Here is a 60,948-nt window from a genome sequence, read left to right on the forward strand (position 1 = left end):
ATGCAGAGGCTTGGTGTGGCCGCTGTGTCTGCCTCTAAAGGAACTAGCCAAAAAGAAGAAGATGACAGATAAATAAGACAAAGTGTGCGTGACCTGACCGACTGGCAAATATGTCGTTTCCTGCTTTTGAATTCATTACACTTACTCGAAACAAGTCACTAATGTTGGTGTGTGGTGTGTAGGCCATAGGGTAGTTAACCTGAATCGTCAATGTCACAGCTCACTGATTTGGGTGGGTTAGTGCTACATAAAAATATACTTTTTTCCTGACTGGTTGCAAAACACACAAAACTTTTTGAAAGAGTGGCTTGCAGCCCTTTTCAAAAAGTCTTTGGTGAAAAAAATCACGTTTTCCCTTTTTTCATTCATATGCAATTTATATATTTTCTATCTATTCGTTGTATATATTTTTCTATTTTCATATGTTTTTTCCAAATAACATTCCAGCTATAAAGAACTCTGTCTGAGGTAGTGAGGAAACATTTCAGTCTGGTTCATTTATGGGAACAATAAGATCCAGTTTCAGGACACTGAAGTTTAAAACACAGCGGGTGTTGCCTGGACAAAAAAATAGACATAAAAAAATTCAGACCACACGAGCAGTAACTACTCAGTGTTTGTAAATCATGAAACTGATGAGACTGTTTTTTAATCTGCCACCTGCAACTAGTTCAACACAGTCTGTGGTGAAAAGGTTATGTAAGTACTTCCTTTATGTAAACGGATGTGAATGACACATTAGCATAGGTGATGCATGGGTGTGCTGACCCTGCCATTCCTAACCTTCTATCTCTACCTGTCTCCTCTTCCTCCTCCCCAGGTCCAGCGCGACTGAGGGGGGCCTTCTCAGTTTCCCTCCTGCCCAGAAAAAATCAATATTGGGAGGCGGTCTGAAAGACCTTTCACAGGAGTATTACAGCACAGCCCAGCACTCTGATAAGCCTCGTGTTACGTCCTCTCGGGACGGGGCTTGCCAGGCCTGTGCTTCCCACCTGGGGGGAAGGCATTCTGCTCTGGCCACAGGGAAGAGCGCCATAAAGGGCAAGATGTGAATCACAAGTCTATTGGTGTGGGTTATTAGTAACATTAGAGCGTCTGACTTGTGACTAGAGGCCTGTGCTGATTCCCACACACACACTCACAGGGAGAGGACATGCACAGAAAACATGCTTTATTTTGAAAAAATATGCTTTATTTTCACAAATATATGGAGAGCTATGGGCAAAGCATTCACAAAATTACCTTAATGACTACAGGGATTCAGTTGTGTCCTCCCACCCATGCTCTTTCCTGTGCCTCCACATACCTGGACTCACACACAAACACACATACCACCCTCACCAGAATGCTTCATGGGGACAAAAATGTACATGTTGGAAAATAGAAAGAAAATGCCAGGAAGCCAACATGCAATCAGAATAAAAGAAAACCTTCCTAGCTCTTCACATATTTACTTTGCATTTTTTCTCGACTGAAGAACACATATGACAAATCACACTGTCTTACATCAAATAACTTTGAATAATCCTGTCAGGGAGATTTTGGTGAGGCTCGGCGGTCGGTATGCCTGATATTTACTCATATCAGATTTGTCTGTTTGGTGACCTTACACAGAAAGATTGATGATAATCATGTTTGTTCCTAATCAAAAAGAAAGCTATATCTTTTGTGTGACTTTTGAAAAAGCGTTCCCAAAAGTGAACATGTTAAACCTGTAACCGCATCACAAGTTCCTTTTAGTGGCATGTCGTAGCCTGTCAAGCTTGTTTAAATATTTTTAACCTTACCTTGTCAAATGAATTTACTTTAGGTGGCAGATATCCAGAAAGATTTATACCAAGCAAGAACTATTTAGTGCAAAGAAAAAAAATCTAACTTACTAAGTGTAAGTTAGATTTGTTTTCTTTGGTAGAATTTAATGAACTTTTATACTGTTCAAAAGAAGCATAATAATTTGTAGGATTGTACTGTTACTGCATTGTGGCACAAATCTTAAAGTCCTGGGAAAAAAATACTTGAAATATATAACTTTGTCCTCACATCATGGCTATTTCATGGCTAAATGGGAATAATTGCTCTTAAACAAAAAATTTATTTACACTGAATGAATTCTTTGCTAAACCCATGTGGGTTTGTTTTGTTCAGTTTTGAATGATTACCCATCCAATTGTGCTAGACTCTGGATTTAAGTGACAAGTTTTCAAGTCTGAAAAAGACTCATGTGACTTTCATAGCCACTCAATATAAAAATCACACAGACAAATACTGACAGACTGTAACATATTATCCCAGATTTTGTCATTTTGTCATATAAATCCTTTTACTCAGTAATCACTTTGATATCATGTGAGTATTCCAGGAACACATCTACTGTGTATTTGAGCCGAAGCTGAACAGCATGATGTTTTTATTGTGTTTACTCTGCACTGGCTCAGAGTGTTGGCTGTGAAGGGTTTCAAGCTGTTGCTACCACAGTACAGTTGCAAGCACTGTTATTTTTGGATAAGTCCCACAGCTATAGCCCTCTCCAAAGTGCATCCACTTAAACGCTGTTCGTCATAGTCATTTGCGCTCAGTTGTTTTTCAGAACTGTTATTAAACCAGAACTTGTGGAGAAACACTGACTCACATCTATCTTTTCCTGAGACCAAACACAACCGAAGACAAAAAAAAAAAAAAAAAAAAAAAAATTGAACATGTATCCAAGTCCCATTGAAGGGTGCATAAGGGACTGATCCATCAAGTGTGCTCACACAAAGAGCCAGCACACTGTGGTCCAAGTTCAGCTGGCTTACAGTCACAAAAGAAAAGAAAAAAAGAAAAGTTCTCATTGCTAAATGCACTTCCTTCTTCCATTCGTGCATCTGGGAGTCATCTAAGTGGAAGGATGGGAAAGCGGAAGCTCCTGGCAGTGAGGCAGAAATCAGTGAGGTTATGAAAGCTAGTGTTGAGAAATGGGAAAACTATTTTCACAGGAGTCGTCTGTGGAATAAGTTTATTTTCTTCATGGAAGCATTGGCCTCAGTCTTTACAAGTCGACCCAGAAATTCCAACAGTGACACAATTTTCATATACTGGGCTCTGTGAGCCACCACAATGGACTTCGGAAGGGAAAAAGTGAAAATGAAAGACCCAGCCAAGTCCATTGATGGCAAAATAGTGTATGTTCGCAGAACCCTTCCCATGTTAGAGAAAATCCTTTCACAATATCTAACCAAGTGCCGAACACTCTGCAGGAGGTAGACACTTCTTCTTTCAGCTGCTCCCTTTAAGTGGCTGCCACAGATCATCTGCCTGCGTCTCAGCCTATTCCTAGGAATCTCACACCAACCATCTGCATGTCCACTGTCACTATATCCAGGAATATTCTCTGCTGTCTTCCTATTTTCCTCCTGCCTGGCAGCTCTGTATTCAATATGCCCTCTGTACAGCTCAGTCTGCCTTTTTGTCAGACTCACCATTCCATACCATACATCACAGTAGCCGGTCTCACAACTATCTAGCAAACTTTCCCTTTTACTCTTCCATCTTGCTTATTAGTCATTACCTCTTCACCACTATCTGTTCCACGGTGTGTCTTTTGTCCTGTCTTCCTCCCCTAACCCTAACCAGTCCTGGCAGATGGACACCCTCCCACCTGGCTGAGGGAGGGGTGACTCCTACTGTACACCTACCACTGTCTCGGTGCTCTTGTACATGTCCTGCACAAGCCTCACATACTTCTCTGCCACTCTTTGCTTCGTCATGCAGCATCACAGTTCTTCTCTTGGCACTCTATCGTATGCTTTCTCTCAATCTACAAAGACACAATGCAACTCCTTTTGCCCTTCTCTGTACTTCTTTATCAACACTCTCAAAACAAACATCCTGTAACCAGTCAGACTTGTGCAGGCCAAAGCAGCTTCACTAGTGAGTGTTGCAGAGGAGTCAGTAAATTGGATGATTGTGAAGAGGAAGTATATTCTGTAACAGAAGCCTGTGGTCCAGTTCAATTCAATTTATATAGCACTGATTTACAACAACAGTTGTCACAAGATGCTTTCAATTGTAATGAAAAGAAGCTACATTTTAGAAAGAAACAAATAACATAACCCCCTATGAGCTAGCATTTGATGACTCTGGGAAGGAACATTTTGCTTTTCACAGTAAAAAACCTCCTAGAAGTAATAAATGCATGAACTCAGCAGCACTCTGAGACAGGATGTTTCTCATTTTAGTGATACTGCGCAAATGACTAAAGGTAATCCCACACATTTGTTTAATGTACTAACTGAATGACATACCCTGATCAAAAATGACTTAAATATTCCTCACAGTGTTACTGTGAGGCCAGAGTAATGTAATATAGAGTAACTATCTAGTTAGACATGTTTCTACAACTTTAGGAACCTCTTTTTTTACTTAGAACTAGAAAATTAGAGTTTATTTAGGCCTTAACATCTTTTCAAAATGCCTGCAGATTTCTGTCAATTGGATGAATAAAACTGGGCATCATCTGCAGAGTAATAAAAATGTATGCATTGCCTAAGGTCACATAGTGCCACTTTTAAAATTCACATAGCCCACCAGCAAAGATTGCTTAATCTCATTTAAAAGTGAAGGATTCTTAGAATGGGGTTTAAAAGGCACATTAATGGTTTGGAGGAAGAAAATACTGAAGATCAGAGATGCTGCAGTGCTCTATAGCACATCTGTGGGAGGGCTGAGAAGAAAAGCTTGGACAATGTTTGGGATTAACTGGGGTAGCTATTCTTTTCTCTAATAGTTAGAAATTTACTTGTGAAAAATTCACAAAGTCATTATTAGTTATGGTTAAAGAAATACGTCTCAACTGAGCTCTGACTCTTTGTAAGCCTGGTTACAGTACTGAAAAGAAATCTGGGGTTGTTCCTGTTTTCCTTTGTGTGTGCTGAATGCAGTAGAAAGATGCCATAGATTTCAAAAGAGCTTTTTGTACAGAGTAACAAACTCTCTTTCCAGACCAAATGCAGATCTGCTTAATGGCTGCACCGCCATTTTATTTTCATTACATGCTATCTGCTTTGAAGTAAATGTCATAGCGTTATGCCTCTAATTTGCTGCCTCCTGTTTCAGAGGACCTACAGTAATCAGTGATCTGTAATCAACTACCGTACAATTAAATGTAATAAAAAAAGTCTGACAAAAGAGGAAATACTGTTAAATGTTCAGTTTCTATGCTCTATGTCAGGACAAGACTCAGAGTATTAAACTGTGGTTACTTTTTTTTAGAGAAGCTAACTTAGTCTAATAAAAAATGAAATGAATTTTTGAGGCTGTCAAGATCTCAAAGACTTCCGAGATCTACATGGACATTTAATTTGCTTAGAGCAATTCTTTTACCAGAACTGAGCAATGAATCAAGTAAAAAGTCTTGCTTTTAATTTCTACATACTTGAGCTCCTCTCCTTATATCTTTTCAACACATTTAGCAGGTAGACATTCTTATATCTACTATAAAGTGAAAACTTCATAAGACAAAGTATGTTTATATGTCTGCTCTGACAGATTCAACTAAGAGCCACCAGAATGGGGTATGATGACAAAGATGTGTAAAATGGGCTTGCAATACACCACAGAAATATGCCACCTCTAAAACACATGTTTTTGGGGTGCAACATAAAAGGCTGATATGCACAAACACTTTTACTAGCACCTTACAATACTCACCAAAAGACTCAAAAACAACAAAAACGTCCACAAACCCACTACAAACCGGACCTGGGAACAATATGCTTATTTGCACACTCAGTCACATAGTTATTGAACACACATCAAAATTATACTGTATTTATACTATATTTGCACATTTTGCATCTTGCACATGTCTTCGTTCTGTCTTGTCCACAAAATCCTGATCATAACTTTAACCTGGTATTCAATACCTACAACACAATCCACTTCATATTGTCTCTGTCCTGTCTTTCTTTATTGTACAGCTGGTATTGTATAGTTATTATTATAGTATTGTATAGTTAGTAATTAGTGCCTTTTTATCCCTTAATTTTACCCAAAGTTATTTATTTGTAACTCCTAGTTTTATATCTCTTGGAGATATATCTTTTATATTCTTATAAATGCACCATGGGGGTCTGGGGTGAAACAGCATTTTGGTACTCTGTATACTGTGTATACTTGTTGGGTGTGGCTGTGTGCAGGCAGGAATAGGACCCAAGGTGCAGACTCCGGAGACAGACGTGAACTCAAAAAGGCTTTAATTAGGTACTCAAAAATATAACATAACTGAAAAAACTCAAAACAAACTTAAACCAGAGGAATGACAGAACACACAGCTAAGAAAACGGTAGATCGCGACACGGACACAGAGAAACACAGGGCTTAAATACACAGAGGGAGCAATCAGGAAATGAGTAACAGGAGGGAAACACAGCTGGGGCAAATCAGAACTGACGAGACCAAAGAAGCGTAAACTGAACACACTGAGAAAAGACAGAGACCTTCAAAGTAAAACAGGAAACACATAACACAGACTGAACAAAGACAGACTCACATGCAGGCACTACAGAGGGAACAGAGACGTGGGAACAGGGCAGACACAAACACTGACTGAACACGGGGATATAGGAACTTAAGATACACATAGACGCGAACTAGACAAGGGGATGCAGGTGATAGGGGAGACAGAGCAACTAAAGAAGACAGAGACATAAGCCATAAGACAGAACTCAAAGAAACCAAAAACTAGACAGTATAAATAATATCGTAAACTCAAAAACCCTGGGTCAACGACCCAGGCATCCTAACAGTACCCCCCCCCTTAAGGGCTGGCTTCCAGACAGCCCAAACCAAAACATCAAAATAAAAAAAAATAAAAACAACCCAACCAGGGTGGGCGGCGGGGGAAACAGGATGGAGGGCCCGAAACAAACCAAACAAGGAGCCAGAAACAACAAAACAAACAAAAAAAAAAAAAAAATTCAAACACTGGAGCCCGGAAAGCAACAGAACAAAAAACAGGAACAAAGTCCAAAACAACAGCACCAAGGCCCAGGCAAAGTCCAAAAGCAAACAAACAAAAGAGCTCACGAAAAGCGCAGAGGCCCAGGCAATAGTCTCAAAAAAGTTCAGGGGGGCCGGCCCGGAGGCTGACAGCACGATAGTCCAAACCCGGGCAGTTCAGGGGGGCGGCCCGGGGGCTGATGGTCCAAGAGCCCAGAAAACAGTTCAGGAGGCCGGCCAGGCGGAAGGCACCGGTGGCGACGGAGCAGATCAGGAGGCCGGCCGGGCGGGAGGCACCGACTGCGACCGAGCAGGTCAGGAGGCCGGCCGGGCGGGAGGCAGCGGCGTGGTTCAGGGGGCCGTCCATGACGGCAACGACGTCCAGTCATCGACCGGACAGGACGTGCAGGACGAGCAGGCCGGACAGGACGAGCAGGCCGGACAGGACGAGCAGGCCGTGCAGGAACAGATAGCATGGAGACCTCAGGAGCAGACGAAGCTGAACACTCGGAGACTGGACCAGGCGAAGCTGCAGACTCGGAGGCCGGACCAGATGGAGCTGCAGACTCGGAGGCCGGACCAGATGGAGCTGCAGACTCGGAGGCCGGACCAGGCGGTGGAGCCGGTGGTGGTTGAACGGCCTCGCCAGAACCATCAGCAGACACTGGGACGTGCTGGCTGGGTCCTCCCGGACCCCCAGCTGACGAGGCAAGAGGCTGAACGGGCCCCTCGGACCCTCCAGCGGAGACAGGTGGCTGAACGGGCCCCTCGGATCCTCCAGCAGGAAGAGACGGCTGAAGCGATTCCTCGGACCCTCCAGCGGAGACAGGCGGCTGAAGCGGTTCCTCGGACCCTCCAGCGGAGACAGGCGGCTGAAGCGATTCCTCGGACCCTCCAGCGGAGACAGGCGGCTGAAGCGGCCCCTCGGATCCTCCAGCGGAGACAGGTGGCTGAACGGGCCCCTCGGACCCTCCAGCGGGAACAGACGGCTGGACGGATGAGCAAACAGGTGAAAATATAATAGGCCGAAAAACACTAACCTTAGCTTGATCTATAAGCTCTGCAACGCCAAGTCCCAGGTCTTTAGCCAACTTAGTTATGGCAGGTGGCACTCTGTTTCCAGTTCTTTTTGCCAGCTGAGGCACGGAAAAAGTCATAGGCTGAGAATCTGCCAGAGAAACAAAAGGAGTCCTAGACATAACAGCAGCCACAGGGGCTGGCCGGAACACTAAGCAGTCACTTTCTCCCAAAACTGGAGTATGCGCAGTCGTTCTGGAGTGGCAGTGGCGTGAACGCTGTTTACTCCAGGAAGGGGGAGCAGGCGAACCGAGACGCGAAGCCTCCAGCTGACCGGGCTGCAGATCCTCCGGCTCACCACACAGGAGCAGTTCTCCAGAACCTCCAGCAGAAACACTGTCCTGCTGTGGCAAACGCAGTTGCTTTACAGCGAGCTCCGTCTGCTGCTGCTGCGTTGGTGCGGAGAGAGAGATAGCCAGCTCACTGGCTCTGACATGCTCCCTCCACGCGGCTATGGTGTGGCTCAGATATGTGTCCACGGAGAACTGATGAAGCCGGGGGTTGGTTGTAATCATTGCCTCGACCGCGCTCAGTCTCACAGCCATAGCCTGTAAGCTATCGGCCTGAGCGGTGCGGTCCAGCAAATCAACCAACCCCTTCATCTCAGCCTCAAAATCCGAGGTGGAACAGTCTGCGGGGTCCATGTTCTGGTCGCGATCTTCTGTTGGGTGTGGCTGTGTGCAGGCAGGAATAGGACCCAAGGTGCAGACTCCGGAGACAGACGTGAACTCAAAAAGGCTTTAATTAGGTACTCAAAAATATAACATAACTGAAAAAACTCAAAACAAACTTAAACCAGAGGAATGACAGAACACACAGCTAAGAAAACGGTAGATCGCGACACAGACACAGAGAAACACAGGGCTTAAATACACAGAGGGAGCAATCAGGGAATGAGTAACAGGAGGGAAACACAGCTGGGGCAAATCAGAACTGACGAGACCAAAGAAGCGTAACCTGAACACACTGAGAAAAGACAGAGACCTTCAAAGTAAAACAGGAAACACATAACACAGACTGAACAAAGACAGACTCACATGCAGGCACTACAGAGGGAACAGAGACGTGGGAACAGGGCAGACACAAACACTGACTGAACACGGGGATATAGGAACTTAAGATACACATAGACGCGAACTAGACAAGGGGATGCAGGTGATAGGGGAGACAGAGCAACTAAAGAAGACAGAGACATAAGCCATAAGACAGAACTCAAAGAAACCAAAAACTAGACAGTATAAATAATATCGTAAACTCAAAAACCCTGGGTCAACGACCCAGGCATCCTAACAATACTGTTGTACTGACAATAAAGTTCTTGAATCTTGAATCTGATGTGAAAGAGGACAGAGGGAGCAAAGTGCATAGTCAGATAATGTCTGGTCAGACATGCAGGAAGTTGACTAAACAGCACCTCAAAGTAAAAGAAAAAAAGAAACATGCATTCTGGTAAGTCAACCCAGTAGTACCAAGTATTAAAATATTGCACAAGCATATTCTGGACACCGACATTCATTTAATCACAAATGTCATCAAAAATTCTTGTCCCCCCGAAAAATGTACCATGTCGACCAATCAAAAAATGATATGGCAACATGGTATTTAGTTGTTTAGGAATGGGGAAGTTTTAGGAGTGAGTGCGATGTTTTGAGATGTGAGAGATTTGCGACGTTTAGCACAAATCTTGTGTAGTTAGTGTGTAGTGTAGTCGTGTGTGTCAGAACAATGAGGCAACTGCTGAATGTTACAGGTGTTACAGGAGTGATACATCTCCTGTTGTCAGGCCTGCAGGTATCAGGCTGTTGTTCTCCTTTATCTCATAGTGGATAGAAATTTATTTTTTGAGTGGCACAAATAATTTGTGTGGCATCAAATTTGATGCAGAACAGCTGATTGATTTGAAATGTTTATTTAAAAAACTGCCTTGACTGCATTTTTAGGTAAACAGCTGCAAAAAACTTTGTTGTTTGCATAACTTAGTTACTTTTTTGAAGAAGTGACTATATAATTAATTACCCAACATTGGTCATTATATACTGTATTTTGCAGACAGAGAGTTACAGGACTCTCTCCCAGACCACAGACTCATAATACCAGTCAGAGCCTTATAAAAAAAAGAAGAAAAAGAAAAAAGAAAGTTGTGTTTCCAAAATTGGAGTTCAAGTTATTTTTACTTCCAATAGTGTTAACGTACTACACAGGTCATGAACAAGATTTTTTAAATTTTCACTGTAAGTGGGCTAAAGCGGTTAATTAAAAGTAGTCTGACATAAATGTAAATGCTGTAATTTGATTATTTTAATAAACCATGTAACTTGGATGGATTCGATGCTGCCGTGACCACAGTACACACGTCTGCTGTCGCTCACAGAGGTCCAAGGGATCGCTCAGAGAGTTTGTGTGTTTGCTCAGACACATGAAAAATTAGAGGGAACATTGCTTGTCTGTACTTGAAAGTAGTTCAAATCCTAATCAGAATCAGCAATCAGACATGGGAAAAACTTGAAGTTTGCAAACAAAATGCAGTCACAGAAATCGAAGTATTATGTGAACAAGTCATTTGCTATAGTGGTAGACCTTAAACTCACATGGTACGATGGAGAAAACCTGCATAACACCAGGAAAATGTTGATTTGATGACGGCATCTACCTCTGAAGTTGGTAAAACACTCTAAGACTTAAATATTTCCATCATCATGTTTCACTGTGTGATACACTGAATAATACCACTTTATATCAGAAAGTAGAATCATTCTTTCTGAAGTTCTTTTCCTGATATGCACTCTTTTTTTTTATAATTAATTAATTAATTGAGAAGTAATTTTGCAAATCACATGGTTTAAGTAGATTAGACTTAGAAAAGCATTTTGACATTTGTACTTTTATGAATGTGCAAATGTTGCGCTCTAAAAGTAGTTATAAAACTTAAATTTTTCTGAATTGTGGGGAAAATCTTTAAAGACTATTCTTATTTAATTGTGTTTTGTTTTTGGACACATTTCTAGTTAATTTTTGTAGTTTACTGGCTCCAGGAGGTCAGAGTTCAGATGTGTGATGTCATCAGTAAGGGCAGAAAAAAAACAGTGTCTGAGACGTGAGGGAGCGATGTTTTGCTGATGATACGCTATTCTGCCTGTAAACTCCAAACCTGAACTGAGGAGAATAAAGTTGCAAGAAAAAGGAGAATGGAGTCATGTCTCTCTGAGGGTGCAACACAAATAATCTCTCTTTAATAGCGAAAACAGACTATCAAAGGAAAGCTGTCATGTTTGTCTCTGTGGAGTGTGCTACAGTGAATGTTCTCAAGACCATGTTAAACCACGAGATATTGGAACACTGAAGCATATATATAGACAGAAGGCTGAAGGCCAAGTACTCCCTCTTGTGTAATTGCGTTAATGAAATAAAATATGGAGAAAAGGAGCAGGAAAAAAATGTGTTTAACTATTTTATGCTTGTAGTCTTCTGGGAGAAATGTCTTGCAAGTGAGGACATAGTTTGTTTTATCTTATCAGCTGGATTCATAACACATTATTGTAGGCTTTTTCTCAAGTTATCATTGGAACACAGTTTAAATCAGACAATAACATTTTACAGCATAATAACACAAATGCAAACAGTATGGAAGTATAGAAAATTGCCATAAAAATCTAATTGTCCAAGCTTTTCTTCAAGAATATTTTAGAAATTTTAGAAAAATGTACTTTCTTCCAAAGTACCTAAAGCTCTTTCACGCAAGTACTCAAAATGTGATATGTGGATTCACATGACATGTGGATTCCTAATCAAGCAGATTCTAAATTAAAATTCTTGAACAAACAACAGATAACAGCTGGGTACATGTACTTTATTCATATTTCATATATGTTTGTTTACAATTATACAAAAATACAGAATACAGTAGAGTTTTCACCCAGAATACCAACCAGGCATTAATAACATTTGCTTTTTGGCACCCAGACTTATTTCCTGCCTAGAGCCATTTGACTCACTCACTGAAGATAGATGGACTGAATGACTCGCACACTCAAAAGCACTGTTCAGGATGCATCAGAACACATTACGACTCACATAGGAACAGTATTAAAAGGGCAGTCATTCTCTTGACTAATGCAAGAAATTGCTTACTTTCTGGCTTCCCCGCATTAGACATACTGCTGCTTATGGCTCTTGCATAGACAGGAAAATGGGAGACCATGTTTTTTTTTTCTATTTTTTTGTTCACAGCTTAGACCTGTTGCAGCTCATTATATTCAAAGACCATGTATAAAAGCAACTTTTGACATAGTATACCTTGTTTGCTCATTTGTGGCTAGAGAAGCCCGTATCTCTGTCAGAATATTGGAAACTGCGTGTAATAGTCTTCATGTGGAGAAGCACAACCTAAAGGTAACTGTAGAGAAAGTCTCAGGTCTTAACTGCCATAGATATTATACTTCAATACGGTTCAAAAATGCATCCTTGAAAGGAAGCAACTGACTGAAAACTTTGAAATTGCAATACTTTGTCATACCACACGTTTAGATATTTCCTCTAAAAGTACTGTTGGTGTAGACTACACGGACACCAAAGTGTTATACTTTTTCCTAACACAGACTCGGCTCGCCATAAAGAACATGTCACAGGAAATTTGTCATGATCAAAAGCGTTCCTCAAAAATGCATTTTTGAACATTTTCTTGCAGTTCAACACTAAAAACAATACCACACGAAAAAATTCCAGCTATTGATGCTGAAAGGTAAAGTTGATCTGAACTATATGAACACCAATGTGGTATACATAAAAAAACAAAAACAAAAAAAGCAAAACAAAACATATATTTAATTTTGCACAATATACTCTTTACTCCTATATGAAAAAAATTCCCAACATATAGTCCCAAATACACAGGAAACAAGCAGTTACCAGATTAAAAGTTTCCTATAGGATATAAAGGAGAAAATGTAACGTGGACAGAAAAGTTAAAACCACTGCAGTTTGTTCAGCCATTTTAGTTTTCACATTCTGAAACACTGCTTTACTAGATCCAAATCTTTACTGGGCACAAGTCAAACGAACTTAACTCTCAGTTAAAAATAAAAGAAGAAGAGAGACTGGAACTCCTGTCTGTTATTTTTGTCTGCCCTGTAATGATCTCGCCACTCTGCTAAAACACGGAAACATGGAAGGGCTTTTACATTTCCACACGAGTCACTCACACCAACCAAACAAGGCACAAAAACATGAATGGACATGGTACAATGTAAGACCACATATGTAAGAGAAACACTCAAACTAGATATAGATACTGATGTTTGTGTCCTGCCAGTTATGTCATTGTCAGGTATGTGTCTGATGGGAAAGGTCACAGTCAGTGTGTCCTAATCACACTGCTACCTCTTTATTGATTGTCATTAAAAATATTCATAATTACTTGACTACAACCCATCATAATTTATTGGATTCCCTACTTTGTCTTTGGGCAAGGCTGTGAAGATTAGTTTCCTTTTTAAATAGTTTAACCCTGCTGCCCGTTTCCTCAATACTGTGCTAAGTTGGCGCAACTTTAAGGCAAAAAATTCAATATGTGGAGAACTTTGTGGATTATAAAGGTAAGGGGCATTTTTGTCAATTTTTAAAAACTCATATCATCTGTTGACCTTTATTAGCATTTTAATTTTGATAAATGCACTTACTATTTCATCAGATTTTCTACGAGTGCTTTTCCTGTGCAACACTAATTCTGGCAGTATTGAAAGGCAAAGTAAGCAAGAACAGACGAAACCTTATGAGTGAACAGTCTACACTTGATGAGCCTGATTTACGATTACATTTGGTTTTTGAACAAACAGTTTAAAAGAAAGATAGTTTATCATAAAAATCTAAATGCTAAGGTCTTTGTTGAATATTTCTGTTTCTGTCTCAAACAATTTAGTGTTTTTTCCTTTGAGGAATGGCCATCAAGAAATCTCTTATGTAACAGTTTTTGCCTTGCAAACATAGATGTGTGTAAAGTAAAAAATAAAGGCATTGTCGAACTAAAACATTTGCTAAGGGAAGCTGGTTGCTGTCTTATATGTGCCTGTCTTCTATGTTCTGAAAAACTCACCTTTAAATAAAATAAAATAAAATAAAAAAGATATGAATCCACAGACGTCATCCCTGATACTTGTTAGCAGAATGTCATTGCAGATTTTAACAGTCTAGATCTAAGTTAGTCAAAGCAGCATATTCTGTATACATGTGTTCTCACACATTCTAAATCACCCGAATTACATATACGCACAACAACAACAACACCAATAAGAAAATGACACTTGTTTAGGAGGAATATGTTTTGGGGTTTGCGATGTGTTAGTATACAGAACCTTTTTTTCTTCTTCTTTTTTTTTTTTTTTAAATGTGTGGCCCTTTAGTAATGGTGCTGTTAAATGACTTAACTTCAGACATTATAGTTGCATGAACAGCAGCCACTGAGTGCTGCCACCAATAAATAAATACATCATATATCCCCATGGGTACATACTGTACTTAAAGCAGATAATGTGACTACATCTTGGAACAACAAAGATTAACATTATTAATCTTAAGGAAACCTTGGAGGCAGAGGAAACTGTGGAGCTGCTGAAGGTGTGGTTAACATGAGGGTCACTGGAGGTAGTAATTCAGGCTTAAGTTCATACAAGACATAACCAGCATAACACTGGTCACCTTGTGGTATGTTCCTTGAAAATGAAGCGGCAGGCCCAAAAACACAGCCAGACTGAATGACACGCTGGTAAAAAGACATAGCTTTCCCCCAAAGATCTGTCGATCCAGCAGATTCTGATGAATGATTAGTCGGAGTCATAGAGTCCCAGGATGAGTGTGGAACAGGAGTTTATAACAGCAAATATCTCACTTTTTTTTCTCAAAAGCATGCAGTCTTAGAAGAAAGGCAAGCTTATCCGCATGATATAAGTGTGTGATTAAACCAGAACAGTCTCGGTGATGTAATATGCCATCGTGAATCTGGAGAGCAGTCATGAACAGGCCTTTCGCCTCTACGGTCTCACAATGGAATTCAGCTTCGTGTTTTCTTTTCACCCTTAGACACCAACAGAAGAAAAGGGTAGAACCCTGTGAGAAAGGAGAGTGAGATGAGGTTTTAGAGCTTTTTGAAATGTATTTGCTCTTATTTACAGCAATGTCAAAAATCTTACCAAATACACCGAAGAACACCAAATGCAGAAGCCTTACACTATTTCAATGACGTTCAGCATGTTCCTGCAGTTGAACAGACAGACATTATCTTTCAGTGAAAGAAAAAGAAGAAGCAGAAGAACAAACAAGAAAAGACATCAAGAACAACAGAGATGGCTTTCACATGACAGGAGTCAAGGTTGGTACAGTAGGACAACGTGAGCAATGCAGTCAAGACGCTTGAAAAGTGTAGGAAAACTACTTTTGTCATTTTTTTTTACTAGTCCTGGCAGTAAATATATATCTTCAAACCTTTTTCTATGATGTGAATATATACCCCTCCTAGCTACTTTATCAGGCAAAATTAACTAATGGAAATTAATCAATCACATGGAAGCAAATTAATGCATTTAAGCATTTAGACACAGTCACGGTGACCTGCTGAAATTTAAACCAAGCATAAGAATAAAAGGTGATTTAAATGAGTTTGAAAGTGGAATGTTTGTTGGTGCCATGCTGGCTGGGATTTTCCCCACACAACCACAACTTCTAGGGTTTACAGAAAATGGTCCAAAAATAAGAGAAAAGAAAATATGCAGTGAGTGGCAGTCCTCTTGGTTAAAATGTTTTGTTGAAGTCAGAGGAGATTGGTCTGATTGCATTCAGTTGCTTGGTAGGTTACAACAAGGAAGCATCATATTTGAAGAAGATGGCTACAGCAGTAGAGGCCCGCAAAGATCGTATCTTCTGTCAGATAAGAACAACAAACTGTTGCAATTCACACTGGCAGAAACCGGAAAGCGCAAGGAAAATTGTTTCCTTGTCTGATGGTTTGGCAATAAGACAATCAGATGGTAGAGTCAGAAGTTGGGTTCATCACCATAAAAGTGTGCATCCATCCGACTTTGTATGAGCATTTCAGAGTGTCGGTGCAATGGTGCGGAGCAGCGAGCGGTCCCCAAACCCCAGGTCACGGACCCGTACCGGAGTCGTTTGAACCGGGTCGCAAGAGTTGAGGCTTGGGTGTGAAATTTATGGTTTTTGGGGGTCTTATTAATTTTTATTGATTTTTTAAAAATCATTTTTATCGTTAACTCGGTTTCCCTGGGTCTTTTCCTGTGTATTATGAATAAATCTTTATTTTGGTACCAGTACTGGTTTTATTTTGTTGTATTTATCCCTGATACCTTAAAGGCCGCCAAAATATTGACATAAACCGGTTCGTCGCGCAAAAAAGGTTGGGGACTGCTGGTGTGGAGCATATTTCCTTGTCACACTTTGAGCCCCTTAGTATCAACTAAGCATTGTTCAAACACAACGGCCTAAATGAGTGTTGTTGGCGACCATGTTCAACCCTTTATAACCACAGTGTGCCCATCTTGTGATGCTTGCTTCCAACAGGATAATGCGCCATGTCACAAAGCTCAGATTGTCTCAAGCTGGTTGCATGAACATGAAACTGAGTTCAGTGCACTCAAATGGCCTCAATATCCACCAGATCTCAATCCAATAGAGCACCTTTGAGATGTGGAGATTTTCATCATGGGAATGCAATCAGGATATTTGCAGTAACAGTGCTGTGTCAGTCATGTCAGTGCTATCTTCAGCCAAAATCTCTGTGGAATGTTTAGTACATTGTTGTGATGGACTAGCACAGAGGTGTCTCCTAAACTTTTTAATATGGGTGGCAATATGAGGGTTATATATATGAGCGACACCCTACAGTTAGGTGAAAAATTACCTTTTTATTTATTTTTTTATTTATTTTGTGCATATACTTTTTAATTTAAAATAATGACTTATTATTTTTTGTTTCTTGCCATTGTGCAACAGTTAGGCTATTGACCTTCTTTAAAGAGTCTTGACTACACAGTGATGATATTCTATGAAATATTTCTATGAAATCAGGGGACTTACAAAAGAGTGAATATGAAGGAAATGTAAAAAGTAAAGTAGCAGCAGAATTTGATACGAGTCCAAAGCCTAGGCCTAAAAATAGTGTAATAATAAACACACAAAACATTTTCTACTACTAAATTCACAATTTTAACAAAACCCACACCTCCAATATTTCACTGCAAATTTGCTATTTTAGAGTTTTCATGCCTGAAGTAATACCTTTGATCTCTGTTTATATTTTTTGTGAATAAATAGTACATAATTAACAGACTGCTTGCTCAATCAGTTTTAAGCAACTAATCCAGCTGCAGTAAGAAGTCAGAGCATTATTTTACTGCTGCAAATTTGCATTGCCTGTAAATTAAAAACAAACAAACAAAAAAAGCTCACTTTTCTGATATTTCAGTATCTAGTGGAGGTGCAGTCCCTTCTGTTCCTGTGAGTCCTTCTTCTGCAGGATTCTGTTGAACATCGTCCTGGTTCCTCCGTGATCTGACCTGTGCCAGGTTAGAAAATTCCTCTTAATTCCAAAGTTCACCACAAGGATCAACGAGGTGTGTAGAACAATGGCACAAAGTTGAAAGGCTGCCGCCAGCTCTCATAAATTCAATGGAACAAAGCACGACTGTATCTCTCGACATTTTCATATCTCTTAGGTACTTCAGCTTAGTGTTTGAGGTCAAAGGTTGGCTCACCTTCCATACAAGCAAGAACACGATGGCTAAAAGTGGAATGAAGAGTAAGGAGAGAAGGCTTCTCTCCACCACCTCAGGCAGGAGTCTTTGTTGCTCACCTAGGATTAAAAGGACAAATTCTCTTAAAAATTACTTAAACTATGATTAAATATTAATAAATAAACTTTTTCTTCAGTGATTTCTGTTTTTTTAATAATTAAATTTTCTTTGTTTTTACCGTGAAAAGTAAAGAGCATCACCAAATAAATATTATACCGTACCTTATTTCTTAGTTCTTACTCTCTTTAACATAAAGAGCATTTTGCGGCACAAACTACTGATAATGTGCAAAGATTTTCTTGGCATCCATTCAAATAAAATACTGAAATTTAATCTCTCTGGAGGTTAATGTGGTTATCAGGAAAGCAACAGTAAACAAAAAGAAACTTATTATATCACCATGTTCTTGATCTCCCCCTTCAGTGTTTCTGTTGTGGTTAATCAAAACACTGACAACTTGTGAAGATGCAAAGCCCTGCAGGGGTTTTAACTGAGTAGGCAGGTAAACACTTAAAAGGACAAGGCGAGGCACATGATGAGGAATTTGCCCCGAAGAGCACTGCTCATCAGTGACAGCATTCTGAGGGCACTGGCTTACTTGATATCAAAAGTGGAAAAACACTGCTGCCCATTTGGTACACCAGCTGGACTGGTTTTGCAGCTCTTTTTTTTTTTCTTGCAAATATCCACAGACTTACTTGTGTTGCAGTCATTTGGACACGGTGGGCTGGTAGTGGGGGACTCTGAAGGATAAACAGAAAAACACAAAAGAGATGGATTCAGAGTTACCAGAAAACACAACAAGACAAATGAAAAAGTGACATAAAGGGATGGAAATTAAGGGAAGAGAGGAGTGTCAACATTTTATTGTCAGGTGTTAAAAAGGCACCTCAACACCACTTTTTCTACTCTCCCCTCAAACACGCACAATAGAGCTCATCCAACCACTCCGCAAAAGAAAAGCCAAGCGCTTGGGAAGATTGCTCTGTATTCAACGTGTAGACAATCAGGTTTCGGCTCTTTTCTTCCTTTTCACATGTGCTACCTTGGGACATCTTCCCTCGGTCCTGTGACTCAGCCGTGTCTCTATGGGCCATCTGACCGCTGAGAACATTTTTCAGCTCTTATCTTGCAAAGTTCTTGTGAAGAAATAATGGTTTGTGGATTAAAAGCTTCTCCAAACAGCCACAAGAGGTCTGTCCTAAATAAAGCCTTTTCACTATATTCCTAAGAGGGTGGCTGTAGTTTTACAAGCAGGAATGAACTTGTGACGGAAATGTTCAGGGTTTAAATTTATTTTTTGGGAGGGCGTTTTCAAGAGTTAAGGTTAGTTTCTGAACGCTGCCTGCTTTCCCACACCTTTAACTTATGCCTCGGGTTTGTGTGTTTTATTGTTCTCAGTCCTTAGTTTAGATTCTTTTGCAAATTTATATTCTTGTTAGTATAGTTATAACATTATTTTTTTGGGGGGATTATACATTTCTCTGAGTTTTAAAGTTTCCTTTCCAACTGTGGTTTTGACAAGGCTTAGTTTTAATTTTGTGCAAACTTCTCTGGGTAATCTGGTATTAGGTATTAGACGCGCTCGTGCTGTGTAGCCCTTTGGTTGCTAAGTATTAAACTGACTTCAAATTATATCATGATATACTGTAATATATCACATATGAAAATGTGATTAAACAATCTTTCTGCTTGTTACTGATCATCATTAAAAGTAATCCTATTCAGTTATTCTTTATTATTGTTATCTGACTTATGAGTACTAAACAGTGTTCTTTACTTTCAAGTGATTATACCTTCTTCAATTTTTCTCAACATTAATGAATGCAAATTGTTGATACAGAGAAAGTGGTAACTTCATAAAATGAAAAATGTTGTGCAAATCTTAAATTCATATCTTTAAGGGCACATGTAGAATATCAGGTGCATTACAAAGTGATCTTAACTGTGAAACTAAAATGTGAAAAATATGATTATCCTCTTCTGACATTTTTTTGTTTTTTGTTTCCTTGCTGACTCTTTTCATGCAGAATGAAAAAAGATGAATTCAAATTCAGATTGCGAAATCCAGACTACCTTAAAAACATCAGCTTCGTCCAAGAAAAGCTGGACTGACTGATAGATATTTTGCCAGTCTTGTCATTTATTGTAGTGTGCTTTGGCTTAAAGCATCACACTCCAGATGGAGTGAACACGAGTGTGCAACATGCAGCTTGTTGTGGAGGCGTTACAACTGAACTTTTGCAGAAACACCTGAGATATATTAGTTCAAATAGTTCGACCCAGTGCTTTTTTTTTATCCTTTGTTTTATTTTAATCAATAAGAATCTGTAAGAGGAAATGCTGACTTAGCATTTGACCACTGGCTCAAAAAAAGATCTACCCTTTTTTTGTAACATGAATTAAAGGCAAACACAAATGAGCAAACATTTATATATCACAAATGGCCTTATAGTAAATTTTCTGCAAAACCCAGTGCACAGTAGCTACAAACATGCTGCAATCAATACAAACTTTGCACACGAATTCAGCAATAAAGCAACAAATCTCACACCTCAATTAACCATTTAGTTTTTCTTCATTTATTAAACTAATGAAATTACACAAACATGTCTAACAACATAAAAGTGTTATATAGAGTACTCACCTTCTGAATACTCGTCTATTAATGGTGGGTATGGTGAGGTGGGACAGGGAGGAACATCACAGTCGTGTGCATCTTCTTTATTCTGTGCAGCTCTGAGTAAATCTTCGATGAAGTCAAAGTATTGGTTGGTGTCAAACCTCTCTTCCCTATAGTGGCACTCAAAATCAAGCATGATGTCATTCTGGAAATACAGAGACACAATTTTCATTAAATACATTTATTTCATTTCTTTTTTCCTTCCAAAAAAATCTCTAATTTTTCTACACACATGCAATCTTGCGCTTTTCTACATATTATCACATGAAAGTGCATGACTGTGCAAATGCTTCATGTATTTCAGACATTCAGTGTTCTGCAGCCTTTCATGTCTCGCTTGCAAAGCTGGTGTGAGAATAACTTGTGAATTAACAGAGTAAGCATCATGACTCCTACTTTCTGAACCTAAACCAGTAGCGACCATGTATTTGAAACAGACTATATGCTGCGTAATACCTGTGAGAATGGGTAACTCTTTCAAAATGTTGAAAACCCATTTCTACCCATATTAAATGAAAATCATGTGACTAAATGCATACCTGAAGCTTGCATGCTTTCGTTCTTTCTTTTTTTTTTGCAGTCCAAAAAAACTTCATCCAAAATCATTCAATTTAAATAATTAGGCCACTATATATTTTGATTATGTGTTTTTCATATACATTATCCAATTATATATAATGCACATTTCAACACTGTTTGTCATGGATGCTGGATCTGTAATAAAAGTGGTAAAAGATAACCAGTAAACAATGAACTTACCAGATCCTGCATATGGACCCTTTGTTCTTGGAGAATCTGAATGAATATGCTAATGTTCTCTTTATTGGATGAAACGTTTCCAAACTTTTCTGATAACCTTACTAAGCTTTCCTCCAAATAGAAGATATTTAATTTCATCCAACACATCCCAGCCTGGAAAAAAAGGAACACATATGTAACATGAGATGTATGAACTGTGTGATACATACATGGTATAAGATAGCAGCATAGCTGATGTGTTTACTGATAGTTTGACATGGGGATGTAGCTCAAAAAAGGTAATCATTGTCAGTGAGTTCATCGTCTTATGGCTCAGTCATACTAGAGTAAATGGCAGCCTTGGAACTAGGGAAAAGTGGCAGTTGCGGTGACCAGCTGGTCACCCAGAGGTTGAGCATGCGTCACGTTCAATCTCTGAGTAACCACTTTCAAAGGCAAGGTAATTACATAGGTAAGAAGCAACCAGTGTCAAAACATTTGTGGTCCAACTGACTCGAATCATTCTCAGACAGACTGTTGAAGGTTTGCCAATAATTGCTGCCTAATTTATAAACACAGATTGTTAACGCACTGCAATTAGTCTGAGTCTATGTGTGGCGTTGAGTGCAGTCTGTGGCAATAGGGGACTTGACTTTGCACTTTTGTTCACCTATAAAAGTTAATTGCTGTATTATCACAACAGATTCTATGTTATTAACAATTTGAACCAATCCAATTGCAAATTGGTAGCAGACTGGTTTCATCTTATTGCTGATTTATTACCATCCTGACACACCCAAATCAATCCAAATATGCCAAATGACTCAGAGTGGCCATAAACCTGGTTCACCTCTTTGAAGTAACAACGTCAAATGCAAGGACAATTAAAGTATTTTTTTTGTGCTTATCAATTTGCTAGATTTGTCATAAATTTGGTTACTGCCTGTTCATTGAAAGATGTCACAATATCTTACCTCTTCTTTAGGAATGTACTCTAGAGGAATTAGGTAATCTTTAGGAATATTTTGTCTCTGTAAAAAAAAGAAAGTACATTAACATTAAACTGCAGGCAACATCATAAAAACATGAATTTTCATTCAGTTTGAAAATTTGTGAATTTACTATTATTGAAACCATGAACACAAAGACTTGGTGAAACAACTACACAGCTTTCTTTTTTGTTCCTGTTCCTGTTCCTGTTCAGGTGCTAACTTTCTTTTTTCTCCTCTGTTGACGAGTAGTTATTTAAAATATATATTCTAGAAAGATAAACAGGTAGTTTTTACATTACATGGTTAAGTGATGGCAGTGATCAAATATGGTTCTCTGGAGAAATACAGTGTTTGCAGCTGTTTGACCAAAGACTTTCAAGATCTGCCACTGGTTTGAATACAGTTCTAATGCCTTTGCATTGTGCTTTGTGTGTTCATTTGACTATATTTTAATAGCTATAATAGCTTTAGATTGTTCAGTGGTAGCCTGCCATGTATAACATACCAGAATAGACATTTAGTTTAGAATTTCTCAAATACAATTTAATTGGAGTGTTTCTCTTACCAAAGTGGAGAGTTTAGCGATGTCATTGGTCACTGGGTTGACGTTAAGTCTATCTGAATGCACCCCAAGCGTAATGAACAGCAGGAAATGGACACAGACGTGTATCCAACTCTGCAGGTCAGAAGGGACAAACATGTTTTGGCAATTAGTTACATCTTCAACATAAAAAGCCATTTATGATCAGAATCTCATGTGAGACATTAGATTAGAGTTTCACTGTACCTAAAAAGCAAAAGCAAAAAAAGTCACACTAAATCAGATTAAGAACAAAAAGAGTGGGTTTTGCAGCTGTTCCTGCAACTTTCCAAGATTTAGAGTTGTTGGTGTTTCCATGCTTAACAACTCGGCCTCCCAAGCCTTTGGCCATTACTTGCACAAAGATGTGTTTTCTCTTATAGAAGTCACCAAGAAATACAATTGGCAATGAAATATGACAATTTTACAGCCATATAATAAATGTGTATTGCCAATGCTGTGTTGAGTACTATTCTTACTGGCTAGTCTTTATGGTGGAGACACATCAAAGCATTTTACAAGGACGTATAATGTCACACCTGCAATGTTGGATAAATTACTGTCTTTGTTCTGGAAAACCAATTCAAGTTATGTCTTAAATCTATGCAAAGGTCTTAAAGAATGCAATAAAGAGTCTGATAAGATGACTAACAGAATTCTTACTCAGAGGACTGCTTTCAATTTTCACTTGCCTTCTGTTTTAACTGGCAGTTGCTTTAGTTGTAAGAGTATTTTAGTTCCTGGCTCTTCTTTAACTTCTAGCGAAGTGAAAAAAGAAATAGATTCTCTGCCATGCTGGAACAGAGTTGGGTAATGACACAGTACTAGATGTTATTTTTATTTTTCAATGACAAGGGATTTTTGTTGTCATTGTCTTACATGTTTTAATGTTTTTATGGTCTTGTCAGGTCGGGGTAGATCATATGGGTAGCCAGAAAAGAGAGAAAGAGCTACTTTAAAAGTCTTGAAGTTTTACACACACAACCCAAAAAACCCCATCAAGTATCAGCATACTTATATCAGGTCCGACTGTGATTAATTATTTTAAATTTGTGTACTTAAATAGAAGATATCAGATGCCAAACGTTAACCTTTTAAAATTTACATCCTTTGGATAATATCCCTTTTTGTAATATTGCTACTTGCCAAGTGTTAAAGTGATTGGAAACAGAGTGCTGCCATTTAAATGAGATATTTGTTCTTAAAAACATATGTCTCGCAGTAAGAACAATAATGTAAACATAGCTTCTTAAAGTTACTCTCAGGCTCATGAAGAGACAGCTTGCAGTCTTTTGGCTGACCTGCTTCTTATGCAATGGATCCCTAATTCTCCTCTCAGTAAAGATGGGGCCAAAAAGAAGGAGAGCCCAAAAACACATTAGTAACCTTCAATGTGAACTTGCTGTTTGGTGGATAAAATTTTAAGTGTTTCACAAAGGGAACTATGCCACATCTAATCTGGCAACCTTTATAACAAGATTTTGTTCTATTGTTAATGATGATCATACTATTTTGCAACAACTAACTGCGGCACAGACCTGGACCATCTACATTTCCCTGCCAGCCTGGGGGTGAGATCAGTAATTTTCAAATCTTCAAACCCACCAGTGTTCCTCCTGTTGCTATATGTAAGTCACAATAAGCCACAACAGGAAGCCAGTGGAACAATGATCCATCTACATCAGGAAATGCTAAAGGAAAAGACGGAATGTAATTCAATTCCTTGTAGCTTGTATCATCCAACTATTGTCTTTAAATGGAAGTCGGGGTTGAAAAACAAGCAAGTTTGTTGGACACTTAAATTCATGAGTTATGCCTCAATCTTTAACCTCTAACCATATTTGTATAACAAATGAGGGATAATAAAAACAGAGTTCCCTATCTACAACTAAAGTACAATGTTGGGATTTTTCAGCAAAGCAAAACCTGATGTTTATCACACAACATCTCAAACCACTCCAATACTCTTGTTTTTTGTCTTTAACATACTGTCTGTACAGAATGTGTGCACAGTGATGCTCATGAACGAGAAACAAGTGTATCTGTTGTCTCCTTTAGGTTAATGTCCAGTGTCCAGGCTGCCCGTAATTTCTTTAGTATGGATTACATGCAGAAACTTGCTACAGTACCTGAGTGTATGGAGTTACAGGCTTATAGTGAATTCAGCAGGCTAGAATCCTTAAAATTCCTCTTCAAGCCACAATATCCATCTGTTTACATTTCTTACATAGCTTAAGCTTACATAGCTTAATGGACATGCTCACTATATAGAAACATTTTTTTTAAAAGATGATTCAGTGTGTCAAGTGTGCAGTTGTTGCTCATGCTGTAATAAAAAAAAAAAACCTAAAACTTTACATAGACTAGAAAGCATCCCATCAAATTTAAGTCAGTGAAAAGATTATTAAGAAAAATTTGCTAATTATGTTTGGTCATTAAGGACATTCAGAAGACATGTTATCATTTCACTATCAAGCTAGTAAACAGCTAACTGTTGTGCACATGTGGACCTCCTGTGACTGGTTTGCTATTATCAACATTATAATTTCTGAATGTTTGCAAATGTAAATATACTAACAAATAAAACTAAATAATAATAAATAAATAAATACAACAACAAAAAAAAGAAAACAAACAAACAAAACATCAGCAAACACATCAGGTGGGGATGTAGTCACCATTCCAGGATCCTTATGAGACAGATTCATAACCCATGAAATAAATTAGCTAAGCACAACCAATCAACGAATGTTAGACTGGGTGTAACATGTTAAAGAACTCGATTAACCTCTTGGTGCTGGTAAGTTAAGTGTCTTTCTGAAACAAATCTTCATAAGATTTATGGTTAGATTGGGCTGATGAGGGGACTAGGACAACTGCTTCAATTATGATGGTGGTAGAGACCTGACATTTCTGTATAATTAATGCAGATCCTATCACTATCCAAGAGGTTTTTAGTTTTACATCATATTATTCTATGAAAAGGTTTACTTAAAATGGAAATTGAATACTTGAAATAGAATATGATGATAGCCTTTTGAGAGTGACCAGAAAATACAGAATTTAAGTATTAAAACAAAACATAATTTAACGTTTTCTTTTATTGCCTGAGTCAATAAAATCAGATTATGTAATTGGTTAAAAGGAAAAAAGAAAAAAAAGAAGAAAAAAATCAAATGGTAGGACTCCTAGATCTGGATTACTACCAAAGTATAATTAATTGTTTCTTTGCTCCAAGGCTGAGCTGTCTTCCTGGATTAGGAAAACCATTCATGTGTTACTTCTGTGCTGACAGAAGAAAAAAAGAACCCAAATTGTAGTTTACAATTCCCATTCATATTTATAGTACAACTCTCTATCATTTTGATTTTTATTCAGCAGAGGTTTAAGAGCAGACCTACCATTAAACATTTCAAACAAAAAATAACAACGGACGCAAACCTGCTTAAATTTCTGCTGTTGGATCAAAACAGCTGTTGACTTACTTTTGTGTGTTGGCAACACAGGAAGGAGGTACAGACTTACGCAAGGACACAATGTTAAAAAAAAAACACTGTTGAAGAAATGCTGTGCAACAAGAACAACACTGAGATTTAGCTTCACTTTTCAACAATTTTCACTGTTAAAACCTTGTTTTGTAAAACAATTTATTTCACCAAGTAGCAACTGTGTGGGACAACATTGCAACAACTATTGCTACTATGTGGCTACTTTGAAGAAAATAATATAAAGATACTGGGAATTTGTAAAGCTGTGTGTAGAAATCAGTTGGTGCACGATACTGCTGCAATAAGTTCTATTTTACTTGAAGACGGTACGGTCATGGAAATCTAAGTCCTCTAAATGTACAATTTGCAAAGAGAGTGACTGTAATTTATGCACTCTGACCAAAAGTTATTTTTACAGTGCACGATAGTGGAACCATTCCTAAGACTATCAGTGTAATCTGACATCCATGTAAAATGTAATAGTATCATATTGTCACGTAGTCCATAGCATATACACCATATTTTTACACAACTGTATCTTATCGTGAGCGGTCTAATTTCAACAATAAAAATATATGGGAACTATCTTGTTAAAATAATACACACCGAAAAAACAAACAGATCTTGTTTCTAAAAGTTCCAGAAAGGCTCCGGAATTCCCAACACACATATCAATAAACAACAAGGCTTCAGTACCGACAGCACTTTGACTTACTTGAACTCGGTCATCTGAACATTTCCCTGATGCTTTCTGATTGACTTTCAGACAGAAGACACAGCTGCACTAACAGGAGATGAAAGTATCTCCCATGCACAAAATTGCATTTTTCTGTCGGACACTTTACAACCACTTTTTGTTTTAACAGTATCAGAAGTAGTAGTAGTAATAGTAGTATTATCAGAACCAAAATCATTGAATATTAATTCACAAGCCTCCAAAATAAAGCCCTGTTCTCCATCATCAGGTGCATCACAGTTCTTGAGGCCTGCTGAAAGCCTGTTTTCTGTTTTCATTATAATGATGCAGATAATGATTATCCCGTCTGATTTTCCATCACCACTTTGAACCCGATGCCTAATTAGCTGAACAGGCTCTCCAGACTGCTGGGCTCGTGGCCCTGTTATCCACGTAATCTCATAAAAGCAGAGCACAGTACCTTGCATGACATTAGTCTACCATGGCAACATGCAGCCTGTTGTGTCAGATAGATGGACATTTCTCATAATCTTTTGCCTACATCACTGTTTTGAATTTTGCCATCAGTCATTAGTTCCCATGTTTTGAAATGAGGATTAAAACAGACCAGATGATGAAAGATGGGGAGGGAAAACACCAGGCTGCTGTTTCTGTCTAGATGTTCTTGAGTTAATTCAGGTTCAAGTTATCCGAGGGTTTCCAATGAATACCCTGGAATTTTTTTAAAACCTTTAAATGTGTTTTGTGTTTTTTTTCTTTTCTTTTTGTCAAAGAATATGTTAATTACTACCAGCTCGTTCTCTTCCTGATTCAACTCATCAGGAAGTAGTGTAGTCAAATTTTTATTCTGGAGCTCTGTTTTTTTTTTTTTGTACCTCAAAAAACAGATAAGACTTTAGAGACTGATTGAGAAATTCTAACTGCTGTACAAATGGAAATAATAATTTTATAAATTTACCTTAAGGTATAAACCGTAAAAACCATTTCCTCAACTATGTCTGACACATTTACAAGCGACATTTGTCTTGAGATGATAACTGTCAGACATCTGGGTTTCGGGGAATATTTTGCTTCCTGTTCAACTTGACAGCCCAAAGTACTCTACAATTTTGTCTCAGTACCCATTCAGATAAACTCTTTTCCTATAATTACATATCAGCTACACTGTTGAAATGAGAAGCAGAACGATTTAAAGATTAAATTTAAAAAGAAAAAGAGAAAAAGAAAAATATATCAAAGATTATAGCAAGTGCACAATCCGCTAAAAAAAGTATAGCTATTTTGTCACAAAATTAAACTGTATCCTATACACGAAGAGACATAACTTGAGTAAACAGTGAATTTCATTGAGGTTGATTTAATGTGGATCTATAACAAACCTAATTTGTTATATGGGGCTATTAACCCAGTTGGCTTGAACCGACTGGTGTAGCCCTACAAATAAACAGCTAACAGCTAACAGTTAAATACTTTGAATGGCTTAGAAGATAAAAATTACTTGATCTGTTAACTAGGTCTGATGGCTTACTTTTTAATTAAAAACGTACAATAACGTCACACAGAAAGGTGGTCTCCAGAGGCCAATTTATTACCAGCAGCTGAGATCAATTAAACTACTATGGCCACAAGTAGTGATAGCTAATGACAGATTTTCAGAGAAATCGCTCATTTAATAAATGATGAAAACAATTCGTTTTGTTGTGTGTGTGCCATTAAGCATATGTTGTTGAGAAAAACAGGAAACAAACAAACCTATTCAAATGTCTAATGAGATCAGACCTTGCCAACATTTAGGTAGAAATTAGACAACCCCTGCTGCGTAAAACAATAGGTTTCAGAGATGAGAGAGCACCAAATGTTTCAGTCCTTTTAACCAAATAGCATCAACGTATGATTGATCTGGAGCAGATTAAAGGCTTTAATGATGAAAACACAAATAATGATCTTGCTAGGAAATTAAAGGGTAATACAGAGAAGAAGCCAATCTGCAGGTGTCTTTTGGAGACAGTGAAGTGTCTGCTGTTAATGTCATCTTTAGGGCAAAAGTCAATCCAGACTTATTGCTGTATGACACGACAGAGCAGTGGTCAAATCAGACTACTGTCGCTAAGACTTGTCCAAACATATGAGCATGTGCATGAAGAATTAAGGCTCCCATTATGGTAACTTACTGAGCACACAATTTATTTATTGTTTATTTATTTTACAGTCAAAGCTATAATTTTAAATGTCAAAACAAGCTTGTTATTTGACCAAATAGGACATCCCTTGAATGCTACATCCTTAATAGAGGAGATGTTGAACTAAACAATGCATACTTTTAATTGCAATTATAGTGCACCGTTTGTGTACAGCAGGAAATTGCATCTTGCTACTGTGAAAAAAAATTCAAAAAGGGAGGAAAAGGATAAAATGGTGCTGTGTACTCTACAATGTTTTTGTTGGAAAGGAAAAGAGTGGGAAAAAATGTGTTTTATGATACTCTTACAATCCCTTTATATAGCCGCTTATCAACAAATAAGGGGTTAGACAGATCTGGTTAATATGCACTTACTGAAGAAGGGGAATTTTTCCTGGCCAACAAGGAATCTTGAGTTGTGCAACTGTGCATTTTTTCAGATCATCTTACAGATGTAGGTGATATATTTTACACCTTCTCACCAAAAGCTTGACTAAATTTGTACAACATTTTCCTCATAACAAAAACAATCATAATATTTTGAACTTGTGATTCATTCTCGAATATGTGAATTGGTGGTCCATAGTTGTCAGTTTTATGGTAACCGGTTTATAGTAGATCAGTTTATCAGATTCATATACTTTCAGATACTTTCAGACAAGTAGATCAACAGCTTCGTTGAAGGGCACCCTGTACTTGATGCTGTTAAAAAGCAGTCTAACAGGAACAAGGAAGTATAATTTGATTACAGTGTGAAGCAGAGAATTCAACCCTGACTGAGATAGAGGTACAGACATATTTTCCAGTGACTAAAAGATAACAAATGCTCTCTCCTCAGACATCAAAAATCATTTTCTGTTGCATACTGAACTGCACAGACAGAAATGTTCAGCTGACAGTATGAATTACAGACAGTATACAATTCTTCAATTAAAAGAAATAGATTTTTAACAAAAGATTTAGGTTTCCAATTGTAGTTTACTCTTACTTTATTGTTTGGGAAAGTGGGAAAGTATGTTGCCTCCTTTTGTTTTTTAAAAAAAATTCCAGTGTAGTTTAGCTTTTGGTTTTGTTGCTAACCACTGAACACAACGTGCCAAAAAATGATCTCCTTGTGGCTGGGCGTCTGCATTGGGCTGCTCATGCATCTTTCAGTGTTAACGCACTGGCAATCTAGTGGCAAATACCACAAATGCAAATGAGCTGGAGGCAAGGGTCTGTGTTGTACGAACATAGAATTTCCCGATAGTAGAGAAATTGCAGAAATAAATTTCGGCAAAAACTTGAAAAATTATAAACTTTCTTGGAGATTGCACAACTGTATCTCATTTTGCTAAACAAGAGGTGAAACCAGATATTTTTATTTACATGCTTAATGACCAGAAATGCAACTTTAAAGTTAAGATTAAAGTTAAAAATTGGACTTCAAAACAGAATATTTGCCATATCGATATCTTGTTGCTACTGTTTTCCTTGGGGGCTGCTGAACCTGGTCCAGACTGAATGTATTGGTAAATCGCAACCCGTTGAGGGTGTATTAAGTTTGGTTAAATTCATTTTATATAACCAAAATCACTACAACAGTTGCCTCAAGGCGCCTTATATTGTAAGGAAAAGATCCTACAATAATACAGAGAAAGAACAAACAATCAGATTGCCCTCTATGAGCAAGCACTTGGTGACAGTGAGAAGGAAAAACTCCCTTTTAACAGGAAAAACAGGCAGAATTAGGCTAAGGGAGGAGAATCCATCTCCCATGGGATGAGGAGAGAAGGATAAGGATAGGATAGGAAGGATAGGACAAATTAATTCATTAAAGATTTAAGCTACCACTTAATGGATATCAGCATTTTTATACTTTATTTATGTTAGATTACATTCAACAGAGTTGAAGTTGCAGATCTTTAGGGCAGGATCAGTAACAGTTGGTTTTTGACTTCAAAAGATTTCTTTATTCTCCAACTTACAGTATTTTATGGGAGAAGTATAAATGTTAGGTGTCACTGTATATTTTCAAGGTTGTTAATTTTAGTCCTTAGAATAAAGAAACTGAGCTTTGGTAAGTGGGAATTTTACAAATAGTTTGGGGTTTAAAAGGGTTCTGGATGTAATATTAAATTCATAAAACTAGTCACATTAAAGCTGACAGCAATTGAAAGTGACATTCCCTGAACCACAATTTAAGTTCACCACAGAACATGTCAGCCTTAAAGTAAAATGGATATGACAAAACCCACACACATTTCATTCATGTTTCTTAAACAGCCCAGATGACTAACACTGACTTTAAATTCTATGACAGTTGTCCTAACTGATCATGTGGAAACTTCAACTTGCAAGCTAATGGATTGGAAACACGAGGGAGGAAAAAAGCAGCATCATCTTAATACCCCCTAGCAACTGTTCTGAATCAGATGTATACCACAGATGCTCAGTGATGGGATAATTTGCGCTCGTAAAAATATCTGAAGGGCCTGTATTGATAAGGGACACTGAATTATAAGAGTTCAAGGCAAGATGCCATTCTCAAATGAAGAAAGAAGGTCCTTAAAAGAGAATGGACACACATGTGCAACCACAGTATGAATAGTGTGTTAATTATATGAGATATTTCTTCAGAGAAAAGATGAACTAATCCACAAAACAGATGATGTGTTTTCACTTATTCTGCGAAAGCTTTTTCCAAAAAAACAACAACAAAAAACAAACAAAACAGAAAAAAACAACCCAGAAACCATATTAACTAAAAATCCTGCTTTGACGCAGCAACAACTAAATCCACACACAAACTCTAGTTTAAAGGCAACAGATTATAAGCTTCACAATTGTGAGGTGTTGTGACCTGACAGCAGGAGTTCACTACTTTCAAAAGAAATTGCACAAGAGTTAAATCCAAAGCTCATGGAGGTACTTAAAATGATGTTATAGATACTCTTTGAGAAACCTTAATCCCTAAATGTAAACCTTTAAAGCGCCAGCTCAACCAGATTTTGACTTTGCCTGACTGTAGACTGTAACAAGCAGATTAAAGAAGGTGAAGAAAGGAGAGGTTCCTTTATTAAGAAGCACTGTGGGTCCATAGCTGATTCACACTGTGCACATATGTCTCTTGGCTAAAGAAGAAACCACTCTGAAACACTTTGCCCTGTGGGAACAGGCATACATTTCAACAGAATTACAGAGTCTGTGGTGGTGAGAGCAGAAGCTTCCATCATTTATTAATATTTCAAAAGAAATCGATTGCTGTTTTAAAACTTTGTGGAATACTTTCAAATTTCAATTGCAATTTCTCTGCTCCAAACACTCCAAAACCAAATCTTTGACATATTTAATGACATAAAGCACAGCAAAAACCATAAAATCCACTTTGGGAAGCTGCAACTGTTTACCTTTTGTCTTGCTCTTTATAAATTAGTCATGCAGTCATTAAAATAAGAAAATGAGATGCAGAAATGTCTCTCCAAGCAGTTGTTTAAACTCAACTTCTCGTTGAGAAATAAAGTTCTAAGACTAATAAATCCTGCAAGGCCACACACAGTGCATCAAGTCTACACTTACCAGTCCAGTACATTATACTAAACAGCAAATAAGGGATCATTTGAGACAGATTTTTGGACTTTTAAAGAGGGAAAATGAAAAAGGGCTGCTACTAATTGCTGCTACTAATTGCTTCTGACAAATAGATCCCTATGGTTTCTGCTCAAAATATTTTGCCAATCTACAGAACAGACCCATCTGCTTGGCTCTGGTCATGTACCCTCTTCCTTGTGACGGTAATTTCCCCAATAATGTTTGCATTCACATGACATCAAGTCACGGCGCCTTTTGTATAGAGACCAAACCCAGGTTTGATAAATCGTTGAACTGATCCAACCAGTCATTTCAGGCTTGCACATCAGTTAGAAAAAGCCTGCAGGAATTCCTAACTGACAGACCTCAGCATGAAGTGGTTAATGGATCAGAGTTCTATAAACATTGATTTTAAACTCTCAGGAATTGCTTCAATCATGTTTTCTTTCTCCTTGCTGGCTGTATGAGCACCTTGTGAAAGGTCTTCTACACTCTTGCATAAAGACAAACATACTTAAGGTCATCTGACACATAAAAGATGACTGGAAGAGAGGAGCTCAGCGGTTCTGTATCCCAAACCTCACTGAAGTCAAGAATGATTTTCAAGCAGGTATAGACACAGGCACCTTTCTAGCAAAATATTGCACTCAAAGACATGTGCCCTTCATGGGAGCGTTAGGTTAGACAGGGGATAAAAACAAGGCCTTTGGTGAATCTGGGACAGGACACTGAATGTCTTGTTCCTGCAGAAATAAGACATCAAACGCTCAGACACGAGGCCTGGGCTCTGTGACAGAAGAAAATCCTGTAAATCAATCCAGGTTTGCAGCGTTGCTTTTATGGTGTTGCTTTACAAATCTTTTTCAACAAGGGCAAAGTCACCATTTAAGACCATAATTACACAGAGCTGTAGAGCAAAATATAGCACTTTGCAAACAAAGAAAAATCACACACACTCACACGCTAATAAAACATAGGTTTGGTAGTCATCTAATAGCTGTAGGTTTAGCTCCTGTACATTCCCTTCAATATTGCTGATGTTCTGAATGGTTTTTATAGGTGGAAAAAATCATTTTGAGAGAACAAGCATTTCTTTTTTGGCTCCAGCAGTTTTTGGTTCTTGAAAAAAGGCTTAAATTCTAGGAAGTACTGAATTCCTCCTGTTTGGACCTGGATGGTGCATATGGGGTGAGCATTTTGCAACTGAACATCAGCTCTGTCTTCTTTAATTTTCACAGTTGCTGAACTGTGCAAGCTTTGTCTGCTAAAACATTGCTTTTGGCTATTTCATCTTCTTCACAAAAGACCTTCAAATTGGTCCTTCAGTTCTATGAATGTCCCCTGATTGAGGTTTCACTTCATTGGGCTATGATGAGATTAAACATGTTTGCAATATCAGTCTTTAACCACTAATACTCTGATATGAAGCAATTTCAGTTATACTCAGAGTCAATTATTCAAGCATTTCCCACAGGGCCTAAAAACAAAATAACAACCAAAGCGGATTCATTTTCATTTTCACCAATAACATGTGATCCTTAAGATAAATAAACCTCTCCAATCCCATGCAACCTCGAGTTAGGTGGCTCAATCATCACAAGTTACTGCAGAGACCAGCATGCTCATAAACTAGTTAATTCTTGCTGTCAAATAAACCACAGCACACAGAACTTTATTCTAAACTTAAAGGCATTCAGATTGTGTTACAGAAGAGCAGGTGGGAAATGATTGACGATAAATCTAATCAATGTAATGGCGCAACAGTTAAAAAATAAACCTGACAGGACGACTATCTGAAAAACTATGCAAGCATTTAGATACGTTCAGTTAAAATGCCAAACAAAAGTTCAGCAGTGATGAGTGTCATTCACAACAAAGCAAATAATATGTGGATAGATATGCAGTGATGCATGGGCTGTGATTAAAATGTGAGTCATAGGGTCGACTTGATATGCAGCACTGACAAACAGACACTCATCAGTAGCGTGAGCTGCTCATGTGTTAAACAAGACATTAGCTAACATAACTGGCAGCCTACCTGGGAATTTCAGTGATTTAATGCTTTATCTTCATAGGTGGCATAAATTCCCTTGGGCTGCTGATGTTAATGAATGTGAAAGAGCCAGTGGAAACTAGTGTTGACTTTAATATAGTCTGGTGCGGTTTCTAAAAAGCCATAAGCATCTCAAAGCACTAAATATGTCATGCAACAGCAGCAACACCTCGTTATGCATTGAATGGATTTCACACAGCCCAGCATGCGGGCTCTAATTTAATGCTTTGTGTTTCCTTTCCTGCTGCTAATATAATCTCATTGTTAACTAATTCATTCAGCTGTGATTACTGGAGAGTGTAATTCTGACACATTAACACCCACTTTGCTACAACGCCTACCTGCAGCATGCCTTCTGGAACATGACACAGTAAATCTAATTATTCAGAGGCCTGTCATTCGATTTTGTGATTTGTCTTCAAGTCAGAACCTTCAAGTTTATATTTCCTGCACATCAAAAAAAACAAAAAAAACAAAGATAGAGATAGAGAAATTTAGTTTACTTGAGGGATTCGATTGCATGCTGGTCCTCAGCAGGCCAGAGGCCACAACAATAAAGTAGAAGGAAACTGAGCCTGGATTATGTGAGCTGTGGGCCTTTGGATTTACAGCCTGTGCTGGACTTGGCTCCAAAAGCCAAACCATGTGTGCGTCTAAATTATCCTGGTGCTGAAATACTCCAGTGCCTCTTCACCTGCCTTGTGTCACTTTATTTGGATTGAAATGTTTAATCTGGGCAAACAACACAGTCAGTATACAGGAGGAGACTGTAAAACATCGCAGGGATCTTTGGAGGAGCAGGGAGCTACTGTGCAATACCTTTTGTGCAATACTTTTGTAAATAGTCAACGGTGCAATAGACTCAATACTTGAAATGTGCAATTCACTTGTATTTTTATTTTTATTCCTATTTATTCTATTTATCCCCTTCGTATATTTTATTTATATTGTCTCTGTATTTATATATATGTGTGTGTGTATAACTCTGTAACTTCTGTCGGTGCTGTGCTTTTTTGGAAATCGAATTTCCCAGAGGAACCCACCCGAGGGATTAATAAAGTTCTATCTTATCTTATCTTATCTTATCTTATCTTATCTGGAGCTGACAAGATGACTTGTCGAAATGTTAGCTGTCTGAATATTTGGCTTGAATCTTTCAATCTTTCTGCTGAATTAACAATAAAAAGCTAAATTCCTTAGTGTGTCAGGAAGGGCACAGGAGACCAGATACACAATGTCTCTCTAAACCTCACACAGCTCAAAGCCCCGCGTGGCTAGCATCAGAAAACTAGCGCTCCCTACTGGTGCCAAATGTTCTGTGGTGTGATGCAACAAGCCAGTACTCATGCTTGTTTCCCCACATTTGTGTGCCATAGCTTGTTTTTATGAATGCTCGAGTTTATTCAAAACTCTCTGACAAATGACACCTTTATTAAAGTGCATTTGAAACATATACTAATCTACTGCTACATGCCCTAACATTCGTAAAAATTATGAGAGGAATAAACAAGGAGCTCTCCATCGCCAAGGAATACCAGAAATATTTCAGTTTTTTCAACAGATTTGATACATATAAATAAAATAAATAAAATGTTTATTTTATTTTCTACTTCTGATAACAGAGGAGCACACTGCTGCAATATCAGTGCATGAAGAAAAGATGGAAGGTGTCCAACCACACAGCACAACTTACTGTATAACTTCATTAAAAAAAAAGAATAAAGGAAACTGCTCAGAATGAGATTAACTGTGGCAGACATGCCCAGCCTTAGTCTGCGAAACTTCAAAGACGTCCCTTATGCATGGACATACACGTACACACCCTGGTATATCCATATTGACATGTTTCATGTCCTTTGATTTATTTATTTTTTAATCTGATTTAGTCATTAATATGGGCTTAAACTGCCAAGCAGAGTGAGGCTGAGATTAGTCAAAAACCTGAAATGCACAGGGTTCAGTTACACAGCCTGGAGATGAGATTTAGTTTAAACCTTCCTATGTTTAGTTTAGCCAACAGGCGCAGCACGCAGATACCCAAACTAAATGCTTTCCATTTCATGCAGCAGACTTCCTAACATCAAGATATAGTCATGGTTTCTAACAATGTAAACGGGCTTCAATTTAGATGAAATGTTAAAATTTTGTATAAAGCAGTTGCTTGTGCTCAGATGAGGACCTGCCGGTATAGATTTGGAGGCTCAAATCTTTCATGGCGGGAATAAAAATGACAGATTGGTAAAATGCCAAAATTAAATAGAAATTCACTGATTTGCCAAAAGTAATGGTGATGTTAAACTGTGCATTTAGTCTTCTGCTTGTAGCCTACAGTTTTCAATCAGCCAGGTCATAGGTCAGAGATTACAGTGTCAAGGCTCACAGACGGAGCTCGAAGTGGACCTGCAGCGCACATAAAGCAGGCTGATGAATAACCTGCAGTACATGGAAAAACGGCAGATAAAAGAGCATATCAATTACCAGAAAACAAACAAAGAGCCACTGACATATGCACACATAAAGAAATACAGTGACACGCTGTCCTACACTGCACCTTAATAACCTGGGCTTAATTTACCTACTAGTGATTTGTGTCAGCCTGGCGAGGTGGATAAAATATGGCCTCAACATCAAGCCGTGTAATTCTGCAAGCATCACCATTCTCACTGAGTAAAGTAGTTTTACTCTTTAAACTACAACTCAAACGGAAACACCGTCCATTTACGAAGGTGTGCATGCAGCAATCATAAACTCTAACCTACAGGTTGAAAATTACTTAACCACCATGCGCTTCACGCATAAGTGCAATCATTTTAACAATTAGCGCTGAATAGTTACGCACGGCGCAAACCGTTCTCAGAAGTGAAGGCTGAAGTGACAGGGCGGCGTGGTTAAACTTACTAATCGGGGTGCAGTGAGGACGCTGCTCCTCCAGGGAAATAAGGAAGACGCAAATGTGCCACAGTCATCATACAGTGTGCACAGGTGGAACATTTTTAGCAAACATAACTTTAAGGAGGAAATCAGGTTTGCCATTTGGCAACCAAATCAAGCCACATCACAGCGTCAAAGGAAGGAAGGAAGCGGGACCCAGACGACTTGATCCCGCTGTCATTTATATCCTGTAATTAGTCGGAAACATGTCCCGTCGGTTTATTCAAATACAACGCAAACTTGTTAAAAATAAAAATCGTGCCCGATCTATACGGTTTTCCGGTTACTCGAGAGCAGGAGAAACAAGTCCCGCTGCGTAAGCCGCAGATTAAACTATTTATTCCGCAAAACCAACGAACAGACAAACAAAAACATCTACTTACTTTTGACTTCTTCATATGGAATGACAGGAGCAAATCCAGTGTGTCCGAAAGCCTATTTTATTTTACTTCTACGGGGAGGAAAGGGGTTGTCATCATCCTGTGTGCACATATCCAATGCCCAAGTCAGCAGTATCCAAGTGGAGGAGAAAAGGAAAAGCCCAAAAGGAGAAGATCGGCAAAAAACCGTGATATTTAACTTTTAAAATGTGCAGCCTCTAGGCTAATAATGTGTGGCATATAGCCCAGCTATCTACAACATAGATCCAGACACTGAGCGCTTGCAGCACAGGAGCGGGACAACGCGCAGAGGGAGGGAGTTAAGCCTTTATAATGATACGTAAAAAAAACAGTCCAAGAGCCGCCCTCTGACGAGTTACAGTGTGAAGAGGTGCTCTCCAAACCACTACTGCCACTTTAAACATATCTGCTATGAAAACAGTCTCGGCGCTTCTGTAAGGTGTTTTCCTAATAGTGCGTTTCTTGAGTACTAAATGGCAATTATTTTTACGCTTGAAGCCGTGCTTGGCCTGTTCAGTGTTGATAATATAATGGCAATAGTAATTATTATTGGAAAGCTTTAATACGTTTTTTTCTATGCGGTTTTATTACTTAAGCCTACCTCCTGCTCTCGACTATGTCATATGCTATGCAGACGTCGCATCGTTATATGTAGCAGACACACGTTTAATCAATCAGACTGTTAGACTGTAAAGTGAAAGCATGGGCGTTGTAACAAAAAAAAAAATCTCTTTGACATATTAATTCAGTCTTCTCCCTTCTGTGATGAGTGGAGTGACTCAGTTCAAGAATGAGTCAAAGTGTTTGTCATGGGTTCTCTGGAATATTGTCACTGGACTGTGCCAAAAAAAAGTATTTTCTCAAGCAATCAACAGAGTGAGCAATTAGGGCATTGCAGCTTTCACTTGGTTTTAGTATGACATGTTTATGACACTGAGGATGGAATTCTAAATAGTTACTGCTGGTACTTTAAAGCAAAGCTTTGTTAGAGTATGTTTCTTTATCTGCCATGCCTATCAAAATGTCAATAGCCAAATGGCTGTGTAGAGATTTATCAGTGAGTCAAACTGAAAGTCTAGCTTTTGTTACATAGATTTGTCTGATAAGAAACTTATGTGTACAATTGGTTGTGTAATTAGCAAGGGTGGGATCTTTTGCAAAGTTACTTACATTGTTTTAAGTGTGATTTTAGAATGACCCATTGACATTTAATGCTATTTCCTGTTGGTGTCCTCTGTGATTATTTGAGGGTTTTTTCCTGGTGGTCATTCAGGATGGTTTTAGTGCAGTGATATTTTTATCCATGACTTCCTAGCAGTAAACATACAAACAATAACTGTGTGCTGTCCTATTTCAAAAGAGCATTCTTGTCCTGTATTAGGACTGTCTTCTTAAAGCCGACCATTAATTTTCATTTTAGTTTATTTCAAACTGTTATTTTTTCAGTTGTTTTGACAGACTGACAAAAAGCTTCATGAATCTTGGATTTTTCATGCTTTTCTGTCCTCATCTAACAATAAGCAAAATAAGGCTTTTTTTCACGGTGGCTTCAGCGCAAACTGTCTTGGATGTCTACTTACTCCTTGCCCAAGGCTGGACTGGGACAAAAAAATCGGCCCGGGCATTTTGACTAGAGCCCGGCCCACCGGGATAAAGATTGAAAATGTGACGTCATTCAGGGGTAAAACCGCAAAGGATTCTGGGAACTTGTGGCAAGAGGTACTAGCTAGCGCACGCAGGCTTTCAATTGAACTCAGTTACACAGCGATAAAAAGAAACCATATACTTTTATTCACAGGATAAAACAGTTGTTTTGTATCACTAATTGGTAGACTGGTGAACTAGACTGGTAAACTTACCTTTGTTCGTACGATGGTCTTTACTTTCTACACGGTGCATTTCAAGGTCCTGTACCCATCCATCGGTAAACTGTACCTGGGCTTGTTGCAGTGACCTGAAGTTACTAAACTTCATGAGTGTGTGCACTCACTCCAAGAACCATATAATTATAAATCTGAGCGTGGTGAAAGTTGGGCAGCACGCTAACGTCTTTGGTCCACTCTGTGTGCTCGTAAAGGTCTGACCCTTTCACTCCTTTGATTTTTCCTCGTATCTTTTCTTTGTCTTTTCGTCGAGTCTGTCTTTGTACGGACCGGCATTGTTCTCCTTTTGTTTTGTACATTCCTTTTTTGTGCGGCAAAGAAAAACAAGAAGGTATTGGAACCGGAGAATGAACGTTTTGCGGTGCTGCAAACGCTTGCATTTGATGCGGTACTTGGATTGTTTTGCCACTAGTTCCCGGCATGCAATGCGCGAAAATCACGTGATTGCTTAAAATCATCGGCCCATAAAAACAAAAAATCGCCAGCGGCCCACCGGGCAAATGCTCGGTATGCCCGATGGCCAGTCGAGCTATGTCCTTGCCAAAAGTAAAGTGCCAAAACCAGTTTAAAAAAAAACACCAGAGTAATTAAAATTAGACCTACATGGTGACAGACAAGAAAGTACATAAAACAATAAGACACAGGTTGTTTTAAAAGTTGAAATCAGTTGCCTAATTAAAAACAAAAGTATTCTAAAAAAAAGACTGGACACATGTCCACTGTGGTGCCCTCCAGGACATCTCATTTCAGAGAAATTTACTTAAGAAAATATCAGTTAAAAATATGTACTTCTTATTTTAAAATATTTCCCCACTTGTTTTTTTCTGCAGTGGAAATGCATTGCTTAAAAAAAATCAAATGAAAAGGAAGGGTATTTGGAGAGGTGAGGAAAACTGTGCTCTGGTAAATCAGTTCGAGCCTTCATTCTTAACATTTTGGCTAACACTAACAGTCTGTTTAGGTTGCACTGCATTTTCCTTAAATACGTTCATCTAAACGTGTGCCAGAATGTCTATGTGGAGAGATGCTGCATGACAAAGACAGGGAAGACCCTGGGGCAAATGCAGGCACAACGTTTTTCCAAAATAATTGTGATTTAAATGGGATGTAAAAAAGATACCCTGGGGAGATTATGTCTCCTGGTTGGCCTGGAAAATCCTTGCTAGCCCCATGGAAGGGCTCTGTTGGAGGAAAGGGAGGCCCAGGCAGCTATGTTTTAAGCCAGTGTGGACATGTGAAAAACTGCTCTTCCTCTAATGGCCACTTAAGATGAGCCCAGAAAATGAATCAAGTCCCACAGACTCCTATGTTTAAAATGCCCTACTTCATACGATAAATGTTTGCAGTCTATAAAAGCTACCGTTGGTTATTCCTGGACCAAAAGAAAACAGAAGAAAACAAATCTAGTTTTAGGTGGAACTAACAAGTATCAGTGTTCATGTACTGCACTCTTACAGCATATAAACACATATACAAGCTCCAAAATTTAGCTTTTACCCTTTCATCCAAATATGGTCACTTCTGACGATAAGCAAAAGTTAAGACAATTTTATCTTTAAACGAGCTGGTGTGACAAATTATATTTATTGTGCATAGTGAGAAAGGTCTAATTGAAGCACACAGACTTCTGTCAGTCTGTCGGAGGTGTGGTGACTGCCTTCAGGGATAAACAAACTGGTTTGACAGTTCTGGAGAATCTGACAGTTCTTGAGAATCGCATTTAAAGTTTTCAGCCCTTTCACTGCCTGTGTGAGACTTCTGTGAACTGACTGAATGCAGACATATTTCACAGTCAGCTTTCAAAATCTTTTTTAGATGCAGAATGTTGAGTAGCAGAGAGGATTAAAAGGATACGATGGGATCAGTAATCATTGTTGTTTGCTGAATAACCACAAACTCAGCCCGCCTACTTCTCGTGTTGAATGGCTGTCTGAGAGGCATAATTACATAAGGTGCTTATTTTGGTAATCTGTCTGTGAAATACCATGACTTCATGGATATTTGTCAATAAATGTAATCCACAGTTGCAAGAAACAGGATTTCCTGTATTTATGAAATACAGGAAGTCTTCTGTGGAATGGCTGGGCAATCTGGAGACTGTACTAATTGATTTTTGGTTAATATTGATGAGGGGAAAAAAGCACATAAACACACAGTCCTGCACTGTCATCATGTTGTAGAGTTAATGTACCTGAACCTGAGACTGAATCTTTGCATAAATGTGTCATACAAATCAAATTAATGTGCTAAATGAGGCTCATTTGCTAATTATTCTCTATAAACTTTCTTGAGTTCCATTTCATTTTTTATGATAATTTGGTTTTATCTGAGCTAGTCTCAGATAAAACCAAGTAACTAGTATCTAGTCGAGAGGCATACAGAATATGTCAGAAAGCAAAAGATCAGAAAAGATCCCAATTTTCATATAAACCTGATTTTGCTGCTACAAAAGTAAAGTGTAAAGCTGCTGTAACATAATTTAATTTATTTACAGGTCTTTAAGATTAGTGTAAAATAGCAAGGGATAGTAAGTAAAAGGGTGTCATGATATAATCCATTAATTTCCGCTTTGAAAGTGAATATTTAGGAGATTAATTTCACTTTTCACAGTAATCTTTTTAATTTTGATAGCAATACTTGTTTTGTTTTACTCAGGTAATGCCTCTAAATACCACTTACTCACAGTTCATTAGTTTTCAAAATTTGAAATCCATCAAATCAAAGATAAGCACTACCAGTGGCTACATTTTTGCGTTCACGCTGAATGAAGGAATTTACAAGGTGCACACATGCCACAGATAAATAGTTTTCTAGGAGAGCATTTAAAATGTCAGTGTAAATAACAAGCTTGAGTGCACAGCAAACATAAAACAGTTTCAGAAACAAAATGACATCTGTACCTCAGAAGTTTTCAACCATTCAAACTTCAAAACTCTGTATCGTTCATCAATTTTGACGTTGTTGTTGCAGAGGAAAATATGACCTGTAAATGTTATTTCAAATAAATTTACAATGGGGGAAATAAATTGCTTACATTTATCTGCTTGATTATGTTCATCATAGTGAACAAAAAGATATCATGTGGAAAGTTTCATACAAGTTTTGGCAGGCAATGCCTCGTATCTTTTGCTTGTAAACTAGTTAGGAGGTGCAAAAAATGCAGATGATAGCTCTGTACAATTTCCCCCTTCACGCCCTAGGCTTTTGTTTGATATTTCCAACAGACAACTCTTTTTCATGTGAATATAAAAACATAATGTTGTGGAGGTAGAGACAGTTAAGGTTACTGACCTCTTTGGGTCATGGTAAGCCATTAGTAAGTGGACCTTTGGGTTGAGCTTCTCCTTGCCATATTCTTAAATTTCAAGGATAAACATTTGTGCAGAATCACACTCACATTTTAACAATAATCTGAAGCCCATTAAAGAAGCCAAAAGGAAAAATAAGTTAATTCGAGAGACGTTAATCATTCATTATAAAGTTCTACCACACTAATGATTTGAATGAAACACTTCCTCATTTCAGTCACTGCTCAGTGATGAAAGAAGTGAATAACACAAATCTCTTTGCCATTTGCAGCCAAAGTTTACCTTGTAAGTCTTTTTTTTAAAACAATGGCTCAGCAAATTATGTATAAACAGAAATATCAGCAATTCATTGACAAAATGGAAGGGAAAAATATTTTCCTTCATATAGAGAAGTCAGAACATGCAATCCAAAAAACACTTTCATGTAGCATACTTCTGTGATAACAGTAACATGATACATTAAAGGCAGGTTTGTGGTTTATTGAAGCTTAATGTTGGATATTCTCTGGGTATTAACTGTGACATTAGCTAATCATACGTTTCTCAACAGTCCAACGTAACTATATTTTCAGAAATAGTCGAGTAGTTTTCAGAAACCTACACTTTCCTGTCATCTGTTGGGTCGCCACACCTGAATGCATTGCTAAGACATTTTCTAACCCAACCACGTGTATCCCACCTTCTTTCTTCCTCATACCAGAAGCATGAAATCAAAATATGCTCAAATGACTTCCTCATAGCATAAGCTTCAAATCAAAACATGCTCCACTGATTATTTTGTTACACAGATTACCAGTAGAATGTTTTGTGAGCTAGCACCCACATGAATACTATGTTTTCCTTGATTGCCTTGACTGAAAGTATCTCATAAACATTTGCTCTGCCCACTTCAAAGTTAGCAAAATTACACACTGCTCAACAGAATATAGACTTGGATGATTTGATCTCCTTTTACATCAAACATTCTTGTGCCTGGGAATAGCCACTGCTGCCTCTGTTGCCTTTGGTTGTGTATCTTTTAACCCATCAGTAACTTGTGCACATTTACTAGATTTAAGGTCCTCGAGACTGTAATACATCTGAACAAGATCTGCTTTCTTGTTCCTTCTTTTAATATGTAATCATTGGCTGTTAACATAAGCATTTTTAAACTTCTAGAGTGAAAGTGCAGAGAGACAGCTGCCTGTTTTACAGACTTTCATTTGTTGAGCTACGTCTAATCATCCCAGACAAATTTTCAGTACTTTTCTCCTCTCCCCAACAAGCCTTTAAGACCTTCTTTGTAGGATGGCTTTCATTATGTCCCCTTAAACTGATCCAGTAATTTGCTGCAAGCTGCCTCCTTTGAATCCAAAGTGACATTTCACCTACCTCCACTTGAAGAGGAGATCTCCCGAATGTACCTTTGTAGCACCTTTCTACTCTAAGTGAGCAATCAAAGCACTTTTTACTACAAGCCTCACTCACCCAATCACACACATAATCACACATATGCTGTGCAAACACAAATCATAAGAGCTAGGGATTGAATATTGTTCAGCTCTGTCAATAAAGATTTGGCTGCTGATCCATACACAAAACACTCATAAGTCAAAATCAACCGGATTAGGGCAACATATACAGTATTTGTCTCACTGAAGCCATATCAGTTCCTCACCCCATAGCTGTTTAACACCTGATAACACTGGTAGATGACTCACACCTTTTTCCTATAGTTTAGACACGATTGCTCCAAGCTACTCTACCGTCAAAGTGCAGTCCAAGAAAACCCAAAAGCTTTCAAGGTTATATCCATGTAGCTTTAGAACCGTTCCTTCTCTAACTTTCTTATTCAAAAATTACATTGCCTTTTTTCTATTTAAAATGCAAAATCTCACTTTTCCCCTCCTTAGTTGATTCTGTCTTCCAACTCTTTTCTATATATTCGCCACTTTTCCCCAATTTTAATCTGAATTGTTCTTACACTTAGGAAGCTCATAATTCCACTGACTTCAGTTTGATGCAGTTTTATCATCAGGTCATCCTCCAACATCCAGGGATACGTAGCCTCACCAACTTTGGCTTTGATTTTTTTTTTTGTGTGTGAAATGTAGCAGCTCCATTATCTTTATCCCACCATCACCTTCCAACCTCACCACAACATGAAGGGATTCCACTTTAGACTTCATCTCACCTTCACAACTCTCACTGTCTAATCCTTCCAAGTTAGCCTCCTCATCCGACATAGCAGACAAGTCTGGTGTCAAATCGGCACTGCTGGCTGCTTCTGGCATGGTAAGTGGTATGTAGAGTTGGATGTCTCGTGACCACTTTTACGTGGTCTTGGTCTTGTATTGGTCTCGACGGACTTTGGTCTTGGTCTTGGATCCCTCGGTCTTGTCTTGGTCTCACTGTCTCGGTCTTGCTGTCTCAGATCGACATAGTGGTCGGGAGATTTGGAGTCAACGGTATCCATGACACACAATGTAATGTTCGATAATGTGTCGTGCGCAAAAGCATCAGCTCTAACAGAGTGCTTTGTAGTGAATCAGAAGAGTCGACTCCCATTGAGCGAGAGCCGGCTACTCACTTAATTTCCTTTCACTGCTCAGCTCTCACACAGTGGCTCAGCTATGCTACAATCCCTCCATATTATAGCCAATCACATGCGAGGATATATATATATATCAGAGAGGGTGAGAGACGCGACAGTCAAGTGGAGCATGTGTCTGTCCTCTCAGTAAGTGAGTGAGACAGTAGACAGCAGTGAGGAGGGCTGTGTGAGTGCATCTCATAAACACATAAATATGCCTGACACCCGTAAACGAAGCAGCATCTGGCTGCAGTTTAAAGACTTTTTTGTCTCGGTCTCGGTCTTGGTCTCGTCTCAACTTTGTCTTGGTCTTGACTCAGTCTGTCTTGGTCTCGATACCCTCTGGTCTTGGTATTGTCTTGGTCTTGGTTTAGGCGGTGTTGACTACAAATCTAGTGGTATGTCATCCAGATATGGGCATAGATGGCACTGTTTATGTGATGGCATGCCACATCTGGCCCGATTGTGGTTTGGTTTATGTGGCCCATGCTCATAGAAAACAGGAAGATCCAAATGCCATGTTGCAATTCTATACTGCCATGGTAGCCAACATTTCAAATACAGGTTTGACAGGTTTGTGAGTGTACACTTTATCCTAAACCTAGTGAGGGTTTACTGTTTACCACTGAGTGGCTGTAGCTCAGGAGGTAGAGCAGGTCACCTACTGATCGGAAGGTTAGTGGTTCTAAGTCTGCATGTCAGGAGTGTGAATGTGTATGAATGCAGTGAGGAAGCACTCAGTTAAGAGAAAGTGTGTGATTGGATGAGTATAACATGTTGTATAGAGCTCTTTGGAAAGCAGAAAAGCGCTGTATAAGAATCAATCCATTCACTGTCTGAACAGTTTTGTCATGCTACTTTTGCACTATTATGTTCTGGCACATGTTGTTATTACATGGCTTGATTAAGGTACATATTAGGCTGACATCTGGGGCCAGAGCTGAAACTGTTCTGGGCCAGCATAGGACCACTAGTGTGTCTGCAATCGGCCTTGTGCTGGCCCATGTGTGGGCCACCTCTGGCCAACCACATCTGGGCCACCAAAGGGCCGTCATTCTTTGCGGTATGTGGGCCATGTGTAAGCACACTGTGTGGGCCAGATCTGGGCGATACCAGTTTTGCTATGTGGGATGCGTCTTATTCTTCTGACCTCTCTCCGCCTGCTGCCATTTACTTTCCTCTCTATCCTTTTCACTACCTCCGTACTTACCTCCATGCTATTGCAGCTATCGGTGTTCCCACCATGGCCTTCATGAAAAAGCATTGAAGAGTATTGCTATTGGATTTATACAGGCACCTTCTGCCCACACTAAATGTATTACTTGACCCAACTGTTGCCAAGTTCAAATATGGAAGTTTTTTTCTGCCAATTAAAAAAAAGAATATCCCCCAACTATAAATATATAAGTAAATACATTTGCCAACCATAAGTCACAATTTCAGGTCATATAAATTTTGACTCAATTACCTAAAACTTCCTGTCAGTTTTGATTTAATTTCATAGGATTTTGAGTTAGTAAGTCTCAGGAATCCTAAAACCTTAAGCCCTAATCTTAACCCCTAATCTCAACCCTTGTTTCAGGTTAGTAAGTCAAAATTGCAAGTCTATTCACTTGAAATTTTGGTAAAAACCGAAAATTGAAAGAGTAACCAAAATAACCAAAAACTGACTCATGGATGGTGAAAAAGGGTTAGGGTTAGGTTTCCATGAGTCCATCCATGGACTCCATGAGTCAGTTTTAAAACCAAAAACTGACTCATGGATGGTGAAAAAAAAATCAGTGGCAGACAGAAGCTTCTGTATCCACAGTCTGCAATCCAAAGTCAAAGTCTGTTAATCCATTCAATCCATTTCAGACCAAAATGATCCTAATTACTTGCACCTGTACTTATAAAAGGAGAAAAAACATCTACTTAACAGTAACCAAGCCCTGCAAAGGGGTGGCGCTTATTCCTAGGTTCTACCACTCAAAAAATGACAACTTAAAGGTCTCTTCTGACTTCTGAAGAGAGTCTAGGTTAAGTTATTTTTCTCTCTTTTTTTGTCCTGTCAACAAATACGCTCGTGTTTAAGTAAATGGCATTTTTTTTGCATCTATACATTATTTCTTTTTGTCTAGATACAAATGGTATTTTAGGTAAAAAAAAACAAAAACAAAACCCATCATTGTGGGTGTCTTCCCCCCCCCCTCAAATTCTGCAATTCTTTACATGTGGACAAGGAAGCAAAGTTTTTTATTTCTGAACTGAAAAGTGATTGTGTTTTCAAAAAGCTCTATTGGTCCTTTTAACAGTCAAAACACATCAGAGCAAGATGGTGTGTTATACTGAGTTTATATCTGCTGTAAGATGTGTAGAGTGAAGTTGGGTTGTAACTAAAAAGCTAGCACTCAAAATCCCAACATCCAGCTCTCTCTCTCTCTCTCTCTCTCTCTCTCTCTCTCTCTCTCTCTCTCTCTCACACACACACACACACATACACACACACAAAGCTAAACTGAAACTAGAGCTGCAAACTCCTGTCACAAAAGTCAATTAGGATTTTCTTAATCCTCAAAAGGAGCTGGTAATAAAGTATACAACACTGTAGGCTGTCTCAAGGAAGCAAAATCGTTGCAGAGCTTTTGCTTTTCAACAGAAGTTGTCCCTAATTTTGTTCCCTGTCTTAGACCCTTAAAAGTAAATAAGATTTGATACATTTTGTACATTTTAATATTGTGCCTTAGAAAATACAGTTTAAAATGGTTACATTACACTCAAATACAGTTTACTTATGTTGGATTATAACCTACTTTCTCTTCTCAGCAGGAAGTGGAACTGCTCATGTGGTAGTAGAGCAACAGGATTAACTGCACAAAAATAAACCACACTATCTTAAGGCAACAACATGCAGAGTTGGCAAAAGTACACACATTTGTGACATAAATAATATTTGTTACACTACGTCTAACACTTCACTTGGACACGTATGTTGTAAAAGAAGAAAACTCTTAATCTCTGAGTGAAGTTATCACACGTTCTTTTCTCTCCTTATGTAACACAGCAGCTTGCTACTGCTATGTTATGCTAGGCTATGGTGCTATATTAAGCTACAGCAGTTAAAACTGTGTGACAAACTGCACAGAATTTTGTGTGTTCGCTGATATTTAATGAGCTATTACGAACATTACAGTTGAAACTGCCTGCCACTTAAAAAAGCATTACTTTTAAAAATATAAGCAATAGAAAGTATTAGTAGTAAAAATAAAAAAATAGTTATCATAAACATAAACATTTAAGGAAAGCATGCAAAATTCTACTAAAGTACAGTAATACAGTATTTGTACTTATTTCCTACTTCTTATATCAGGTCCAACTCGGGATCAGTGCCAAATCTTATAACATGTACGGTGACTGAATGTATACATTTTGGCAAACTCCAAAAAAGAGCTGGTTCTCATGAGTTTTAGAAAGATTACACACAGTATAATTATTGATGCTGTGAAAAAAAGTGTCTGTTAGATTGTTTTCTTCCAGTGCAGCAGTGTAATATTATCCAGATTCAATTCTTTATCACAGTGACAGGAAAAAGCATCTGTCGTTTGTTGTGTTATGTATTATTTGTGTGTAACCAGCTACAGCCCAAACTCCACCTGAGAGCAAGAATAATAGCAGGATAGAGAGAGAAAAGAGAAGAAAGAGGAAAGAGAAAATAAAGAGGGCCCAGTGGGACCATGACAGAATTAACCATAACCAGTTAGTTCTGAATAATCAGTATTATGGTATGCAAATTGAGCATATGGAGGTGAGAGTAAAGAAAAAAGAGAACTTTTTTGTTAAGGTTAGTGTTTCTGAGTTTTCGGGTCGAAATGAAAAGATTTTGTTTTGATTTTAGGAGGACTTTAAAGATAATCCAGGCCTGTTTGCTTTTAATACATGTGTCAAGTTTTACTAGCTGATTTGTTTTTTCTGGGTGGATGTTATATACATAAATATAAACACATGTCTAATAGTATTGCCAGTGAAAAAAATGTAAAACAATGAAAAACATTTCTTTCTGTCAGAACTGTTTATTGTAGAGAGGACCCAAAATTCTGGAAGTGAGAACCCAACAATCAAATGATGAACAAGCCCTTATTTTGGCTTACACAAAAAAAAAAAAAAAAAAAATTAACAAAAAACATAATCAACGTTTGCTTTCTCTTTGCAAAAAAACGTCACTAATCTTTGCTTAAGATGAACAAAATTGCAATGTTGTAAACAAGGCCTTAAACCAATAGATGACATCAAGTGGGCTATGCTCATATTTTATTTTGTATAGATTCAGATTTACCACAAATATATATATATATATATGCTGGGGTAATAGGCTGGCCAAAGGAGGAGATAGAAGCCACTGACATAAAGACAAGAAAGCTCCTTACCATGCATGGAGGGTTTCACCCCAAGTCCAGCACCCTGAGGCTGTATGCTAAGCGGAAGGAAGGGGGCCGGGGACTGGTGAGTGTCAGCACCACAGTCCAGGATGAGACAACGAACATCCAAGAATACATTGGGAAGATGGCCCCAACTGTCCGAGTGCTCAGTGAATACCTCAGGCAGCAGAAACCCAAGAAAGAGGAGGGAGACGAGGAACCATCATGGAAGGACAGGCCCCTGCACGGTATGTACCACCGGCAGATAGAGGAGGTGGCTGATATCCAGAAATCCTACCAGTGGCTGGACAAAGCTGGACTGAAAGACAGCACAGAGGCACTAATCATGGCAGCACAAGAACAAGCTCTGAGCACAAGATCCATAGAGGCTGGGGTCTATCACACCAGGCAAGACCCCAGGTGCAGGCTGTGTAAAGATGCCCCAGAGACAATCCAGCACATAACAGCAGGGTGCAAGATGCTAGCAGGCAAGGCATACATGGAACGCCATAACCAAGTGGCCGGCATAGTGTACAGGAACATCTGTGCCGAGTATAACCTGGAAGTCCCGAGGTCAAAATGGGAGATGCCCCCAAGGGTGGTGGAGAATGACCGAGCTAAGATCCTGTGGGACTTCCAGATACAGACAGACAAAATGGTGGTGGCTAACCAACCGGACATAGTGGTGGTAGACAAACAGAAGAAGACGGCCGTAGTGATTGATGTAGCGGTTCCGAATGACAGCAATATCAGGAAGAAGGAACACGAGAAGCTGGAGAAATACCAAGGGCTCAGAGAAGAGCTCGAGAGGATGTGGAGGGTGAAGGTAACGGTGGTCCCCGTGGTAATCGGAGCACTAGGTGCGGTGACTCCCAAGCTAGGCGAGTGGCTCCAGCAGATCCCGGGAACAACATCGGAGATCTCTGTCCAGAAGAGCGCAGTCCTGGGAACAGCTAAGATGCTGCGCAGGACCCTCAAGCTCCCAGGCCTCTGGTAGAGGACCCGAGCTTGAAAAGCTTAAAAACCTACGTTGAGAGCAGGCATAATCACATTTCTAAGAAAATAGAAAACATTAACTGGGTCTGACAGACAGCTGAGAGCTCAAGTGGGAGCTCTCAGCTGCTGGAGGTACTTCGGTATTTTGTTAAAGGATGTCAGACTTTATAGGATAGTAAACGTGTAGTTACAGAATGATATTCATTCTTACTGAAACCTTTATTTGATCTGCATAAGATGACCCTGTGTCCATGATCATATGGCGGAAATAGTTTAGGAAGATGAGGCAAAGAGTGAGAGAAAAGTAGCCAATAAGTGCTCAGCATAAGGCGTTCTCTAAATCATCTTCATAAGGCAGTAAACTGGAAGGTTTTTAAACGGGAGTCCTAAAGTGTGACAATGAAAAAGGTTGATTTATTGAATTATTCGATTTTTTTGTTAATTTATTTCAGTATGAGAAATCACCATAGACTAAATCGTCAATGCATTTGGTTGATTACTCTTATGTCATTAGGAATGGCCACGCTTCAGTCTGCGGTGACCATGGCTACCACACACCATTACTGGCTCTGCCTCTATGCCCATAACTTCCTGAGAGTAACTTACTTCCCTAACAGCAGGCTGCTGTAAAACACACACACACACACACACACACACACACACACACACACACACACACACACACACACACACACACACACACACACACACACACACACACACTTCTGGAAGCTAAGACTGAATGCAGATAACTAATTGTAATAACTGAGACTGTGAGAAAATCAGTTTCGTGGTGTTTACTTTCCCCAAAAGATTGTCATGATATGTTATTGGCTATGACCACATATCGTAACCACATTTCCCTTTTGGTGATTTATGCAGTGCAATGCATAAATCAGAATGCTGAATTTACATAACTTTAAATGACTAGTTGCCCCAAGGAATGAAACTAGTTTGGAAAATTGACCATAGCCGTTCATATACAGTAAACAAATGCAAATTTGATAATGGGGTATCTGGGCAACAAGGGAAGTTAATTCACATAAAAGAAGTTTCAAATAAATTAACTGACCATAACAAAATGCTGTTTAATCACTCTGAGTCAAAAGCTGGATTGGAAGCAATTGCGACTCGGGTTGTAGAGCACTTTGTCCACTATTTGGAAATTCTAGATAAGGTTGCTCCCAAGGACTGCTTTGGGCCCTGAATGCCACAAGTGCTGACACTTGTGTATAAGTCCATGTGTTAGAAACAAAGTGTTTTGTAGAACAAAGGAGCTTGCAAAGAAAAGCGTCTAGACTTCTTTAAGTTGCTTGAAGATGTTTCACCTCTCATCCGAGCATTATTATTATTATTATTATTATTATTATTATTATTATTATTATTATTATTATTATTATTGGTGGTGGTGGTGCTTTTGCTGTTTTATTTGTACATTTTTGTATTTTTATTCTATATAATAATGTTTTGGGTCTGAAACTCTACTAGTGGCAAAGTGCATGCCATCATTATCACTTTCTACTTCCTAAGAGCTTCAAACTCGATGACCCAGAGTTGGACCATTTCCAAAAAGGGATCATCCGATTCTAACCTCCTGTCGCAGAGCTTGATTCTTGAGTGTGTGGTGATCAGACGGTCCACACTGTTAGAAGAATGATACACCAGAAGGCATTTCTTTTGTTCGATGATCATTCTCACACTGTTGATAAGCCTTTTTAGTGTGTTATATTAAATGCAATGTTGTTATCCAGAGTGTTGCTAAATCTGTGTGGAAATATCAGTGTGAGCAACAGAAAATGCCAGGCTGGTCAGTGCCAGTATTCTAAGTAACACAGTTTGATGAAAGAAAAAGTTATGTCTTGTGCCTTTGTGCTAATTGATGTTATTTGGAGTTCGCTGGATAAGTGGCCAGGAAAATTGATACATTGAGGAGTTGAACACTTGCTTACCAGCATAGCTGGACTGGCCATCGGGCATTTGCCCGGTGGGCTGCTGGCGATTTTTTGTTTTTATGGGCCGATCGATTTTTTTTTTTTGGAAGGGTATAAATAATGAAAGGTTTGGCCAATTGGTCATGATCGACTCTGGGCTGGACCAATTACAGCCGAGGAGGTCGGATGCACCCTCCCCCTTGTTTAGCAATCTTATAGACGAACTAAAGAAAATGGAGAACAAAAAAAGGAAAGGAGGTGCAGAAAAAATTAGGGCCAAAAAGAAACAAGCCCTTCAGGCAGACGCTGCCAAATGTGTAAAAATAACTGAATTGTTTGGCGGTAGCTATGGCATAGCTTCCACAGATTTAGCAACATCAGCAAGTGGTGGAGGCCAGCAGGTGGATAAGGGAAAGGGGAGGCAAGAGGAGGAGAGACCCGAGGCGGCCGCCGGTCATAGTGGCAGAGGAACTGAACTTCAGGTAAGAAGTAATGACCTGCTGTCTATCTGTGTCAGATATAAGCCAAGTTTAGTTGTAGTTTGTTTTCGTTGTGCTGACTTTTTACAGTCGCTTAGAATAACTGGTACTGCGTACTAGCTAGCATGATGGAGTTTATATACTGCTGGGCGGGTGCTATGAAGTTACTGATAGTAAATTTTATTTTATGCTTAAGGTTAGTTTCTCAAACTCCTCAAAATCTTAACAAATTGTGCCAATCCTTACATGCTGCACCAGGCTGATTTATCATCAAAAGTGGAGAACTCTGTGACAGAGGAGACAGGAGAGCAGCAGAGAGAGATGGAGCAAGAGAGAGACATAAAAGAGCAGGAGAGAGAGATGGAGATGGAGAGATGACTTTATGTCATCCATGAGGGATGCATTTGACATATGTTTCACATATTATAGCCCAACAAGTTACTTATAGCAATTTAAATATGAGCAATCAGTTTTTGGCAAATACCGGAAATCAGTTTTTGGCAGACAATCACTTTTTGGCACAACACCGGCTATTGCAGTTAATAATACAACAGCTTCTTGCCATTTTTTGGGTTTCTTTTTATCGCTGTGTAACTGAGTTCAATTGAAAGTCTGCATGCGCTAGTACCTCTTGCCACAAGTTCCCAGAATCCTTTGCGGTTTTACCCATGAATGACGTCACATTTTTGGTGGGTCAAAATGCCCGGGCCGATTTTTGGTCCCAGTCCAGTCCTGCTTACCAGTGACACTATAGTCATGATCCTGATTATGCATCATCAGTGATTGTATAGTTTCAGAATGTTGTTTTAATTAAGAAGGTGGACTACATATTCAGTGTGAAACATAGTTTCTATCATAAACATGGACGTCATAAAGTATCCCATTGGGAAAATCAATTACTACCACATTCCTTCTGATGAATTAATTCAAATGTTCTCTCTCTCTCCCTTGTCAAGAATTCCACAACAAAAATAATTCCTTAGAAAAATTTCTTGGAACAGCATCCATATCTGATGCCTTGTAGTCAGTCTGCCAGACAGATCAGCATGTGATGCAGAGCAAAGTAGCAGTTAAATTGAAGGCATTATAGGCATTTCAGTTCTCTGGAGCCAGGAATGATTAGATAAAGTAGATCACTTTATGAGGCCTAAAATTGGTTTAAATGATTAATGAATCTGGCCTTCAGTTACCCTAACCCATTTTTTTGTAGTTTTGCTTCGGTACACTAACACAGGGGGCTTTTAAATCAAACAATGAAGACTGATGACTGAAGGGCAGACTTTCAGTTTTAAATTAAGGAATTTGCTAAAACTAATGCATTAACTATAGTTAATAGGGTTAGGGTTAACCCTAACCCTAACCCACTGCTGTGTATAAAAATAGCTGTAATTGGTAAATTACAGCTATTTTTATACACAGCAGTGACCATGTCAACCATGTCAACATTCTTACTTAAGAAAAAGGATTCAGCGAAACCAAAAGACCTGAAAGATCGCAAAAGACAACTGATGAAAATCATCATAAATAAAAAATAAAATGCATTCACAACATGAAATCAAATCAAGAACACTCTGGAGGTAGTATCATTGTCAAATTCTGCAATGAAGACGCCTTCAATGATTTCAGAGAGAGGAAGAACATGATCGAAGGATGAATTTATGTTCTTTGCTTAGATTCAGCCAGAGGTAAAACCGATTAGACAACACCTCACAGGAATAGGAAATGATCCAAAGCAAACTGACAAGTTAATGTCCACGGGTTTTAAACTTAAACTGACAACAAATCATTTTCTTCCCAGTATTGAAAATAACCCTTGTACTTCAGTTATGTTAGTCTGTCCAATTATATTTGTGACTCTGAAAATGGAGGACTGTATATAAAAATGTCTGTAATTCTGAAACAGTTATTGCATTGTTTTTTTATTAAAGCCTTGAATTAAACTTAAAAATCTGCCCCTCAATCACCACTGTGGTGGTGTACCGATAAAAATCGCTGGTAAGAGTGCATACCATTGCCTTGCCGGTATAGGAAACAAAAAGACACAGACACACATGAATTAATTTTAACACAAGCATGTGTTAATAATAAAGTGCTCTAGCATGAACAGAAATTAGCAGAGACATAAAATATAAATAAGGGACTTAAAGCTCTATCAAAGCATTCTCAGTACTTCATCTTTTTTCACCCGGGGTGTTAATGTAGTAAATAGCAAATCCGTGAAGGACTGTAGAGCAGGAAGCAGGGAAAACAGGCAGTTTTATAACAGCAGCAGACCTACAGGGATCAAGTACAAGGAAAAGAGAGACAGAGAGCCTCTTTATTTTGTGCATCCTCATTTGCTCTTTCTTCTGTCCTCCTGTCTGTTACCTATAAATCAATCTTGTTATGCCGTGTTGAAGGATATCTTGGTTCTTAAAATATATCCCAAAGAGGAGAGAGGCTTGCTGGATGAGGTATAATTCTTTGTATCTTTGAGACTTAAATGAGGAGGTCCAAACTGCAAGAGAGTACAAACCACGGTGAGAGAAACACCACAGAAACACCTTCTTTTTAGTCAAATGCTGTTTTCAGTTATTTAAAATGACCATATATGAGATCAAACTTTCAATCTATCTCAAAAAAAGGAAGCTGCAATGTCTCATTTTCATCATTTATTGTTATCTTGACTTCTCTCTCCTTATGTCTCTTTTTCACCTCCTCCATTCTCAACTTCTTTCTGGAGGGACTAAGACTAAAAGAGAGAAAGTAAGGAGAGGATGTCTCCTCTGGCCTCCATTCTCCTGCATGTGGCCAATTTAAGGCAATCTTCACACTGCAGGTCTTAATGCTCAATTCCCATGTTTTGATCAAATCAGATTTTTTGCGACCACAAATAAATGTGACAGCAAACGCGCTCTAGTGTGAACGGTTCACGGCCCTCAAAGTGGCCCGCTTGAGCAAAAGAAGACGTCACACACAGCGCGCTCTGTTTACGGAAGTAAAAATGGCAGCTACAGAGCTAGTAGGTGTTGCTGCAGCAGTCTATCAATGTCTGCACAGTCGTAACCGGCAGAATTTTGACAAATTTATTAGAGAAAGAAGGACACTGAGAAAATAGAGAGCCCGTGCTTTAACAATGGCCATCTTGTTTGTCTTCTCCAGCGCTGATAATTAGCGTCTGTCTTGTGTCAGTGAAGTAAAAGACGGATTTAATGTGACATGACCGTTCAAACAGCAGTTGCTTTCTAAAACATCAGATATGTATCGGATTCAGTACCACATAGGAAAGTGACCTAGGTTGGATTTGAAAATATCAGATTTGTGCTGTTCACACTGTCATACCATGATCGGATATGGGTCGCATAGGGTCAAAAAAGATGGATTTTATTAAACTATTATTTAATATTTGATCATAAATATTTTGATCCATAAATAAAAAGGATCAAAATATTTGATCCTTTCATGTTTTTAAGATGGTTACTTTTTCTTCACAATTTTTTATGTGTTTTATAAGAAGTTACATTAACTTGTCACATTTAGTTAAAAATGACCTTATATAGAAAAGAAAATTATATGTCATGACCACTGTTACAAACGAGATCATCTGTAGGCTAAATTATTCATGTAAAACTGTGTAAAAAGTGTCAAAGCTTAAATTTTACTGACACCACTCAGAAATCAAGTGTGAAAGTCTGTCTTACTTCATTAAATGTCTGATGCCTCTGCTCCTTTCTCTTTGTGCCCCTTCCTTGCCTCCTGCACTCACACAGTTAGCAGGATGGACTAAACACAAGGAGAGAATTAGAGGAGAGGAATTATGCATAAGCAATTTGGGAATTGACAAAGGAGTAAATACACAGAGGTAGGAGACAACTGTAAATGGGCAAGACCACATTGCCAGGAAACATATGAAGGTAGTCCTTTGCAGTAAAACACATATGAAATTATTTAACAATAAATAAGATAATGTCTTTACATTACTTTAATGATGGTTAAGGAATAAGAAGGTTTACTTTTGTTACTTTTCTCAGAAAGGGGCTCTGTTTGTATTTACATTCATCTAATACCATGCTGTTGAGCTCAGCAGTATCAGCCATCAGAAATTTAATATACCAAAATATTTTGCAAATTCCCCGTCAAGGGAAAAAGCGTTCTTGAAAAAACTTAGATCATTCTTTTTTCCTGTAACGTCTACTGCTTGGCAACAACAACAATGCCAGTGGTACATGTTATTGTATGGATTCTGTCTAGGATTTTATGAAAAAGGGACATCAGGTTGCTGCATCTGATATCTCTGGGTTGGTGTTGCTCCTGTATTATCATAATTACGTCCAACATCAACATTGCAACTGACAATCACTTTGTTATTTTCCACATCGCTTTGGAATGTGATGGAAAAAGAGAGAAATGCCCTTTTTTTAAAATGATCTTCTAGGAAAAATGGCAAACATTACAAGTGCAGTTTTTACTAATGTATGCGATATAACAAATATATAGTAAATGTAGGTTACCTGCAAGCCAAATATAGGTTACTCGTGTTGATTTGCTTGAGATAGTTATCTAATACTAACTTAATGCTCAAAAAAGTACACCTACCTAAATCAACAAAAACTATTGATTAACAGGTAAAGGTGGTTCTTATTTATTTAATTTATCAGAACTTGTATCCTTAACCAATGCTAAGGACAAGTTTTAGGGAACGACTTTAAAGCTGGAATATAAGCCAATATACTGATGTTTGTCAAGACAATGGACCACTTTGATTCTCTACATATGATTCACTAATGTCTAATAAATTTAGTCGAGTTGTAATATAATGAATCATTGCTATAATTCGTTTTTTGAATATCTCTATACCAGGACCAGGATCAGGTTACCTGTTGACTTCTATTAAAAATGGTTTCAGCATGAGTGGAGCACTTAAACACAGGATATTAGAGGCCAATCAAAATCCACAATCCAGATCTTTATTGTCAGGCAACAAATCATACAATGGTCATACAAGTGAAACATGAGCAACAAATAAAAAATACACAAATAAAAATTACATCTGAAGGGAAAACAAAATCAAACTACAAAAACAAAAAGATGCAAAACTGGATGGACAGGTTACCTGTAAAGAGTAACAAGGCAACCTGGCAGCTGGAAGAAGGTCAAAGGGTTGAATATATACTGAAGCGAGGATTGTCTGACTAGACATTGTTGTGGCAGAAAACTTTCGGAAATAGAACAAAGTGTGGAAGTAGAGCTGACAGGAATAAAATAAGGTAAGTAGTTCCCAGATTAAACAGGAAATGACAGAACATCAAAACTTCAGAATCGAAATTTTAATGAGCATTTTATTTTTCATGTCTTTTACATTATAGCCATAAGAAAACATGCATTTATTCTAATATTACATTATATTTAGTAACATGTAAATAAATTAGCGAGGCATGGTGCATGGGTGACATAGAAACAAGCATGTTATTAATAATGACCAGTTGCAGTCTTTGCAAAATCACTAAGGCTCAGGGAAAACTAATAAATAATGGCTTCCAATCTTCTGGCCTCCATTGGATTAGTTCAGTATGGTGTACCTTAGAGTAAAGCTGTATAAAGTAGCTTAACTAAGGAGAAACTAACCTGCACCATCTTTTGCCCTAAGCCATGATCTGTTGGTCTTGGTTATACTGTATTTGCAGATTAATTTCCTTTGGTCTGTGTAGTTAACTTGGGGGTACGAACAAAGAAAGAGTAAAGTTCATCCTACTCGTTTTTGAACATAAACATTGTGTAGACATATTCATGCAGCCTTTGTTATTTTTCTCTTTTTTTTTCTCTTGTTTGAAATAAACTATTCTTAAAAATCTCTGTTCTGAATGTTCTTAATTTTAGGACTTAATAAAACAAAATTATTTGTAAAAAAAAAAAATTGGTACTTTTTACTGGTACATTTCTTTTACTTTACAACTTTTTTTTTTAACTTCCATGGTGGGATTCAAGCAAAACACACACCCTCCCCTCCCTACATTAAAAAAAAAAAAATTTAAACCCACAAACGAGCACCTGTATCTCACTTTCTTAATGACCCTACTACTAATGCAAGCTTGCATAGAGTAGACAGGCTTAGTTTACTATTCTCCTGCATTTAGGAGACCTTTGAGCTCAGAGATGGCATGCATTCAAGGCAGGTCACGTTTCAAAGGGTTGATAAACCCTGGGGCAGGTAATACCCTGACAGACTTTCTGTAATGCCTCACGTTTGGAACATTGTGGCTGAAGGTGTCTCTTCACATAATGAATGCTCACATCTGTCAATTCAACTCAATCCTGATTAGGATTTGGTAATCATGTTAGCTTTGCGCCAGTGTAGCTGCAAGGGTTGCCCACCATTTTAAATATCTATCTGTGCCACTGGCTTATTCCTTGACCAGGTGACTTGCTGACAAACTTGGCACTTTTGCTAGCCACATGGCTTTTACATATGGTACTCACAGTGTGTGACCTGATTTGCACTTGCTATGCCACTGAAGCTGTTGGTAAAACATGTTACACTACTTTTAACACCTGTCTTAGACTACGTCCACACTAATGCTTTTTCGTTTAAAAACGCATCGTCTTCTCTCCGTTTTGACGTCCCGTCCACACTGAGATGGCGTTTTCGCTGAAGGAAAACGCAAAAAACACATACATTTGAAAACAGTGCTTTCGCATATATGGACAGCAAAAACTGAGACTTTTTGAAAACGATGACACATTTTAGTCATGTGTTGCAGTCATGTGACCAATTAAACTAAGATAGCGGAGGGCATTATACAGCAGTCGTTTTGTTTGCTCTCAATTTTGACAGCCCTATTACAGATTAATATCAGTTTGTACATGCTCCAGAAAGCTTTTCTTCAAATTCTTTAATTCTCACTCACTTTTGCAACTTTGTACTTTTGTGTTACTTGCAGCAGCAAAAAACAAAAAAATACTTGCTGCTTTTCCTCGACATTCTGCCGCAACATTTCAAAGAGCCGGAAAGCAAATAAAAGGCAGACAGAAATGAGGCAGGTCGAATCTTCTTGCGTTTCACGCATGCGCTGCACTGGAACATAAGCGTTTTCGGCCATTGCAATGTGGACGCACAACTCTGTGAAAATGACTGAAAACGAAAACACATTTTCAAATCTATCCGGGCTAATGTGGACGTAGCCTTAGATACCAATGTTCTGAAAGAAGTGACAAATTACACACCATGAGCTCCCTTTAATTGATCCT

The 60,948-nt window shown here is 38.5% G+C and overlaps 1 protein-coding gene across 1 annotated transcript; it reads right to left on the reverse strand.

Annotated features, from left to right (window-relative positions):
* Positions 1 to 11,892: 11,892 nt before the first annotated feature.
* kitlga (kit ligand a) lies at positions 11,893 to 38,460 on the reverse strand. Its single transcript, XM_085412966.1, has 10 exons — positions 38,144 to 38,460; positions 22,828 to 22,938; positions 22,245 to 22,301; positions 21,292 to 21,444; positions 20,497 to 20,677; positions 18,548 to 18,592; positions 17,811 to 17,908; positions 17,506 to 17,612; positions 15,237 to 15,300; positions 11,893 to 15,153 (listed from the first exon to the last, which is right to left on the reverse strand). Exons 1-9 carry the CDS (start codon positions 38,156 to 38,158, stop codon positions 15,270 to 15,272), a joined length of 798 nt encoding a protein of 265 aa, XP_085269092.1. The 5' UTR covers positions 38,159 to 38,460; the 3' UTR covers positions 11,893 to 15,153; positions 15,237 to 15,269.
* Between the last annotated feature and the right edge of the window lie 22,488 nt (positions 38,461 to 60,948).

Source organism: Rhamphochromis longiceps, linkage group LG7 (assembly GCF_057381845.1).
Source record: "Rhamphochromis longiceps isolate RC_006_pf linkage group LG7, R_longiceps_female_GT1.1, whole genome shotgun sequence".
NCBI classification, from domain to species: Eukaryota; Metazoa; Chordata; class Actinopteri; order Cichliformes; family Cichlidae; genus Rhamphochromis; species Rhamphochromis longiceps.

Excerpts from the sequence above, each read along its gene's own strand:
- kitlga (XM_085412966.1), bottom strand. Across the intron at positions 22,302-22,827 it reads TCGCTAAACTCTCCACTTTG|AGACAAAATATTCCTAAAGA; the intron begins GTAAGAGAAACA and ends TTTTTTTTACAG. Across the intron at positions 15,301-17,505 it reads GATACTGAAATATCAGAAAA|GAACATGCTGAACGTCATTG; the intron begins GTGAGCTTTTTT and ends GTTCAACTGCAG.